The 66,643-nt window shown below is 45.6% G+C and overlaps 2 protein-coding genes across 4 annotated transcripts; both read left to right on the top strand.

The window, feature by feature from the left end:
- Positions 1–6,038: 6,038 nt before the first annotated feature.
- On the top strand, positions 6,039–21,580 carry syt3 (synaptotagmin III; the record flags this gene model as incomplete). The annotated part of the gene is made up of 10 exons (XM_080010224.1): positions 6,039–6,189; positions 9,780–10,175; positions 10,707–10,815; positions 11,090–11,266; positions 14,510–14,636; positions 16,593–16,811; positions 19,255–19,375; positions 20,261–20,432; positions 21,126–21,255; positions 21,491–21,580. The coding sequence occupies 10 exons, from the start codon at positions 6,039–6,041 to the stop codon at positions 21,578–21,580; spliced, it is 1,692 nt and encodes a 563-aa protein (XP_079866350.1).
- Positions 21,581–32,895: 11,315 nt separating this feature from the next.
- Positions 32,896–50,249, top strand: med25 (mediator complex subunit 25). 3 transcript variants are annotated; one of them, XM_080009814.1, is made up of 20 exons: positions 32,896–32,957; positions 33,478–33,627; positions 33,723–33,768; positions 33,923–34,047; positions 34,171–34,269; positions 34,734–34,854; positions 35,687–35,843; positions 36,020–36,126; positions 36,279–36,357; positions 36,703–36,962; positions 39,076–39,177; positions 40,506–40,591; positions 41,513–41,570; positions 41,777–41,884; positions 43,466–43,642; positions 46,716–46,826; positions 47,077–47,148; positions 48,680–48,850; positions 48,961–49,081; positions 49,641–50,249. In XM_080009814.1, the coding sequence occupies exons 2-20, from the start codon at positions 33,482–33,484 to the stop codon at positions 49,742–49,744; spliced, it is 2,250 nt and encodes a 749-aa protein (XP_079865940.1). In that variant the 5' UTR covers positions 32,896–32,957; positions 33,478–33,481; the 3' UTR covers positions 49,745–50,249. The 3 variants fall into 3 exon arrangements, with proteins under 3 accessions (XP_079865940.1, XP_079865942.1, XP_079865941.1); XM_080009815.1 differs by lacking the exon at positions 32,896–32,957 and adding an exon at positions 33,178–33,214; XM_080009816.1 differs by lacking the exon at positions 47,077–47,148.
- Positions 50,250–66,643: the final 16,394 nt, after the last annotated feature.

The raw sequence follows: 66,643 nt of genomic DNA, 5'->3' as shown, positions 1-66,643 counted from the left end.
ACTTGTGTGCATGTGCATGAGTATGGGTCGTATAAATAGAAATAAATATGTATATATATATATATAGCGGGTGAGGTAGACAGTACAGCTGGAAGGTGTATGCTTCAAGGTTTGTGCATGTGCATTTGATATTATAAATACATATAAATATTATGATATGAATAGATATAAATTAGACTCCCCGATCCACATCATGTTATTTATCTCCTAAAAGGCTGTTCTGGAGGTATTATAGGACAAGCTAAATTGGCACAACCTCCAGGCCGAAGCTCAGCAAAGCTATTACCTTCAGTCAATAGACATTAATACCCCATGCTCAATCTTGGACTCGCACGCCGCTGTCTCTGTCACGGCAGCAACACAACAGCGCTCCCCTGGAGTAACCCAAAAGATGCATTGTAGTATCCGTATCTGTTTACCCGCCCGCTTCAAGCCGCCACAGCTGAAAGAGCAGCGAGCACTGATAGCACCGTCTCAGACATGACATCTTCCGTGGCCAAAGAAAAGAAAAATAAAATAAATAAAGGAGATGCAAGTGCTGGTGGAAGGAGGTCACGACCTCTATGAATCAAGAACAGTCCCGGTGACTGGAAAATGGCTTTGGAGCGGCTCGGAGCAGAAAGGCGACATGTGGTAGAACAAAAGAGTACAGCAGCAACAGACAATGCAGGGCTAGGCCAGCCTGACAAAAAACAAAGATGACAATAGGTTTTTCCGAATAGAATACCTCAATAACGATAATTGGATGATATTTCGAGGATGACTATTTTTGCTTTCGTAAGATATTTACAGACAAGAGAAACAATCATTAGCAATGTGGATGCTATGACCAAACAAGTAGAGGCATTGAGCACAACAGTCCACAAATTATAGAAAACAGCATTCATTTGAATGCAGCCTGAAAGAAAACATCACCACATGATGATGATCCCAGATGATAGCTAGTCTCTAATTTACATCACCATATCAATATTATATGGATAAATTGCCCAGTTTACAGTAAATTGGAAACTATACGCTGTGTGTTTAAGAAAGTCCGTTGTGTAGAAAATGATACTTAAATTTGTTTATCATTTAAGCAAAAGACAAATGAATAAGCGAATCAAAACAACGCGTATCCATGCAATTATGGAACATTTCAATTAAAGGGGGGAAAAAAACAATTTCCAGGGATAGAGGAAAACTCCAGAGAAAAGGCAGGAGGATAGGCAGCAGGATAGGAGCAGGTTTTGAGGGACGCAAGTGAAACATCCTATTAGTTATATCTGATGGATTAGCTGCTCCCCTCGCTGGCTTTGTAGTCACCACAAAAAAACCCCACAGCTTCATACGGGCTGCATTTGCATTTCGTCAATCTGGTGCGTTCAAAAAAAAATGTTTTTGTTAATGAGGCAGAAGATTTTTATGGAGAGGACAGGAAGGGAAAGATACTTTTACACTCTATGTCATATACGTTATGTGTTATATAGTACTACTGATGAACTACTACTATCAATAATAATAATAATAATAATAATAATAATAATAATAATAATAATGATATTGATAATAATAAACATGCCTCTTAAATGGCAAGAAAAACATTTATAAATATATGTTTTTAACAACCTGATGACAGAGATGAAGTGGCAGAGATGACTGGTCTTACATAACTGCAAGACTTTTTATCTATTAAAAAAAATTGTGTTTCCCATAACCAACAGGCTTTTACGGCAGGTTTCCACCGAGAGTTTTTTTTTTTTTGTTGTTTTTTTTTGTTTTTTACATGTCGTAGAACTTTTTGTTACAAACCAGGCTGAGGTGTGTAATTTAAGCCCCGGAGAAAATATTCCACATTAAAGTTCCGGATAATTATCAAAGGCCTAATGTGCGGCCTATAGCTGGAAAGCACAGCCAGCAAGTTCTCAATAAGGGGAAAAAAAAACAAAACAAAACATGCACAAGTCCCCCCTCCCCTCCCCCCAACCCACTTTATTTTCTCCTCATTTTGTTATATCTGGCTTCAAGGAATTTCTGTACCCACCACCCATCCATCCCACGCTAAGTCTATTCCTTTTTTTTTTTGGAGGGTAATTAGTCCGTGACCTTGCTGTCCGCCCTGGTCGGTCGGCCGGGTCCTCGCTGTGGCGTATTAGTTGCCGGGAGTATTGATCGTCGGCAGAACGGGCAGTCAAGGGAAATGTGTGTTGCCGTGTAGGAATGTTTGCGTCCCGGGGGCAGGGCCTCGTTTCCATACATCCCCGAAATGAGCTTCTCCTTCTTTCCCGGGGAAGAATCGCGCCACCCCAGGAAAAGCCTTGATCACGATTATTGCTGCGTCACCCTCCCTTGACAGCGTCCCGTATCCACTCTTTTTTTTTTTTTTCGCCCTTTGTCTGTCACGCCTCCAATTTAATGCCAGCGTCTTTCTTGCCCGCCCGCCGCCCTCTCTTCATCACCCGTACATATACAATCTCTCTCTTTCTCCCTTTTTCTCTCTCTCTCTCTCTCTCTCTCTCTCTCCACCTCCACCCCACCCCTCATGATGTTCTTGCTGGCATTTGAGACGACCAGTTTGGTGCCAGACGGCCATTCCTGAGATGGAGATATCCTGGGGTTTAAAGTCACTCAGACAGATTTACTATCTTAATGGGGAGTGGAGCGCTGGAGCGGGATGTTGAGTCTGGGCAGCGTTTTGGATACACTAATGTCTGATTCATTTTTTCTCTCCAATGGGGCCAAAGATAGGAAGGACAGCCAAATAAGACTCTTAAGTTTCCGTCAGATTCACGGCCAGGCGCATAGAACCCCCTCGAACAATTTGAGGTCAAACAGCGCCCCCCGCGAGCGACGGAGGTTTGTTTGTAACGTCGCCCTCGCCCCGAGTCTTGTAAATGAGCTAATTCATTTATTGTTGCTTTGATCGACTGATTGATTAATCAATAGATTGGCCAAAGATGGATTAATATATATAAGGAGCTCTTTGGCCGGTGTGGAGCGAACGAAGAATGATGCTGACATTTCAAAGGAAAAGAAAAAAGGAAATCGCTGCATCACATAATCCGTTACCTTTGCTCTTTGTGAAGAGGTTTCTTGTTTGAGAAATAGGTTCAGTGATTCCTTAGGACAAACCCTTTGGACGGAGTTGGACTCTCACCATGAGGCAGTGCATGCTTTGCACATTGATTTGTTGCCATATACAGCCTGACCTATTAAAAAATTCTATCAAGAAACGCTTATTGCTAACCTTTCCCAACACACACACACACACACGCACGCACGCACACACGCACACACACATACACACACACACACACACACACACACTTTACTATTAATCACAAATCTCTGTTTAATCATATATTAATCATATATAATTGCAATTAATCAGACAATCTCTGTGATTGATTGAACCTTTATCCGGGAGGACCAACTGAGAGCAAGCTGGCTTTTCACAACGGTTTCCTGGGTGCAGAGACATACATGCAAGCACAGGAAAAAGCACGTCCAGAGCAATGAGATAAAAAAAGTGAGCATTTTAAGAGGAAAAAAGGATTAAAAACCATGGCAATGGTGGGAATGGCAGCGGAGATCAGAAAATACAATCTCAATTTCAACGCACTCTGTTCCTGTGTGAACGGCAGCGGGGGGGGGGGGGGTCCTCCCTAAATCTGTGGTACGTAGTTCCATAATGAACCGGGGATGATTTCACGCAGCTCGATCAGTGAATGTGGGCGAGCCGGCGAGGGGAAGAATGGCTTAACACCCTTGGAAAACTATAGAAATGTAATATAATGTAATGGCAGTGTGGTGATTAAATATGTAGCAGTGTATGTGTGTGTGTGTGTGTGTGTGTGTGTGTGTGTGTGTGTGTGTGTTAAACGTACGCTCCATGGAAACTTGGAAGTGGACGTTAAAGACAATGACCCTGAGTGGTATTTGAATTTGCCAGCAGGCAGATTGCACCACTTTTAAAGCATCCATTTTAAAATCCAAAAGGAGCAGGCCGCATGCTCGGTGTAATCAATGTCATCAATGAGATATACATAAGAGTGTATATATATATTTATATATATATATTTAGATGGTTCCCTGTAGATGATTCCCGCAGAGCACTAGAGCTCGGTGCAGTTGTGTGGAGTTTTAGGCATTGACCTGCTTTCGTTGAGACAGAATGAGTTCAAAACAAAGACGGCTCCACGAAGGAAGTCGGGTTTCACTCGGATGGGGGAGCAACAAGGACAGCAGGGGGGACGCCGGTAGACTTCATCGCCTCGCGTTAAACCGCCGACGTTATCTCGTGCCACTTTGTCGTCCCTCAAACGCCACGGGAGGATAATATCCCCCATCCCGCCTGTCGCCTCATTGGACCATCCGTCCCACGTTGTTTTTCAGGTTGCGGTTGGGGGCCTTTTTCGAAAACACATTCCAAAGATCTAAACAACGGATCGAGATCCACTCTGATGCGCCGGCGATGCCAGGGAATCCGACGCGTTCCCCTCGTTTTTGCTTGGAGCTAGATGACTAAGGACCGTTTTCCCTTTTTTTGCCCTCCAACATTCCCAGCTCGTTGGTTCGGGCTCAGAGACGTTAGGAAAACAACAAGCTAGAGGTTATGCATCCACGGGAGGCATAACTCGTAGAATCAAAGTGATTATTATTCTTTTTCTTTTTTGGTCCCTTAAGTGGAGAGTGACTCCACCATGGCCACGGACCTCGCAAGTCACCTCCAGTAAAGGTAGACACACACACACACACACACACACACACACACACACACACACACACACACACACACACACACACACACACACACATACACACACACATACACACACACACACACACACACACACACACACACACACACACACACACACACACAGTGGCTTCATTTTCTGAATGCTGCTCATGCTTTTTTCATCATTTCCTAAGTAACTACAGTAACATTGCGATCGGATAGTAGAATAGAAGAAATAGAAGAAATAGAAGAAGATAATAGAAGAAATAGCCTGGAAGACTTTGGTGGCTTTGGTTTACAGTCCAGCAAACTATTAGCAGTAAGTTAGAATATCTAGAGTTTTACACACTCCTTCTCTCCTGTTGAGTTTCTCCACATTAGCCTACTCGTTGGCCCCTCCAAAATGGTCTCACCATCTCGCTTCTCGTCTTGTGTAGTTGAATCGACTCTGTTGCAGTGATTACTTTGATGGCAATGCTCTCAGAAAGTGCCAGAAACTGCAAATACGCGGCGGTTGTGTTGTTGTCATAGCAGCTGTCAGGCTGGATTTGTAAGGTCCGTGATAACAAACACGTACAATCTGCTTATTCATTACCGGAATTTACATGTTTGAATGAGTATTTGCTGACCACAGCAGCCCAAATTTGCCAGTATTTGGCCTGGTGGTTGGTATTGATTTATAACCCTGTGTATGGGTTATATGTGTATATATATATATTAATAAACATATATTTATTATTTATATTATTTCCAGGTACTTGGTTTTAACACTCTGTGCTACTCCAGGCTGCCCTGAAGCAGTTCTACATCAATCCCTTTAGTTGACAGCTGAAATAATTACATTTAATCCTCGTGGCGCAAAATCATCACTTCAATTGTTAAGCTTGATTGAAAGAGTAACGAAAATATAGTGAGTATTCATGAGTGTCCCTAATTGTAACCATGCAAAATGCTTATATTATATATGCATACGGGCTTATATTTGTAATGTCTTTAAAAGTTTACAATTTATCACTTGATTTTTTCTGGTATTATGCTGATCAGCTGTTTCCTTCCTCTCATTCCAGGAGACGTCAGAGGGGAGGGCGTGGCACGGTCGTATGCAAGCGTCTCCTTCCGGGCGATTCTCCATTCCCGACCGAGACGCCCGACAACAGAGTCCCGCCCCCTCCTCGGCTTCGCCGCCTCTAACCGACAACGCCGGGACGGCGGACGGGCCCCGTCCTCTTCTGGGCTAAGCGCTGTCCAATTGGCTGAGGGTGGCGAGGGGCTGCGCTGCGATTGGCTGCTGCGGTGGGAGTGCAATGCGGATTGGAGGATGTCGGGGGACTGGGATGAAGACCTGTGTAAGAAGGCGCTGATATTAATAGAGGAGCTGTGCTTCAACTCTGCCAGAGGCTACAGCCAGAGCGAACACTGCCAGGAGTTCAGCTACCTGCTGAGGGGGCGCAACAGGCCGCTCGACACAGGTAACCAGCACGTTTGACCGCAAGGAAAGGTATTGCAACAAGGGCAGTGTGTGCTGCTGCTATCAGGTGAAAGCCTCATACATGCCGCTCCGCTTCTCAGCAGCTGATACCAACACAGGGTACCCCCCCACCTCACAGCTGTGAAGTTCCCCATGATCCTGAACAGGAAGGAGCAGGAAAAGAAATTGGATGGATAGGACACTAAGCTGTCGATTTACCATGCAAACACGGCGCGACATTACCCAGAGTCTTGAGAAAGGTTTCACATGCCCGGCCGTTGACTTTATGAGGTTTTCACCTGTTTTTGAGGCCCAACACACGTGGGTGTGAAAATGTAAAGGACTGTTATCACAGAGCAGTATCACAAATATGTAAATGTTCATTTTGGTTGTGTTGTGTAACCGTGCCGTGCTGTATAGTAAGTAATATAAGTGCGTGCATGGCAGGGTATAGTGTGTGGGTTCTGACTGAACTGTTTTGGAAGTGCAAGGTGCTATAATGGGGATTATGAGCGGATATGTGTGGCTGAGTGTAGATTAGCCCGGATTGGCTTGCATGTAGCTTCCGGAGATTTGGACGGCACTTTGTGTGTGTGTGTGTGTGTTTGTGTGTGTGGGGTGCCATCCAGCGGCTCCAGGCGCTGCCCCCCCCCATTCCACCCCACCTACACACACACTAACACACAGCCCCTCCCCCAGCAGCTGTGGCATTTGTTTGCCGCTCACTGACGGAAGTCTCCAAGCCCTCCGAGGCGGCCCGGACTGCGGAACGCTGTCAGTGGGATCGGCTTGTGTAAGCAGGCGAGATGTGTTTGATGTGGAGGATGTATGACTCCCAGCGGGCGTACATCACACGCAGATTGACAAGAAGTCCTTGCTCTGCTGTGGGCTTCAGAGATATAACTGGCCCCAGACTCACACACACACACACACACACACACACACACACACACACACACACACACACACACACACACACACACACACACACACAGATATTTAATGCACACACCCTCCCTTCCCTGCTGAGACCCCCTACCCAGACAACAGTGGAACTGCTCTTTATGCTTTCAGTATGAGCAGACGGCAGGGTGGGTGTGGAGTGATGCCAAGCACCTGGCCTAAAGAGAGACAAATGGAAGGGAGTGTCCCTCCCCCCGGCAGACGGTTTGATCACAGCCCTGTCTTATCAGTGGCCCCTGATCTGCCAGCCGAGCACACCTGCTACTACTCTGCCTACCTCGCCTTGTTTTTCTGAGCTGGATCAATACATTAACCTTTCTCGCGCTGAACCCCTCCCCTCCAGAGGGCTCGCGCTAAATCATTGTCACGTTGTTTTTCCTACGTCTCTCCGTAATTCTTCTTATCATCCATCCACACTTGTTCTCTCTCTCTCTCTCTCTCTCTCTCTCTCTCTCTCTCTCTCTCTCTCTCTCTCTCTCATTGTCTCTTTGTTTTCTAGTTTTTCACGTGATCGGTGGTAGTCGCTGAAGTCCAGGAATCCAAGCACTCAGCCAATGTGTCTGTTTCGACACGCCACCCAATCTGTTTTTTACCCTCTATCCATCCCGTTCTCCCCACAGTGAGCCGCGAAAAGCCTCAGATTGCTCTCTTTCTGCTGTCATTCTCCATTTTTTTCCCAGGCATTCTCTTGCCCTCCTTTCCTTTCAGACTTCTCTCCTCCTACTCCCTTGTTCCTGTCTCTCCAATTCTGACTCTTTCTAATTCTTATTTTTGCCCCCCATCTCTTTCTCTCTCCCGCTCTCCATCCCAGTCTCACTCTCCCCGCTGACAGATCAATGTCTCTCTCCCACCCCCCACCCCCCACCTCTCTCTCACTTTCTCTCTCTCTCTCTCTCTCTCTCTCTATTCCTCTCTCTCTCTCTCTCTCTCTCTCTCTGATCATATCTTTTGAACAAGTGCTGATTAATGACATACACAGACTGATGAATAATTCACCAAAGAGAGAAAGAGAGAGCGAGGGAGAGAGGGGGAAGGAGAGAGAGAGAGCGATAGGGGAGAGGGAGGTGGGGAAAGGAAAACGAGAGACAGAAAGAGACACGCCGAGTGGGGAGGAATGGAGAAATTGGGTGAGAGAGGAAGGAGTGAGAGAAGGATGGAGCGATAACCAAAGAGGCTCTTTGCAAGAAAGAGGAAGAGAAGAAAAATATAGGGGGGAAAAAAACAGTCAGTAAAGTCGGACGCCACAGGAAGAAATGGGTGTGAGGGAAATGAGAAAGGTGTAAGAGAGGATTCCACACAAGACAGCGAGAGAGAGACAGAGACGGAGAGCCAGAGAGAGAGTGGCAGAAAAGAGACGCACCCCAGGGCTCAACGAACGGCTGCCATCTTATCATTTACTCGTTTGCTCCCAGTCTCGTCGTCAACGTGCTCCGGATGAAATTTTATTTTCCTTTCATTTTTGCATTATGTGTTTAGCGTTTATGTTGTTGCCGTGCCCACGAAGCCATGGTGAATTGGAGTAATTCGACCAAAAAGGGCGGAGGAGGAGGAGTCGGATCTTGCACTGTGGGGGAAACATGCTCCAGGTTGGTACTGGAGTTCTGACAGTTTGATTGGTGGCCCTGTTGATGGGACGGAGGCTGAGAAGTGAAGAAACAAGATTTGTGCTCTCATGCTGGAAGATAGGAAAATGGACTCGGCTTGCGACGCCAGGACAATATTGCACTGCACTTCCTGGTTTCGACTGGTGTAGTGGGGCTTGGGACCTGTGTCTACAGTCCGGGGTTCTGTTTCCTCTGTTCTTATGGATTATGGCTATGTCCATATGTCTTATACAATTTGTATATGTTTCAAAGACACTGGAAGACACACATGTGTGGTTGGAAAAAAACTGCGATAGCCTGGCTGCCATAAGTGTGTAATCCCTGTAACTTTTCCTCACGCCCCCAAAAGAGCCTGAATCTGGAACTGTCCAGCCCCCCAGTGCTGAAATTGTGCTTTTAGCCTCTGACATTTTTCATTTAGATGACTCATACAGTCACACCCCCGAACTCCACACACACACTCACACACAATGACACACACACACAAACACACACGCACGCACACACACACACACACACACACACCACAACCACCACCACCACCACCACCTCTCCGCCCAGACTTCATCCCTTAGCCGTCAGAGATAAAAAGCTCATAATCGAGAGGAGACGCCTAATAGGGTTGCAGAGAAGTAGCACTCTGTGAGTTAGTAACGTTATTGTTGGCCTCGCGCTAAGATATCCACTCTGCCAGCGTTTGCCCCCATTTTCGGCTCAGAATTTAAATGGGGGATTTTGAGCTTGAGGGGACTGCATATCAATTCCCACTCACCGTGGGTCTCCTCGGCTCCAACCTCTTTGCCTTCTTTTTAGAGTCGTGGTGGGAGATTTACGGATAATGGGGTAAGATGGTCTTCTTAACCTGCTGTGGGTTTCTGTGGAACGTACATTTGGATTAGTCAGGAATAGGTAATGACTCTGTGGGGTTCAATCTATTTATTATTTATTTATTTATTTATTTATTTATTTATTGGGGGTTTTCTGTCCACCCACTCAGCCACCATTTTTTCCTCTGTCCCCCTAGAGATCTCCGTCAGTCTGCTCTCGGTGATCGTGACCTTCTGCGGGATCGTCCTTCTCTCCGTCTCTCTCTTCGTCTCCTGGAAGCTATGCTGGTTGCCATGGCGAGACAAGGAAGGCGGAGGCCTGAGCCTGACGTCAGGGCTGCTGCCAGGGGGCGCCGGCGTGGGGGGGCTCGGGGGCGGCGGGGGCTCCTCGCTCCTCCCCCCGCTGCTGCAGAGAAAGGACGGCCACTCCTCCTCCTCGCTCTACCCCACGCTGGGCCAGCAGGGCCAGCACCACCCGCACTTCTCTGACCTGGTGGGGTTGGAGCGGGGCGAGGTAGGGGGTGTAATCGGGGGACCGCAGGAGACCCAGGAGCACTCGTACCTGGACATGGACTCCTACCCCAATAACGCTGGTGAGAAAGCCACTGTTCCGAAAATGTTAGTACACCTTTCATCACACCCTAATGGTAATGAAAAAGTAATGCCCGGTTATCGTGGGCCACAATTAGGACGTACTTTGCTGACCCTTATCTTGAACATAAATTTATTTTCTTCCATTAACACAACAGCAAGCGATATTCCTTTTCATGGGAGATTCTCACCAACTCCATCTGCTTACTCACAACCGTAAGGTGTCAAATCCTGACTCACGCTGTGCTGTTGAAGCGATCTCCCTCTACTTTTCTACTCTCCACTGTCGGCTCTCTGCAAAATCAATGCGGCGCAATCGATCAAATTATTGACACTGATCCTGCCTCACAAAAAAAAGACATCATTCTTGGAGCCGCTGTAACCACTGCGTAGGAGACGCCGCCGCCATGTCTGTCAAGTGACTGTAACTTAACATTCTCTCTCTCTCTCTCTCTCTCTCTCTCTCTCTGTCTCTCTCTCTCTCTCTTTCTCTCTCTCTCTCTCTCTCTTTCCTTTTTCCCCACATCGCAAAGGCACCCTGAAGCTGAGCCAGACGTCTCCCGACGTCCCCAACACGGAGGGGGGAGCCCAGCCTCACAAAGACCTGCCCAACGCCCACTCCCAGCAGCAAGTTACAGCGAGGTGGGCATCCTGTGAATGTATGTGTTGTTGTGTGCGTGTGAGTGTATGTATGTCTAGATATGACGGTCCGACATTTTCTTTCAGCGCTTCAATTGCTGCTAGCCTCAGAACCCTCGGGAAGCACAGTGTAATTTGGTTCAATTCCCTGTAGATAAAACCAACACATCTGTGTTGTACAGGATGTGCAGTTTTTTTTGGGACAGCTACAGCCCACAACTTTGCGCGGCTTGGCTCATTTGATATTCACCCTCAGCGCTCTTGTGTGTCTGCTCAGGCCCAAGCCCATGACTCACCAGCTCTCCAGCCCTGATTTCCATGGTGAGGAGAAGGAGCAGGTAACCAGCATCGGGCAGATCAAACCGGAACTGTACAGACCTAAGGGGGACCAGGGAGACGGGAAGCAGGGCGACAACTGCGGCAAGATAAGCTTCCTGCTGCGATACGCCTTCAAGTAAGTCGGCGGGTTCCTCTCAACCTCCAAAGGCCGCTTCTGTTAAATGTGAATGACAATGCAGCCATTGTGTCTGACGATCAGTACAGCAGGGATCACAAGGCATTTCAAAATAAGTTGAGGGGAGCTCTTTCAATAGATAATTTCACAAATTAATTTGGCTCCATTGTATTTAAGCCTCTAGTAAGTATTATAAAATATGATTCAATAAAGAGGTTTTTTTGACAGTAATTGTCAGGTGCCATGCTTTGAGGATGACACAAAAGGCGTGTGTGTGTGTGTGTGTGTGTGTGTGTGTGTGTGTGTGTGTGTGTGTGTCTGTGTGTGTGTCTATAGAGAGGGAGAGAGTGTTGTAGTTAGGGCTTTTTTTGTTTTTCAATTGGTGTCGTCCCTAGCAGAACCAGTATTTCTAACAAACAAATGTTCCTAAACCGGTAGCAACAAAAAAAAAAAAAGATCAATACCAGTATTTTTTACATTCATGCAACATGCTTAAAACCACATTTCTATTCAGTATGAAGATGTTAATAGGAATAATACAATTTATGTTAAACAGGCCTTGGCCTCAACTTAAATAACAATACTGTAAATGTGAAAATGTTTCAACTATCTGAAGAATTTGGATAAAATCATGCATTTATCAAAAAGACTGATCTGACATTTGGGAGGTAAAACAGAAATAGATGGCTACTTGAAGACAAACACATTTTTTATTAAATACTTAAATTCCATCATTCAATGATTAAATACAATTGTATTATTAAATAAAAAATATAAAAAATGTATTAATACATGTATGTATTTATTATTTTATATTATATGATATTATCTATACAGAATGAAAAAATAACCTGTAATAGAGATTTCACTGTTTAACATTTCTGTTCTGCACAATGAAATACGATGTCTTTGTTTATGTTTTTGGTCCCAGTAAAATGTCCTTTTTCGTTTCCGTCCCTCTATCTGTCGCGGGCCCTGATTGCAGTGTTTGTGTGCCTGGATTGTTTGTGTGCGTTATGGTGCGAGAGATTTATACACGTGTGTGTGTGTTTGTGTGTGTGTGTGTGTGTGTGTGTGTGTGTGCGTGTGTGTGTGTGAGAGAGCCTATTAGTGTGTGGGTATGCGGGAGGGCATGGGGGGCGGGGCTTACAAGCTGTCTGTGGACCGGGGGCTGCATGCTGTCCCATTTCTGCCCGGCCGTGACATATCGAAACATTACAATAGGGGGAAAGTGCTGATGGTTCGCAAAAAGAGGGAGGGGAGAGGCTGTTATGGTCATGAATTATATATGGTGGGCTACTTAAAACAGCGGCCCCTGTCAACACCTAATAACAACGGACTCTCTTATTACCGGAATCACAGACACACAGGATTAACGGGGTTGATGGGTCCAACTCCTTTCCCCCCCAATTTCTAAAGACATAGACATGCAACACCAGCGCTGCCTGTCACAATAGCCTTGAGACAAATAGAAGAAACAAAGATAAAAGAAGAAAGGCAGGGAGGAGGGGGGAGATTCAGCAGGAGGGAGAATATGTCAGCGGCGAGTTTCTCAGCCACCTTGTGGGAAGACGTGGCTGCATTTGTCACCCCGTTAGTCGGGAGAACCGCGTGAAACCGTGAAGAGAACCTGACAGTTTGGGGAATAACAGCCCATGCAACAGCGTCAACCCGCCATCCTTTGGGAAAGGCAGGTCTATCGACACTGCCAATAAAAGCTTGTGCATTCCCACAGCGGGGATAACGGTTAGGAGCAGGGCTGTGAATTTTCACTTTCTGCTTGAGAAGCAATCGGCGTGTCCCCGCGGCCGGCCCGGAGGATTGTGCAAAATGGGTGGGTTTTGTTTCCTTCCCCCCTTTTGTTTCCACCCCTCCATGTCTTCTTTCATGTGAGGGAATAACAATCTGCCACCATCGGTTTGGAGATAAACGTTTGCGGAATGATGACATTCGATTAGGTCGGTCTGAGCTGTCATTTTCGGTCACATCTGATCATTTTAATCGCGCCGCCGCCGCCGCCGCCGCCGCCACTGCCGCCGCTTGATCACGACGACTGTGGCTCCTCTCACGCTAACCCGCGAGCAAATTGCACGGGGTTGGAAACCATTAGATAGCGTAATCCCAATTGGTCAGGGTTTTCTTATTTACATGTTTATCCAACTTAAGAAGGGGTAATGCAATTCATTATTTCCTGTGATTGCTCCCATCATCCTCGGTTTGATGTGATTGCTGTTTAGAAATCTTCATCCGTTTGTTCCTAATTGGATGTGATTCAGCTGTAGACATGTGTCCCGACCGTAGCTCATGATTGGTTCGAATAGTAGTGCGGTCGCAAACCGGACGGCGGCCCCCTTCTGCCGGCCCGCCCCCCACTCCCCGTTCGAAGTTCACGCCGCTCTCCTGAAGGGCCTAATGAAGTGTTGACACGCTCGTTATCGCGGGGAAACACGTTCTAACGAGGTTTGACTAAAGGCCTGCGAGCCATCTTGATCTGTTAATTAGATTCATCATAAGCAGCCTGTGAGATAGACCCATGACCGCCGGTGGTTTACTGGAACATAAAGACATCACAATCAGGCTTCCTATGTGTTCTGTGGAACTGTGTGCGTGTGTGTGTGTGTGTGTGTGTGTGCGCGCGTCACTGTAGGTGTATTCCTGGGCGATAGTGGCGAGAAGCTCCAGTCTGACCAATGTTTGTCATGTGGTTATGGGCCCTGTGTGTGTGTGTGTGTGTGTGTGTGTGTGTGTGTGTGGGCCAGACCGACAGCATTACAAAGGGAAATATGTTAAGGATTATTAATAGGCCGGCTGCACTCACACTCCTCTTTCACTGGCTCTACATCTGTGCTTCCTGTGCTTACATCCAGCATCGCTGATCCTGCAACTACGGTACAGCTAGAGGGGTGACACATAAACTACTCCTCGCTTCAGAGATACCCAACCTCCCACACTACTATCTGTACACACAAATCCCACACTGGTGTGCTTGTGTGCATGCGTGTGTGCGCGTGTGTGTGCGCGCGTGTGTGTGTGTGTGTGTGTGTGTGTGTGTGTGTGTGTTGTGTGTGTGTGTGTAGCCGTCTGGCTCAGATTCTTTTTTAACTTGAGATTGTGCAAAGCAAACCCCGTCTGGGACTTGGAAACTCTTTATAACTCTACGTTCTTAAGGTGTACGGTAAGGTTTTGACGTGTGTGTGTGTGTGTGTGTGTGTGTGTTCACATCGGTGTCTGTGTGTGTGTTAGCACGGAGCAGCTTGTGGTGAAGATCCTGAAAGCTCTGGACCTGCCAGCTAAAGACGCCAATGGCTTCTCCGACCCATACGTGAAGATCTACCTACTGCCAGACAGGAAGAAGAAGTTCCAGACCAAGGTGCCGCCCCCATCCTCTCCCACCGCACTCACCCAAAATGCCTTTTTTTATTCCTGACAGCGACCTGCGGCGCAACACTGCAATAGAAGTTACCTGGCTTCAATAAGAGAGGAAAAATGTAGTCGGCATTGTTTGTTTCGGTAGTGGGAACAACACCAATCAGATTAAATCAGACTACATTGCATTCAATTAAAATAGTGTTGTTAAATACAATAGCACATAGCATAGCTTTGTGTCACCTATATTATTCAAGGGGTTTAAGAGAGCCTGCTTGTTGTTTTGGTTCAATCTGTTCATTTGTAAAACAGAAACAGACACAGCCTTACGAATTCCCCCCTTGCTGCTCCCCCACTGCTGAACAGTTGTTTCCAGACCAATTGCAATTAGGACCTCGGCATCACAAATGTAGGTCTCATTTTTCATCTTCGGGTGTGAGTTGCCACCTTTCTACAACTACTGCCGTTACCATGCTGGAGTGCGGGAGCAGAAGCGACAGAGATCCTTAAAATAAAGCGCTTTGTTCGCCGTGATCAATGCCGATTGAGTGTGGAGCTGGGAAAGCGCAGACCGTGTGCTGTAAATGACAATAAAGTTGTAGTAATTGAATCGAAGCGGCTCCCCAGTCTTTATCCCAAGCCGGGGAGTTTTCTGCTTGCCTTTGTGTTTTACCGTCTGAGTCACAAAAGCTCCTTCAGCCACCGAGCTGAGTGTGTGTGTGTGTGTGTGTGTGTGTGTGTGTCTGTGTGCCTGTGGGTGTGTGTGTGTGCGCGTGTGTGTGTGTGTACACCTTCATCATTTACATAACGCGGCTTCTCTATTGTTTCCAGTGCAGATGATGAGCGCTGAATTTCAATCGATTTCTGCCGACGCGGCGAGAGGGTGCGTTTCAGTCGTTTGCGACCGGAAGAGAAAAAAACCAAAACGTCTCACGGTGACTAATTCGATTTTCAAAAACATTGAGGTGGACGTGAACATCACCTTAAGACTATTTTGAGATTAAGAATTTGGGTCGACCGGTTGTCACCATTAAGTAGATGTTGGAAATTCGATTTTGCAGCTTCTCAGGGGCTCAGTGTCTGTATCGGGTTTATAGTGCGTGAGTAATGCAGCTGCTGTGTCCAAAACCTCTAAGACACTTAATGCCATCCAGTCTCATTTTATTTTATTTAGTTAACCTTGCATTCATTATCTGATAGTCCTACTAGTCCATTTTAAAGACAACATTTGTATCCAAACCAGATCTAAACTCGCCGGAAATTGCGATTTTATAAATTCTGAAATTGCGTATGCTGATAGTCAAGTTGCTTTAATGTAAGCTGACTGAGCTGAAAGGTTGATTTGTAATGAGATGCAAAGAAGGATTTGGAAATGCACCCCGCAATGTACCCCGGATTTAAATATATATATATATAAAGAAGCCGTCGATTACATGAGTTGCATGGTTGTAGTTGATTCAAAATGTCCATTTAAACGGCGTTGCGATGAAAGATAGATACAGAATGAATAGAAAATATTCTATACGAGCATTTTGTGTCACGTTTCCCTTTTTAGACGTCCTGTCCACAGTGAGTGAAGCAGACCACGTCTGATGACTTTGTCAAGGACAATCAGAATGACTCATCGCCACCATGTTGTGAATCTGTTTGTTTGACTTTCTCTACATATTCTGTTTCAAACCGCTTATAAACGCGAGGTGAAATCTCCTGAAATACGGAATATTTAGGAAAGTATTTAGCTCGGGTAAGACTTTGGAGTAAAACTGTCGATAAACTAGTTTTATCTATTGCCGAAGCGCTATCGTTTGACACCTTCAGCATATTGGCTTAAAATTCCCCTCAAATTTGCACGGAAAAATCTGATTGTGGAATCCGACCCCCTCACCCCACTCCAAAAAAAAATATTTCAGCCGAATCCCTTGTCAAATAATTCCCTCTCTTCACCCCCCTGTCCCTCCAGGTTCACAGAAAGACGCTGAACCCGGTGTTCAACGAGACCTTCCAGTTCGGCGTGCCGCTCAACGAGCTGCACTGCAGGAAGCTGCACTTCTCCGTCTACGACTTTGACCGCTTCTCCAGACATGACCTGATCGGCCAGGTGGTGGTGGACAACCTGCTGGACTTCAGCGAGGGCACCGGGGAGAAGCCCATCTGGAGGGACATCGTGGAGGGCACCGCGGTAAGAGACCCACGGAGGGTGGACGAGAAAGGCTTGAGGGATTTGTGACGTGTTTTGATGACACTGTTTAAAAGCATGTTAATGCATGTGCCCTTCGTTTTGATAGATAGATAGACAGACAGACAGACAGACAGACAGACAGGAAGACAGACAGACAGACAGATAGACCGACAGACAGACAGACAGACGGACAGCCGGATGGATGGATGGATGGATGGATAGATAGATAGATAGATAGATGGACAGACAGACAGACAGACAGAAAGACAGACAGACAGACAGACAGACAGATAGATACATAGATAGATAGACAGACAGCCAGATAGATAGATAGACAGACGGACGGACGGACGGACAGACAGACAGATAGATAGATAGATAATGTACAATAAACTTAAACTAGAATATAGACAAATGTGGCAATATACAATAAAAAAATAAACAATAAAAAATAAGCCTCACAAAAAATAAACCAGAAGATGAAGCCAAAAAATAAGCAAAACAAATTGGGCATATGAGGCATACGAGATAGAGCACTGTGCCATTTCCAGAAGGTTGTTTTCAGTCCCTATTTGGACACACAATGTGACTTCTAGAAGTGACGGTGTTATGGAGCCTCTTTAGGGCGGTCTAGATGTCTGGATTTCCAGACATCATCAGACTGAGATTAATTTTTAGTGACTCTCCATGGACAACTGCTCCCTTACCCGCCAGCCTTTACCACTGTGCCCAAAATACTCTCATCATATTACTTGGGTGTGGATGTCTAGATCAATGCAAAGTCACCACTGGCCGCAACAAAGCTATTACAGCGCAAATATATATTATACCAGGCAGGTTATTAAGCAGTATCCAAGCGAAGCGCTGCATAAAATTTGCAAAAAAGAAGTCGAAATGCAAATCAGACAAAGCTGTCACAGTTGAAAATATTATATGCTGATGAGGTTGAGGTTTCGCTTTAATATTACATTTATAGGACAAGTGGAAATGTTCAAAGTTTAAAGTCTGGCGTTTAAGGCAAATCTGTGTCTAACCGGTTCTCTCTGAAAGTCCTGTGCATGTGGCTGCCATTTTTACCGGCAAAGTATTTGTTGTAGGTTAAAGGTAGGTGAGGTTATAGGCATGTACAGCACACAGATCAGAGGCAGTCGTATCTACGAGAAGAAAAAACGGTAGTGGCCGGACCGTTCTGCGGCCCTCGCATTTTGTGGGATGATTAAAGGCTTTTCCGGGCAATATGGATGAATTTGTTGGGATTATCAATGGGAAATTATCAGTATCAAGATATAAAACAATATCTTCTGATAAATTAAAAATACCAATCGATTAAACTGAGCTTCATCCCACCAAATTCAACACTGCACGCCCCAGCAGTACAGCCACGAAGTGTGAAGTAGATGGGATGAACGGGCGAAAAAAAGGTAACTTTGCTGACTCTTATGTATGTCTGTATGTACGTATATATATATATATATAGACTGTATATACTGTGAGGATGAAGCTTTAATGGACGTCAAATAGGAGCTTTGTGATGTACCAGGACTTCTACTCTGTGAGGTAAGTACTGGAGGTAAGTTAAAGGAAGTTTCATTTAGGAGGATTTAAATGTATATTTAATTTAATATTTAACCCAGATAATTAATACTATTATAAAATTATATAACCCGGAATTGCGATTGTGGCGCCGCCCCTTGCGGAAGCCTCGTATCGGTTACGCGCATTTTAGTATTTTTTTAGTATTTTTAGAGCTTATTGTGCCTAATCACCGGGTGTCATGCCATTTCACTGCATATATGTTTATGTATGTGATTAATAAACCTCTTGAATCTTGAATCTTACATCATGAGCTTACCCACTTGTGAAATAATGGAAAAATTGATCTGCGGGGTCACTGGGAGATGAATCGCACCACCGTTTGACCCGAGCGGGCGCCGTTGCCTGCGAGACCGCAGACGGGGAGGAGAACGGCGCTAAAAGAGAGAGATGTCACAGAGATATAAACAGCCCAGAGAATTGTCACCTCCACTTAACACTTTCCACCACCCGGGGACAATGACGGATTGACATATGATTCATTTATAGCGACGGTGCCTTTTGCCTCCACCTAAACACTCTGTCTATTCAGATTAGGATGCCTGTTGTCACTCCTCCCCCCACCCCCCTGTCTGTCTGTCACGTCGCTCTATTCTGGCGACAGAGTGAAGGAAATGGTGATAAATAAGAGAAAGGCATTCGTTAATAGCTGTCTCCTTGTCGCCATCGACTGCTGCCATGGCTTAGATCGCTTTCTGTGTTTTATTCAGAGCGAACCAAGGTAACCTATGGCTTGTGTGTGTGTGTGTGTGTGTGTGTGTGTGTGTGTGTGTGTGTGTGTGTGTGTGTGTGGGTGCGTGCGTGCGTGTGCGTGTGTGTGTGTGTGTGTGTGTGTGTGTGTGTCCTGCAGGAGAAGGCTGATCTGGGAGAGCTTAACTTCTCGCTGTGCTACCTGCCCACTGCAGGCAGACTCACTGCAACCATCATCAAGGCCACCAACCTCAAGGCCATGGACCTCACCGGATTCTCAGGTGCAGGATTAAAACCCTCGGCTCCGGAAGCCGTTTTCAGATACGTGCTTCTGATTTCCTTCAAGCTCGAAATAAATCAATCATTCCTCTCCTCCGCGGCGCTTCCCTGTCAATCTACCTCCCCCGCCACGTATAACATGAATGTTTTAAAATAATCTTGGATCCATCCGGCAGGTGAGGCACCACAATCTCAGGAGAAGCTTGAATATGGGCCAGCGTTGGTCAACATAAAATGAAGCACAAGGACAATATTAATAAACCTCTTGAATCTCTTGAAATGTGTTACGGGCCACAATTGACATTGCAGATAGAATTTCACATTGGGAGAAATTCAAAATTGAAGTATGAGGACATTTCCGTTTTTGCTCATTTTTATCATCCTCCACTGTGGCCCTGGAAGTAACATTCCACTTGCATTGTTCGATTTTTCTTTGAATACTGAAAAAGATTGCGCTACATACAGTATGGAATTGGCAGAACAGTTTCACCACCAATGACAATACTTGAGAAGACTTTCCCTGGAGACTGCGATGATTCTCTCTCAGATTAACTGAGATCCCAGACACTAAAGCCCTTATTACTTCCTCAAAAATCTCAGAGCGTTTGCCGGGCCGAGACCCGGCTCAGAAGTGAACCCGGTAAATCAAATGCCAGGAGTCTCTTCCTCCTGCTCTGCTATTAAGCTTGTGAATGGAACGCGGAAGTGAGTCAACCGCCGTAGCTTCCCCCCTTTATGTTCTTAATCCGGCTTTGCCAAGGTGACTTGATTTTCATGCCTTTTATGTGTTACAGATACTTGCGCGCATAATACGTAATCGGGTTTTGAGGAGTCCCCTCTTATCTCACCTCGCTCTCTCTCTCTCTCTCTCTCTCTCTCTCTCCCAGATCCGTACGTAAAAGCCTCCCTCATCTGTGACGGGCGCAGGCTAAAAAAGAGGAAGACTTCAATTAAGAAGAACACGCTAAATCCGACTTACAACGAGGCGCTCGTCTTTGACATTCCCAACGAGAACATTGAGAGCGTGTCCATCATCATCGCCGTGATGGACTACGACTGGTGAGAGACATTCCCGGTGTTTAGACCGGCCATTAACGGGAGTTCATTTCCGCCTCAGGGGATTTGCGTCGAGGCTTTGTTTAGTACGTTGTTTCTTAAAATAGCGCCCTGTGGATATGGTGTAAAGCGGGGGAGGTGGTTGTTTTGGCGTTGTTTTCGGCCCTCGGGGGCCTGCTGCCGACTGTTGGCGCTCTGGTTGAACACGGTGAGTGCCCCGTGACTCAGACTCCCGGTGGAGAAGTCCTGTTTTACATGGAGGACGGGCGGCTCATAAATAACCATCCCTTATGCTAATGCTAAGTGGGGGAGGGAGGGGGAGGGTGCAGCCCTGCCAGCGTCGGACCGCTGCTCGCCGCTAGCCCGGCCTTGTCAACGAGCCACTTGGCTGCTCGACGTGTTGGTGTATGAATGCATCTCCTCCTTTATTGTCTCCGCCGCCGTCCTTCCATTTGGCATCGCCCAAGACGTCTCCGCCTTTGTGCGTTTGCGTGCGTTCTCCCCGCTGAACCAGAGAACAGGAACAGGGCTGTGTGTGTGTGTGTGCTGCGTACGGAGCAAGATGCTGTTCAATACCCTGCATACCTGATTTCTTCTCCCAGGCCCAATAGAGACCTGGCTGCGTGTCCCTGTGTCTCATTCTCTTTCTATTCTCATTACCCCCCCCCCCCCCTTTCCTCCCATCCTGTGCGTCAGTATTGGTCACAACGAGGTCATAGGTATGTGTCGTGTGGGCAGTGATGCAGAGGGACATGGCAGGGAGCACTGGACGGCCATGCTCGCCAATCCACGCAAACCCATCGAGCACTGGCATCAGCTGGTGGAGGTAATGTGTCACTGTTCATTTGTGTGTGTGTGTGTGCGTGTGTGCGTGTGTGCGTGTGTGTCTGTGTGTGTGTGTGCACGTCCTCTTTTTCCTTTTTTTTTAAATATAGATCTGATATATTTATATTTACTTTTGATATATCCATTAAGTAAGCATTGCTTTATATACCAATACTATGCTATCATGATGTAATAAATCAGGTGGAATTCTCCGCGTATGTTTTTCTTCCTTCCAGGAAAAAGCAATTAGTACATTTGTGTCAAAGAGTGCCACAGCATCCTCTCCTAAGCCTCACATCGTGGTGGACAGTCCACACTCTGAGTAAAACTGTGAGTGTCACGTTGCTATTATTCATTCGTACCTCATTTTATTTTTCAAATTCAGGCACCTCCTATAAATTGCTATTTTAGAAACAAGGTACCAGGCTGCCTGTATGTTATTCCACACATGATTCAACACCCCTCCCCTCCCCCCCACGCCCCCCTTTAAGGTTTTCTTCATCTGGAATGTCACCACACATCCCGGAGGGCAGACACACTCAGATGTGCATTGCACTGGGAAATCAAGGGTATTCTACAAAAACCATGAGCTAGTTGCAAGTATTTGATAATGCACGAGCCAAGGAGCCTTGAGATGTAGGAGCCATAAGCAAGCAGCTTCTCTCTAATCTAGATGTTATGGGTTACGTAACGCTCCCCCCTTCCCCCTAACATACAGCAGAGCATAATGTATACTTACAAGCTGCTGTATATATATACACCGATCAGCCACAACATTAAAACCAGTGACAGGTGAAGTGAATAACAATGCTCATCTCGTTCCAATGGCGCCTGTCAAGGGTTGGAATATATTATGCAGCAAGTGAACAGTCAGTGAAGTTGATGTGTTGGAAGTAGGAAATACGGCAAGCATAAGGAACTGAGTGATTTTGACAAGGGCCACATTGTGATGGCTAGACGACTGGGTCAGAGCATCTCCAAAACGGCAGGTGTTGTGGAGGGTTCCCAGTACCACAGTGCAGTGGTTAGTACCTACCAAAAGTGGTCCAAGGAAGGACAACCGGTGAACCGGCGACAGGGTCATGGACACCCATGGGTTCATTGATGCGAGTGGGGAGCGAAGTCTAGCTCGTCTGGTCCGATCCCACAGGAGATCTACTGCAGATCAAATTGCTGAAAAAGTTAATGCTGGCTATGATAGAAAGGTGTCAGAACACACAGTGCATCGCAGCTTGCTGCGTATGAGGCTGTGTAGCCACAGACCGGTCAGAGTGTCCATGCTGACCCCTGTCCACCACTGAAAGCACCTACAATGGGCACATGAGCATCAGAACTAGACCATGGAGCAATGGAAGAGCTGGCCTGGTCTGATGAATCACGTTTTCTTCTCCATCATGTGGCTGGCCAGGTGCATGTGCGCCGTTTACCTGGGGAAGAGATGGCACAACTATGGGAAGACGTTAAGCCGGTGAAGGCAGTGCGATGCTCTGGGAAATGTTCTGCTCTGGGAAACCTTGACCCCTGGCATTCACGTGGAAGTTACTTTGACATGAACCACCTACCTAAACATTGTTTAGGTGGGTCAGAGCTGTTTTGGTGGCACGAGGGGGACCTACACAATATTAGGGAGGTGGTTTTAATCTTGTGGCTGAATGGTGTGTATATATATATATATAAAGATATATATAGAGGGTACCTCTGTATATATACTGTACATACAGATTTACACTCTTGGACAATCAGATCTCTCACCTAACCTGTCTCTTTGTCCCTTGTTCCCTCTCTCCCCAGATCATTATTATCTCTCCTGCACCATACTTTTCATCCTTTTATTTTCATCTGTGAATAATTCTCTCCATCAAACGGAAGAGAGAAAATGGAGACACATCCTACTGCTATAGCGCTGCTCCGCTCCCTGTTCGCGAATCCTCCGAGTCCGCCACTGTCTTCACGAAGCAGGGACACACATCCGTCCCTAACCCTCTCTGAGCATTAGACTACACACACATACATACATAAATACATAAATACATAAATACACACACATAAACAAATCAGAAGGGGTGGTAATAGTTGTCAATCTGTAACAAACACACACACACACACACAGGGTTTGTAGTACGTGCATAGTTAATCGGTGCTTCAGGTTAGTCTAGTTAAGTCATCTAGGAGATTTGTGTGTTTTTTTCCCCGTGTAAAAAGATAAAAAGAATACTCATGAAAACCATCCTCGTATGGTCATTTCAAACAGGACCAAAGGTTCAAGCCCCTTGTACCGACTGGAAATAAACACTCTGTCAATATATTTTTTTTTTCCTTTCGCGACATTGGTGTACAGTATAGTGTACTGTATGAGAAAAAACTTCTATTGTAGTACTTTCAGCAGGGCAACACGTCCACGGTGGACGTTTTGGATTACTTCTTCAGGCTCCAACCTCCTCCAGTTTCAGACCGATCTTTTTTTTTTTGGTTTTTGTTTTTGGTTTTTTTTTAATTTTCTGGAGAAAGACAATTAGCCATCCCGTGGCCGTTATTGATGTCAGAGGAGGGAGCGGTGCAGAAAGGACCCACTGGTCGAAAAAGCATGTTACACCACCTTGAAAATATGTCCCTCTTTTTCATCGTCTTTTTTTCGTGCCACCTTTTTTCATGGCGCTCATTGATATTGATTACAATTCATTTTTCTATTAATTGTGGTGTTTGTTGTATCCGTCATCATCGAGAAAGATTTCTTTTTTATTTTATTTATTTTTTTATTCCAACATCCATCGGGGATGAGACGGGTGTAAGCTCTCGAGACAGATGGAATATTTGGGTGACTGTGTGTATGACAGAAGAAGCGTACCCCCCTGACAGACTTTGCCCCCCTTGAAAAAGGGACAACCGGGGATGGGGGATCGATACTAAGGATGGACCAGCATCATTTTTGGGGGTGAGCTCACTGCTGGAAATGTCACAGTGTCATTATATTTCCCCATATATTATTTTTCTATCATTCTGGGACTTGGGTTTACTGCATTATCTGATTTTTAATAAGGGAAAGAAGAAAAAAAAATCATCGTCATTACCCATCATGTTCCTGACACAGCTATACAAAAGTATTTTCAAGGACACACACACACGCACACACGCACACACACACACACACACACACACACACCCACACACACACACCGTCCTGTTGTTGCTTTGATTTGTGTGTTTCTGTGTTTTGAAGGTGCGTTTTGTATTTGCGTGCGTCTTGCGTGTGTATGCCTGTGTGCCACCGTGACCCGTGTGTGACACGTTTCTGCGCTCGTGCCTCCCTTCCTCCTCCTCCTCTCTCCGCTCCCCGAAACCCGCAAGTTCCAGGAAGAACCCTGCCCCCCGCGACCTTGAGACGCTCGTCCTGAAGCCCTAAATGTATCTTTCTGTCTGGTGTCTAAAAAGGGAGTCTGTTTTATTGTTTTTTTGTTTTTTCTTGGGGGTTTGTTTGTGGGACTTATCGCTCAGCCGGTCGGTGGGGAACAGTTTGTCTCACACAGACATTAGGTCGTACGTACGTCTGTGTCGTCTCTGAAACCAGCTGTTTAGTCCTTTGAAAAACTCCTCCCTTTTTGCCTGATGTAAGTAACTGTGTTGATCATGTTCCTCTTTCAGTGATTGTGTACTGTGTGTATGAGGGAAGAAAAACAAAAAAAATCCAGATGGCACCTTGATTAAAAAAAAAATATATATATAAATAAATAAATAAATAAAATAATGAAATTGCCGGGTAGGTTTTGGTCAATTACCGAATGAGCAAAAACAGTCGAGACACATATGTTAGAGGCTACGGAATAAGACAAATTAAGATCCCCACCCCCAGCCACTAACAACCCAATATTATGAAGGAGGTGGAGGTGGGTGCTGCTTTTCCTTGAGGGAAGAAAGAAACGCCCCCGAATAATTAACTGTATCCGATCTCGTCAATTGGAGATCACGTCTCTCACGTCCGCTAACCTGAAGCTCAGCTCAACAGTAAAAATGACCCGCAGCAGCTACTCGTGTTTGCTATCGCCGTCATTTCCGACCCCTTGTCACCCCCAGACCTCCTCCTTTTAAGACACACACACGCACAAACACACACACACACACGCGCGCACACAAACACACGCTCACAGCCGCACGGAGAGGCATGTGTACAAAACACTAACACACGCGCGTGAGTATCTTAACAAGGCTCTGGTTTCTCCCGCTTCTCGTACCTCGGGGACGAGAGCCGTTTGGCGGGCACACGGAGGGCGGTGCACTCCTCGGCAAACCCTGATGTGTATTCCACGCGGCTCGTCGGCCACGGCGCTCATCGATCAGCTTGTATAAGTAGATATGGTATTGATCCATCGGTCTCTAGGCCCTGTAACTACTCCCTCACACGGTCTCCCCCCCCTCAGCCCCATAAACCCCCTCGTATCGCTGGCTCTCGCTGGACCTCCGCCCCTCCCTCTCCCATCCCCCTCCACCGTCCCGCTCTCTTCGTCTCCCATTTTCTTAAAAGACTCCCCCCGCCCCTCCACCCCCACATCTATTACTGGTTTACTCTCTTCCTTTCTTCCTTCCTTGCCTTTGCACCCCTACCTATCCATTCCTCTATCCTCCTGCTTAGTTTTCCTTCCAGCCACAGCCACTGTGCTGACACGTCCCTCCATCTTGCCCTCCTTTTTTTTATTTTTTTCTCATCTGTGTACGACACTCCTCTCCTCTCCTCAATCTCTCTCTCTCTCTCTCTCTCTCTCTCTCTCACTCTCGCTCTCTCCCTCTGTCTCTCTCTCTCTTTGTGTTAGTGCAGTTCTTCTGAGTGGTCATGGGGAAACGTGTTTGCATGCTAATATTAACATGAATGATGTCAACTTGATGCAACGAAAAATTATATAAGTGATGCTTAAGTGAAGCAAAAATCCGAACAACAAACTCGATACTAATACTACTAACGACGGAAAGCGGAGATCCAGCAAATGCTGATCGGTGGTCGATAACAACGATGATAAATAACATTGTTAATGCTGTATAACGCTCTCTCTTGAAATCGGTATTCTTGTTTTGAATTTCTCAAATTTCTTTCGTTTTTTTTAAAATATATTATTTATTTAAGAGGTTTACTTTTTTATGGGTAACGCTGAGAATATGAACAGGAGTGAGACATTCAGTCAGGGTGATTGTTTCAGTCAGGAACGACTCCGCCTGGAAGGAGGATGCTGGTGAATGTGTACGTTATGGTGTGGCTGAAACAGTGATAAAGGAAATAAAGGATATGTATCATCCAGTCTCATTCTCCTGACTCTGTTTATCCTTCATAATTCAGTGTATTGGAAATTTAAAAAAGGCATTTGTTTGTGTTCACGTGGAATGAGGCTTTATAATCACATATGAGGCTGTTCACCACACATGAAGCCTCTGGCCTTTGAAAAGTGCACACTCTATAATTGACTACATTGCCGCGTCGCGATGTATTTTCCATCTGCACTGTTGCTTGACCTATAGAGGTTGTATGCCCCCATCTCTTCCCATCTCCTCCGCCCTTTCTCTCTGCTTACTGCCATGCGTCGAGTCGTGTGTAATTATTTAGTCACTTTCTCATGAATTGTTTATTTCGAGCACATTTTTACCTAAATGCAAAGTAGAGCACCGCCGCCCGGGCCCCTGCGTGCAGGCCGCTACCCAGCTGCTACGTCGCTCTTTCCTTTAATGGTCATCCGTCTCATGCGGCCATTATCCCCCACTTAACATGAGCGCTGCTTTATGGCGAGAGAACGTCTCACGGTTGTGCAAATGTGCAAACTCCACCGATCCGACGGGGAGGACGGAGAGGAACGGCGCGGGCTCGGCGCATGCATGCGTACACGCCGGCCAGCGGCAAGGCGCTGGCTGGAGTATGTTGGAAAATGGAAAGAAGAGGAAGAAGAGAAGAGGAGAGGGGAGGAAAGTCGTCGTGCAGCAGATGAGGACGAGGGGGGAGAGAAGGAGGAGGGCTGAAAAAGGAGATGTGACAATGCACAGCAGCTAGAGAGCGCAGATAAGGGTGGGAAGACGGACAGGGAGCGGGATGGGTCCTCGCAGACAAACTGTTTGTCTTTGTGTGTGTGTGTGTGTACATGTACATTGGTGCACGCAGTACATGCACCTGTGCAACATGTGCAGGCATGCACGCACGCGCGCGCACACACACACACACACACACACACACACACACACACACACACACAGTTCCGACACGCCACTTAGCACTGCTATAATGCCATGAACCATTGAAAGAGAGGAGAGAGGCAGAGAGGGAGAGAAGGGAGGGGCTGGGGGGTGGGAACTGCTGTCTCCATGGCAACGTTCCCACCGTGCAAAAAAAAAAAAAAAAATCATTTAGTCGGAAAGACATTTCACTCAGTTCAGTGAGCTGAAAGAAACAGTGAGGGAGGGAGGATGAGTTAGAGACGGGCTGAGGTGTGTATGCATGTGTAGTAGGAGCTGTTTGTGCCACACTGGTAGAATCTATTCCACTAATTGGACGATAGTGTGCCATTAGCTTCATCATTATATATAACGATTATTCATTCCTTTATGCCATTAAAAATGAATGCCACGTTGGAGATTTTGTTATTGGAATTTTTTTATGGCAAAAGGGGGGGTCACCACCACGTGCAGTGGACCTGACGTAGCTACAGATGAGGTGTGTATCTAAGGTTAACTTAACTCTATATTAAGAGTGTGTTATAACGCTCACTTTATGCTACGACCCCTTTTGCTCCACAAACCACACTTTCAGAAAATGGCCCCTTTTTATGTAACTCTTACCCCAAAACTTTTGTTTTGTCAGCACAAAAGGACTGCGCAAAGAAGGGACTGTTACCCTTACCTTTTTATTATGCCACCCCTTGAGACCTCTTATTCCAAAACTATAAATAATACCCAACCCCTCTCAGAGTAATGAATTCCATTAGCACGCCACACTGGAAACCCAAACCGGTGGGAAGGTGCATGTACCTTCGCAGGAGAACGGTAGGCCATACATACATCCACTGATTAGCATTTTCTACAAATTGCACCTTATCTTGAAGACACAGTATTGTTCACCATACACCATATCCTTTTTTTTTCCCTCCATGGTGAAGCTGATTAGACAGAAAAAACTGTTTTCAAAATACATTCACAAAATGGGATTGAGGTCCAATGTCATTCCCACGGCACATTCATCTTGACCCTCAATTCTCTACCGCAGCTTTTTGGCACGGCACCACCGGCACCGGCGCGAGAGGAAGAGCTGAGGAGACCCGCTATGACAGGATATTATGATCACAGCTTTTCCGAACGGAGAAAAAGGGCCTCGGCTACCCCGTTTGTGGATGTCGGTGTATCGGTGTGCTGACTGTGATTACTTGTTGTGAGCCGACCATCTGGCTCCGAGCGTTCCAGCTGGGCACTTCAGTCCAGAGAGCAATTGTCTTTGCCCTACCACCTGGACCTGCTAGACACGGAGGACTGAGGCCCCGACAATATTCCTCTCCCTGTCTTGCGGTCACCGTCTCAGCCCCCTCAAAAAATAAAAAAATAAACAAACCCGTAAAGACATAAGAACACCCCTGAAATCATAAAGGGACGCAAGCTTGTTAACGTTGTTCTATTCTTTCCCCCTGTTTTCGTTTTATTTTATGAGGCCAGACCTCTAGAGTGGGCTTTCCATAATTGCTTTGCAGCAGCTTGTGTTCTGCGCATTGAAGTTCAAAACAGCGGCCGACACAGCGATTCGGTTTGAGTGAAGGAAAACATCAAGGTCGCAAAAACAAAATGGGGTGCCTACGCATGGTCACACACACACAGGCGCACACACACACATCGAAACACACACACACACACACGCACACACACACACCTAATGTCTCAATCTAATTTTGCCGTGGCACACATGTCGAACTGAAGAGCAGTGTGGGGGATTTGGCGCGTGGGGGGTAGCCTTGAGCACGCACACCTTCAGATGATCTGGGATCCCGCATCCAAATAACCCTGGTTACTGATGCTTAAATAGGAAAGCTGCTCCAGAACACAGCTCGGTGCACTCCCAAGAATTTGCGTTGGAATGATTTACAACATTAGAACAGAGCGTAGCCTCTGTGGGAGGCTTTGAGTTTGATGAGCGCTGAAGCCCTTTCCTGAACGCGCTGCTCTGCCTGCTGGCTGGCTGGCTGGCTGCATGGCTGACCGGCTGGCTGGTCGGCTGACTGGCAGCGCCACAGGGGAAAAGATGCTATTGTTGGACACAGTGTTTCCACTACAGGTTAGCTGCCGGCAAATTGTGCTGATTTGACAGCACGTTGGCTCTCTCACGGCTGACTTAGTTATTATGTTCTGGTTCTCGGCGCCCGTGCTCTGCAAGGCGGACAGGCAAGTTTTGTAGAAAAAGGTCACCGCCTGAAAGGAAGTGCTGGATTTGAAAATAATGCTCCAGGCCAGGCCTGATAAGCCTACGAACAAAGCTAGTGTAAAGACTAGATTTACATATGACATACGAAAAAATAAAGATACATCCTATTGGAATGAGACTACCGAGCCTATACATTGTTTGCTTTTGTTTTCATCCAAAGGGAAACAGCAGTTTTTTGACGGACGAATGGAGCTTCATTTCAAGTTCTGTTGCCTCGATAATGAAATAGAGGATAAAAAAAAAAAAGACATTCAAGTCTGAGACTGAAAACCCTGTGCTTCCACTGCAGACGGGAGGTCTACTCTGCTAATTGTATCTCTATGCTGACATCTCCTGGAGATAAGCCGTAGTGATGCTCTCATTATTTCAGCCTGAAAACAGTTGGAAATATGAGACACTGTTCATTGTACTTCAAGGTACAGTGTTTGAACTGAAAACCAGTTAGGCGTCATGTTGAATTGGTTGTTTGTATTATAAAAGAACAAGATTATGACTGAAAACCAGTTGGGCGTCGTGATGAATTGGTTGTTTACACCAATTCATCAACTCACGCCTAACTGGTTGACAGTTCAAACACTGTACCCTGAAGTAAAATGAACAGTGTCTCATATTTCCAACTGTTTTCAGGCTGAAATAATGAGAGCATCACAATCATTATTAAATGATAATATCACAGTTTTGTACATATTATGTGAAAAACTGTGGTATAATCCTTTAGTAATTCATAAAACTTAGAAATCGCTGAATGAAACTTTAGTCCTATTCAACTTCATTCAAACAGTGAATAGGTTTCCTCAAGATGGTTTTCAGTGTTTTCTTGTGTGTGTTTTCTTTTACGACTATTTTGTGTTGATAATGTTCACGCTGAATAAAAATTGCTTCTAGACCTAGAAATTGAACTGTTTGGTTTTTTTTTTTTACATTTTTCAATTCTGAGTTTTACTGTCTTGTCCAAGTCTTGACACAGTAAGCGCAAGATAAATTATATATGCATGATTTATTTTCATATATTTGAAACAACATGCCATCAACCAACAGTTTTCAAAATTCTTGAATGTGTTTCGACAGGCCAATTCGCAACTGATTGCAAAAATGTTAAACTGACACTGCTGACACTGACACTACAACCAAGTTAAAAATAAGTTTGAAAACAAATCAAGTAGATTGCATTTTGTTATTTACTATGACCGTCTATTTCAGTGTATCATCTACTTTAATTCGATTTTTGTAACAGCTATTTGCCAACAGAGTAAAGACTTTACTACAACAATTGTATAACCCGTTCCTGTGGCATACTGTGGTGTATTGCAATACTGTTTTGTATTGGCACAAGTAGAAAGAAAACGCATACATTATGCAGGACAAAGTCATACTTAAATAACAACTAGAACAAAAGAGATTGTAAGAGCCAAAACATTGACTACTTCATAACTGACATCAGATAATGACTGATGAAGTTAAGGTTAGGGGTTAGGTTGTTTAGGGATAAGCCTAACCAATGCTGAGAGGAAAATGTGCTCGCCGCTTCTATACTGGAGGTTCCCCTCTTCACACGTGTTCCGGCGACACAATTTAAATAAAAAATGGCACAAAAGCGTTTAACAGAAAAAAATAGCCGGGGGTCAGGAGGGTCGGGTGTTGTTATGGGGTCCCTACGGTCTGATATTCAGACCACCTGGTGTTCAGGTTCTCAATCGGATGGTCCATCTTGCTTCAGCCCCTCTTCTTTCCCTGGTAGACCGTTGGGTGTTGTAGAATTGAGAACCACATGTAGGATATCCAAGTTCCGCAAAATGGCTTGCCAGTGGGTTAGCTGTTGTCTTCTGGGGCCTTACATTGGATTTGTGATGGCTGATGTGTTGCCAAAGGGGGTTTCTTGGTGGAGGCCAGGTCATGGGGGGAGTAGGAGTCTCCTGTAGAGACCCTTGGGGTTGGGGTTAGGGTTTGGGATTACAGTTAGGGTTTGGGTAAAGGTTAGTGTTGGTCGCTAACCTTAACAATTATATCACCAGGGGTCCTCACTGAGCCACACACATAGGCTCCACTACCTTCTGTACTGTATGTAGCATACTGTACCGCATACTATGTCACTGTTCAGGGTTGTTCGGTGTTACTGTATTGCTGCGCCGTACTGTTGTATACTGTGCTGTATTATCCCAAACACTACCTCACTTTATTCACATGCCACTTTAATGCACATATCTGTATATACATAATTGCCTATTCCATATACATAAGCATATTCACTTTATCTATTCCATTTAATATTTATTGTATTTTATTTTATTCTATATATTTTTATTTTATTCTATAAGTATTCGACTTACTGTATTACGTTTTAGGAGTCAGTTAGTTGGGCTATTAGAAAGAATTTTTTCCTAGGACATATTGTGTGTTATCACCGGGTGCATTGCATTACATTTCACTGCATATATGTATGAAAGTATGTATATGTAAGTGACGAATACAAATCTTGAATCTTGAATCTCTATATTTAAACAGTGTTTAAATATAATTCTTAAATGTTGGGCTTTTGGGAATTGAAATTAACTGTCCTGCCTACACCACACTGCAGAAATAGTGAACTCAGTATTCGTGTCAACAATTGCCAAAGACCTGTAGATCACCTGATAAAATGAACACATTTTACAACAACAACGGAAAATTGGGAAATGAATAAGTCATTGACGTTGCAACGAACCAGAGGATACTTGCCACTGTCTCAGCCAAATATGAGATCAACGTGAATTGATCTCACGCGAACGTTCCGGTGAAAAACCCAAGAGACCGTTTGAACATTTTTTATTATTGAAATCTCCCATATTATTATTATGATTATGATTATTATGATTATTATTATTATTATTATTATAATAAAGTTCTGCTGACAAAAGCAGAAAACATGTGTCGCTAACATGCTGCTCAGTCACTGTGTGTACAAACCCAGTACAGAGTTTAAAATGCCTAAAGCCTCGCTTATGATGAATCTGTTGCTTGCGAAATACACAAACCTATTTCTTTCCCCCCCATTTCGTTTCTGCATAAACATGACAACGACATCACCAAATATCACTCAACAACAACATGAACTTCGTGCGCGCTGCCGAACGGCTGCCGCGAAGGAGGCAGCGACTTCCGGTCCCGCACTTCCGGCTCGCGTCTCAAAACAAATCGGCGTCTTCCCTTCCGCGGTGCATGCTAGCGCGGTAACGTTGCACAACCCCCGGCGCAGCGAACACTATTCTCCCGCTGGCAGCAACGACTTCCACCGCCTGGTGAGCGTCCCCGCTTAGCGGGCCGATAATTCACAACAATTAACAGGCTTGTAGACGGAAGTCGTCGGCCCCCGGTCGATGCTAAGCCATTTTAGCTAGTTGGCTAATGACACTTTAAATGCGTTTCGTTACGTCGTTAGCTCGTTCGCGCAGTTTAAAAACTGTGGGGTGATGTTACATCCCCTGTGCGTTTCTGGAAATAACTATCAGTCCCGACCAACGTGAGCTTACTGTTGTGCTGTTCCGTAGGTATTATGGTACGTTTACTCTGTTAGCAACATTGGATTCGGCGCCGGATCAATGTGTTGATGCTCGGCACCCTAACTTTTCTCTTTTCAGAATTGGACATTTTGAATCCGTTGCTTCTAACGAATTTTTATCTAAAAAAAAAATATATATATATACATATATATATATATCTTAGCGGTGTTTGTTGAGGTGAGCTTGGTGGTCTATGTGTCAGTGGCACCTCAGCCTCTTGCTGTATTAATAGAACCAGCTTCCCCCTCCTTACCTCCAGACCCATGGTGGCGGGTTCCGCACTGATGGAGCCGTCCGCAAAGTCTGGCGCAAACCAGGTCGCAGACGTGGTCTTTGTGATCGAAGGGACTGCCAATCTTGGACCGTACTTTGAATCTCTGAGGAAGAATTACATATTGCCTGCTATAGAGTAAGTGGCGCTGAGTGGGATGCTGTTCTGTGCTAAAGGTTGTGCCTCCTTCAAACCATGACTGAATTGCTTTATTGTTCTTTTCTTTATCACAGATACTTCAATGGAGGGCCACCGGCTGAAACAGATTTTGGTGGAGATGTGTGTCTTTCCACATTTATCTTGAGTCATTAAGTTATTCTTTATTTTACATTACTTTATGCTTTGAGTGATTTTTTCAGAGTTCACTTTTATGTGAGGTTGCGTCTTACCATTGCTAATGAAATGCTCGTCCTCTCTCTCTCCCCCTGTCTAGTACGGAGGTACACAGTATGGTCTGGTGGTGTTTAACACAGTCGACTGTGCACCCGAGTCTTATGTCCAGTGTCACGCACCGACCAGCTCCGCATTTGAGTTTGTCTCTTGGATCGATAGCATCCAGTATGTTTGTTGACAGGGTCAATGGCCTTGTGCTAGGACATTGCGTCCTTCATCAAATCCTTAATACCAGATTGCAGTTTTGAATATCTCCGTTTCAGATGTATCCCTCTTCCTTTGCCACAGGTTCATGGGAGGGGGAGCTGAGAGCTGTAGTCTGATCGCTGAAGGTCTCTCCGTGGCCCTGCAGGTCTTTGATGACTTTAAGAAGATGCGGGAACAAATGTAAGCCGTTTCTGCTGTTGTGAGCTATTTTTGCTGTTGTACTATTGTATCTTAGTCAGAGAACTGTAAAAGAAATCCACCTGATTTTTCCGTTAATTGACTTCAAATCTTATACCCTCTGTCACTCTTGTCGTCCTGTACACAATAGGACAGAATGCAGGTAGGGTATAAGAATATTTATTTAATACAAAAATCATATACCAAGGGCTGTATCAAACACATTGGATATGAAAGAAAAGCTACTTTTTCTGCCTTTTTTTTGTAATATCTCTAATGAAAAAGACTATCATGATCATTATGTTCTGATGAGCCTGAAATCATGGTCTCACTGAATGACACTCTGTTCTAAAAACGTTTAGCGAGTTGTCATTGCCACTTAAAAAGTGGTGTTGGTGCTTCCCTAAATATTAAGTATTCTTATATCTTTCTGTCCATGCCCCCTCCACTCACTATGCCACCACCAGTGGTCAGACACACAAGGTGTGTGTGCTGTTATGCAACTCTCCTCCCTACCTGCTTCCTGCCGTTGAGTGTGTCAGCTACACTGGCTGCACAGCGGACAACTTGGTCAAGATCATCAGAGATGTGAGTAACTGTGCTTTAATCCATTGCTTTAAACATTGTGCTGGACAATAATTTTATAATAATTGCTCTGACCAGTTGTGGTAAAATTAGTTTTGCGGCTGTCACAATACCAGATATTTTAGTTTTGACAACAATATCAGGGAAATACGACTATTCTCTCCACCCAGTTTGATTCCACAGTAGCACATTATGGAAACAAATATGCAATTTTAACTAAATGTGTTGCATGTTGCAGTGATGATATGGCATGGATTATCCTGGCACAATGTGTAAAATGTTGTGCCAGGAAAAACCTTTTTATTTGGCCATTAGAAATGTTTAATATATTTAATGATAGTATATTGAGCGTGTAGTATTTGACGATTCTCATAAGCCGGCAGCCCTTAGCGGAATATGCATTTGCTTGGTCATTGGTATAATTTCCACACTTTGAAGCTAGTGAAGAAAGACAGCTCTGGGGTTATATTTATACATCAGTACTGTTGTATTTCCACATTTATATAAAATGTTCCATCTGTAAATTAAATTTTACATTTTAAGTTGTTTCAATAAAGTGCACTTTGATGCTAGATAGAAGACGGGCTGTCCTTTTTTGACATTCAGCGTGAACTACCTGAGTTATGAAAAATAATCTTCTAAATAACCAAAGCGTCTCCATAACAGATGTAGGACTCATATACAGTAACTATCAATTCCTCCATGTTTGGAAAAACCTCATCTGTTTGATTTATTACATTTGCATGCAGAGTGACAAGCTCAGCCACTGATCATAACGTTATCATCAATGCCACTTGTGAATCAAGTTGCAACTTGAGTGTCTCATGTTCTGCAGAGAGGAATCCACTTCTCTGTGGTGGCTCCCAGAAAGCTTCCGGCGCTGCGGGCTCTGTATGAGCGGGCGTCTCCAGTAGGAGGCGCTGTTGAGCCCCATCCAGACTACAGCCAAGACCCCTTCCATATGGTCCTAGTCAGGGGCGTTGCACTTCCTCGTGAGAAACGCCACATTACTCACACACAAAAATCCACACACGCAAATGGATAACTCACACCTGTGCTTTACCTGTAATCCAACTATTATATTGAGCCACTTCGTACGGTCAGATATCGGAAGCAGACTCTGTAATCACGAACGATGTTGTGATCTGATTCAAGTGTCTGTCTCCAGTTTCATCAGGTGCCGGACCAGGGCCTCTTAAACCTGTCCTCCCGCCTCAGGCCCTTGGGGCAGTTTCACAGGCCCCTCCACCCATCAATGCAGGCCACCCTTATCAGGTATTTTTCCCAAGTAGCAGGATACAGTAAAGGTGGCCAGAAAAAACCCAACAAACCCATTGTTTACAGAGTTATTTAACTTGGTTACAGCCAGCTGTGTGCTAGTGTTCGATCTCCAAACATTTTTTCTTGCCTTCACTCCGTCCCTCCAGAACCCCCCCCCCTCCATGACAGCTGCCCAGGCAGCAGCACAGATGGCTGTGGAGGCAGCCAACAACCAGAAGAGGCCTTGTGAGTAGATCAACACTCAGGCCTTTTGTTAACAACTTCTGATACCAGCACACCTTTTAGTTAGCATGCATTTCACAGTGAAGTTTACACGCCATGACAATCTAAAGCCAAAAAGGCGGGAGGGGGGAGGGTTGAGACAAGCAAATGATCAAAAACGGCCAGCAACCATGTCTCCATGGTTGTGCAGACAGCAATTGGCAGAGATTGGCTTACACTCATCTGGAAACACTGTTTTGACAGCCCGGCTGGCTAGATGTCCTTGAATCAATGGCAGGGTCAGATTCCTGCTAACTTCATATGTGAGCCTGGCTCTGGAAATGACCTCATTCATTTACTCTCCTCCAGTCCAAGGTGCTCCGTTCAACAGCCAGCCAACTCTCCCATCCGTTGCCAGTGTGAAGTTGGCCCCATCTGGCCAGCCCAGCCTGTCCACAGTCACCACTACAACGCAGCCCATGATGCCCCAGCAACAAGTTCCTCCTAACCAACAGCAGCAGCAAGTCCCGCCCCAAGGGCCACCACCGCCCAACCAGCAGCAGCAGCAGCAGCAGCAGCAGCAGCCCTCAGTCAATCAGCAACCACCTCTTTCAGCGCAGCCTGGCATGGTAATGAAAATACCAAATTATGAAATGATTAAATCTCAAATTATGCTCTGTTTTGATAAGTGTTGAGCAGCGTTTCCATTACCAAGTCCGACATATTTAAATCTCTCCGGTCATCATCCAGTGAAAATAATTTGGATCATTTCGATTAATCAGCAGATCTGTTCATTGTCGCCCTCAGCAAGTTCCAACGGGAAGCCAATAAGTTCAGGCGATCTAAAGCTGATCTGAAAGCCTCACCTCGTTTGTCGATATAAAACTAAGCACCCCCCCCCCCAAAACACAGTAAACACACACACACATGGAGCGGACATAGCCACAGCGTCTAGAACTCTGAGGAGAAACACAAAGATGATGTATCGTTGGTACACATGCAGTACATACGTAGTTTGGCAATGTTTTGGATATTTAAGTTCCGACCCAAAGCAGACGTAAATATCTGAAATATGTTGATGGGATGTCCCGACAAAGACAAGCGACACCACAGACTTTATTATTTATTTTGACCAACTTGGCATATTTATTTTGTTTTTGAATTGATCAAAATGTTATTTGAGTGAAATGTTAAATTAAGCGGCTGCACTTGTTACTTATTGTTCAGGAACAGAAATTATTTGATTTCAAGTAGTAATATTCGTAATTATTCATGTCATTCTCAATACAGCCTGCTTATCAATTGTTTTTAAGCTCAATAAACACAGATAATATTTGACTGGAATATCTCCCATTTTTCCGGGAAATTGAAATCTTCCAGGACACAGGATTTTTTTCTAACGGAAAGTCTGATGTTGAGGAACGTTACTCTAAAAACTTGAATCAGGATGAACAGGTTATGGATATACCTGTTTTTTTTGTTTTTTTTTCTTCTTTATTAACTAATGCCTCCATAATCTCACTGCGAATGTGATTTAACTCTCAAGGTCATGGTCAAGCTGAATATTTTTATAACATTGCCCATCACATTAATGAGTCAAAAAGTAAAGGGTCTCCACTAACAGGCCTCCGAAATTCATACTTTCCACATGGTTTGTACCACACCTCCATATATGAAAGCTTAACCTCAATGCAGCCATGCTTTAATGCCCTCATGTCTCAAAGGAGAGTTGAGCATGAGAACTGACTTATTATATTCATGTTTTGCTTGCCTCCGAAACGTTTAATTACGATGTATTAAGTGATGGCAGTATCTGGTATGAAAAGTCAAAAGACATGATTACATGTCTCTATCTACACAGCCATACTTAAGTTTCTGGTATTAGGCAAACGGTAGTGGCTGTTGACCAATGCAGAGTTACAGTTTCACTGTCATAGGAGTTTCTTTCAGTTTTTTGGACATTCACAACCTTCATTAATTTTGTTGTAATAATTAAAATCGCACGTCTCATTGGTGCTGTGACGATAACCACAATACAACATTTACGTAACATCACCATGGTATTTAGCTCTTGTCATCAAAGTTACAGGAGGATATGAAATATAAACACACTTGTTTAGTTGACTGTCTTCCATGCAATGTTCATGGACCTCTGGAGAAACTTTTCAGTTGCTTCCCTCCCGCTTGCCAATTGAGCTTTGCACGCCTTGCAGGAGCGGGTGGGATAGACCATTAAACATGTGGGGGATTTGTTTTGTGTGTGTCTGATTTCTATTAATTTCTATTGATTCTAGTAACTATTAAATGAATTCAATTAATTTATTTCTAGGGCTGTACTCCACATTCAGAATTTTGTCAGTCTAATCGGATCGGCTGTTCAATGCAAATATGAACGGGGAATGACACTCCGTGATCGGGGCACACGGAGCGCCGTGTTCGTGTCCATGTCCGGATGCAGACGATTCACACATGTAAAAATATAATTAGGATTCCCCTTATTTATAATTCTTCATTGAAAAATTATCCCTGTGCATTTTTGAGAGCTTCTATCTGTTTTATCCTGTTATTGCATATAATGCACATTTACAGCGTCTGTAAACCGCTATACCACGGTTATATGTTGTCGCAGTAAGAAAGAAATTCAGACCGTCACAGCCCTAGTTCCCATCATATAACTTTGTATCAAGTTTTTTGTAGATATTTACAAGTAGATCTATACATAACTTCCTCTTTCCTCAACAGCCTGGGGTCTCTGGAGCACCGGGCAATGCCAATCCAATCGGACAGCAGCAAGGTGTGGCCAATAAGATTGTAGCGTGGAGTGGTGTTCTGGAGTGGCAAGAGGTAAGACTTTATTAAAAGTAATTTAGCTAAAGTTTATTTTGCCTCTCCCATCATCCACAACCTGTTTGGAAGAACTAACACCCGGTCAAACAACATGGTTTTTACTCTAAAAGTACACATATTGGCTATGAACTACACTCTGCCAAGGGTTTCTCAAGCAGATGTGCACCGTTCAGGCGGAAACCGGCCATATAATACGACCGTTTCAATGATTATATTGCACTTCCATGAGTGCCTTGGCTCCTCCACACGGGTGGGTCTAAAAGCAGCCCATCATTGATTACTGTGGAGTTTGATAAATCACATATCATTTTCCCTCTCAGCTAGTATTGGTTTAGCCCAAGGTCAAAACATTGATTGATGTCACGCCTGTGGGAATGAGCCAGGTGAGCATATGCCGATGGATTTCATCTGACAAGAGCCCTGCAGGTGTTTGTGTTCATGAAAACACTTGATCAATTCCCTGTAACTATGACGGCTGCCTTCTCCTGTCTGCCAAAATGATCTGTGTGCAGTCAAGTTGCTCAAGAAACCCAAAATTCTATGCAGTTACAATTTTCTTTAACCTTGAAAGCTTTGCCATTAATTCATTCTTTTTTCTTTCATTTTTTTTTCACTTGGCTTACAGCTCCATAACATCTCTTTCCAAGGTGCTCTAAATTGTTGGAGGATTTTATGCGATTGGCACTCCTTAAAGGAATAGCTGATTAAGGAAACGCTCTCGGTATGGCAATACACTTGCTTGGAGCTTACCCAACTAAACCTTTGTCAATATAATGCATTGTATATGAGAAATCTACCAAATTTCCAGAGAGAATTGACCATATAATGGTGTCAGGTTATTGGACAGACATGTAGCCATGTTTTATTTCCATCTGACCTTGGGCTCATTCAGAGCCTGTCTGCTCTTCACAGGAACCACAGCTCCATACACACCTGGCCTAAACCCTCACTGGAACTATACAAGCCATACATCAGCTAAAGAAAGGCCAGCTCCATATATTTGCAATGGGCAGCACAGGGGCTCTGGCAGGGTGAGCCAATATGGGATTGATGAATTATTGATGCTGTATTGACGACCTGAAGATGCATGGCGGCTGGTTATTTTTCGAGCAGAACAGATGCGTTGTCCCGCTAAAATTGCATTCCGAGGTTGTTGTGACAGCTTGTTGTATTCCAGATAGGTTTTTGGTTTGGGGTACTTGGCGAAAAAAAACCACAAACAGCAATTTCTCTTCTACCCGTCGCCTGAAGTAACATTAACATTGTATGTTGTTTTCACCTGTGAGCTCTGTAACATAATGCCCTCACCTTCCACCTATTCACAGAAACCTAAAGCCTCATCTCTCGACTCGGCCACCAAACTCACGCGCTCTCTGCCGTGTCAGGTGCAGGTCAACCAAGGAGAGAATTTGTGAGTAGCACCTCAGCTTCAGAAATAGGCTTGGACATATTTGCGATTAAATCGTCAATCGATTGACATTGATGATAGACGATTTAAAAGAAAAAAAAAAAAAAAGTGTGTGTGTGAACGCTGGGAAAAATCCGAGCATTGAAACGCAAGGGCATTTTACCGCGTTCTGAGGGAGGGAGGGAGGGAGGGGGAGAGAGAGAGGCTCTCACCCTCTCCACTCAGAGCTGTCTAGTAACCACTTGTGATCGGATTTCACTTCCCCACTCTATATGTAAATCTTATGATTATAATATAGCGATATGTAATATTATCTCATAGAGAGGTTTTGTTTCTTACTTGTACAGTATGAAAATTGAAAAAACATAAACCTAACTCAATTAGAGCAAGGTTTTTTTTGTTTTTTTTTCTCACTCTCCCAGAGAGCGGTGCGCTATGCGCACGGTGCATGCCGGTTCCGGACTCCCGCGCTTGTGTTTTTATTTTAGATCTATTTATTTACATTGGTTTCCTACATGTGTGAAACCAAAAATTTGAGCACAACTGAATTTACCGACTGACTGTTCCATCCCGTTCCTGTCCCCATTGTCCTGTGCGGCATCACGCACGTCTCCCTGTAGCTTTATGTTGCGATGTGACTTAATTTAATAAAAACTGGATGATTTTTTGTTTAAATACTTTACCGATAAGTAATAAATCCTGCACTTCTGTAACAGGGATAATGTATTTGCCACATTATATTACGTTTTATGTGCGTGGACGCACCCCTTCCTGATAAAATCGTTTGAATTTTGCATGATTGCTCAAGCCTATACAGAAATACACGAGACATGCTATTCACTGTAACAAATAGAATGAAGAAATGTCTGGTTCATATTAGACTTTATGAATACAATTTAACATTCCTGCCCTGTTTGTGTACAGAAACACGGACCAGTGGCCACAGAAACTTATCATGCAGCTAATTCCACAGCAGCTGTTGGTGAGATTGTTGTTCCTGATTGTTTGTGTGTGTGTGTGTGTGTGTGTGTGTGTGTGTGTGTGTGTGTGTGTGTGTGTGTGTGTGTGTGTGTGTGTGTGTGTGTGTGTGTGTGTGTGTGTGTGTGTGTGTGTGTGTTTTTCAATGTGTTGAAATTATTGATTTATTAATCTTGTATTGCTAACTCTCTGTCTTCTCTCTTTCTGTAGACAACCTTAGGTCACCTATTCAGAAACTCCCGAATGGTTCAGTTCCTCTTCACCAACAAAGACATGGAGTCGCTGAAGGGCCTGTATCGAATAATGGCCAACGGTTTTGTAAGTTACCTAATGTTATTCCTCATTTAAATTCAACTGCCGCCAATACCTAAATAGATTCCCAAATGAGTGCAGTTCCAATCTCTGTCCAGTTGGAGGACTCGCAAATGGCAAAGCTGAGTTGTACTAGTACGTGAGACCCACTAGGGGTTGCACAAGGCTGTGCAATAAATCCCCCGCAACCTCAACATGAGTCTATTTTAAACAGGCTTTTTCCATTCTGCAGAAAGTGAGACATTTAAATTGGTTTGATTCCGTTCGGGAGGGTGAGGGGTGCGTAATGATAGGGAGTGTTTCATTGTGATGCATTATCTCTGAATGCTAATCAGAGGCTAAGTTAAACTCCTGGAGAAATAGCAGAGGTATTTAAAGCTTATGGCTGCCAGCTCGTATTTGATCAACAGCCCTGGAAAGCACCCAGCGAATGAAATATAATTCCACTGGTGTTCGGCTAGTCAAACAAATTATTTCATTTGATAAGCAGTTATGGTGGCAGCGTCCAACCAACCAGAACACACTGGTCTCGTTTCCTGGCCCTCAGTGCAATAAAACGGGAAGTGTGTCCCTTCCCCTACAGTAGAGTTGCACCGAGCTGAACTGTTTTTCAGTTCTGATCGGATTCTGATACATATGTACCGATACTGATTCCGATACCAGAGATCTTTTCTCTTCTTATTATTGTTGTTTAGAGCTGCAGATATTCCTCTATAATCCCATTGGAATTTGTATGCTTTATTATTTTTAATATTCAAATATGTTCCAATTTTTAATTCTCAAATGTAGTACTGTGGGGCGTAATGCACGGCTCTGCAGCTACTGATAAAATCCAGCCCGCGTTCTCACGGCCCGGTGGCAAATGCTCTGCGACCCGGCACGGTCCATGAGCCAGTAGTTGGGAACCTCTGCACTAGAGGACATTCCGTCGTTGATGGTCGGGTTTATTTCCCACTTTCATTACCACATCTGTGGAATAACTGGACATTCTGGTCAAAGGCGCACTCTCCCTTGTCCACACAGTGAAACGCCGACACGGACATCGCACACCACCACCGGGAATATTTCGCTCTAGTGTGTGTGTGTGTGTGTGTGTGTGTGTGTGTGTGTGTGTGTGTGTGTGTGTGTGTGTGTGTGTGTGTGTGTGTGTGTGTGTGTGTGTGTGTGTGTGTGTGTGTGTGTGTGTGTGTGTGTGTGTGTGTGTGCGCACATACACGCACTGTGTATATGGCAATTTCAGCATTAAATTAGTGATATATATTTTTGATATTCTATTAAAATTTTGTTCCTGCAGCCCTACAACAAAGCCTAATGGCAGCTGTGCAGTGACGGTTTGCCCAACTCCAACTGCTAGTTCCTGTTCGCACATTGCGCTTTACAGGTTAATTATTTGCTGAGTTGAATTCTCGACGAGGCAGACCGTTAAATTAGCGAAATAAAACAGCGGGTTCATGGTCCAGCTCAAGCTATGGAAAGGAATTTGGATCAGCACATGGATCAGCGATGTCAGTCCGATATCCTATGAGTGAATGACATCAGCCCCCGATACCGATATTTGATTGGATCGGTCCCGTCTCTACCCTACAGGCAGGCTGCGTCCACTTCCCACACACCACATCCCCCTGCGAGGTGCGAGTGCTAATGCTGCTCTACTCCTCCAAGAAGAGGATATTCATGGGGCTCATCCCCAATGACCAGAGCGGCTTTGTCAACGGCATCCGACAGGTCATCACCAACCACAAGCAGGTCCAACAGCACCGAGCGGTAAGTGTGTGTGTGCGTGCGTGTGCGTGCGTGCGTGCGTGTGTGTGTGTCCGTGATTTTCTTTTTTGTATTCATACTGGAGATGAGAGGATAATAAAAGTATATGGAGGAAAAACCTAGGAGCACATTGTTTATCTATAAAAAGAAAATAAAAACAGCACTTAGATGTAGGATCCCCCCCAGGATATCACAAATCGATTTTGATACAAATGGTCAATCCAGTATTGATGAGACGACTTACGATGCGATTCTATCTTTTCAGTATACCATCTGACGTTCGTTGCAAAAATATTAGACGGAACAAATTGAGTCTAAAGTAGAAATAATATAATATAATATAAAAAAATATGCAGTATATTCATAAAAAATATTTCATTTCATTTCTGGATATGTTAGTATTTAATATGAGCGGAACAGTATCGATAGTACAGTTTTCAAATCCATTCTGTCGTCAGCCCCTGTGTGTGGCGTGGGTGGACTAAACACAGGAGACGGCATCAGGAGCAGCTCTCGTGGAGACCCCAGCAGGCCCTCAGCTTAAGGCAGCCCCCTCCAGGCCAGCTCCTCTGGCTCGGCCCATTGTGGCTGACAAACCCCAATGCCTTTTTTTTTGCGCTTGGCGTCTAATTCCTCGCTCGCCATATTGACTCGGCCTCTGATTACAGCAGACGCCTTTGGGTTCCTGATGTCCCCCGAGACGGAGCTTCCTTAAAAATGTTTGTCTGAGTTCAGCCGTCTTGCCGCATATTAACAGTGGATTTGGTGACAGAGAATCAGCATCCCGTGTGTGTTGCTTAGTGCAGGGATTCTTCTGCCTTTTTCTTATCAATACATTTGATACTGATTAGACCACACCCATTTGATGAGATTTTGAGAAGATAGGATAGACAGGGTTCCATGCCTGTCTATCCTAGCTAGACAGGGTTCTTACCAGGTGCTTGAATTTTGTCCTCAGAAATTGAAGTACTGGATTACGTTGAAAATAGCCCACTTTGTGCTGAAGTGCTTGAACAGTCCTTATTCAAATAAGTCCTTATATAATTCAAATCGTAAAATTCTAGAATCACTTTTATGACATTGATTATGGCAAGGAAATGTAAATTTAATCCAGCATGGTTAGAAATAGACACTTATAATATTAGATTTGTTTCATATTAATGATATCAATGATATTGATAATAGATAGATATCAGAGATATAATAGATATACTTATATAAATAATAGACAATGAGACAATTTTCTGGGGACCCCCAGGAACCTCTTGAAGGGGCCCCTGGGGGTCTTCGATTGGCACGTGGGTTACCTCTTAGTGGAGTAATATAATAATAATAAAGACCGCTGTTGGTTTACATCCATAAGACATTTGTGCTTGCAGAATCTGTGTTCCAATAAATGTTGATGGGGTTGTTTACTCACCCCGCTAATTGCATGTGTTTTCACAAAAGAGTGGCGCTACGCCCATAAGTAACTCAGAGGCTTGTGTTCATGTGTGCGTATGTATTTGTGTACGTGCATAAAGGCAGAAGAGTAAATTATAATGAAGACCTTTTTTTGCTATCATGTATTCAGTGCTGCATCGCTAATGGGGAAACGCTACAGCAGTCTAAACATGATTTAAAATTTCAATTTGGACCCCTAGTCAAGGTCTGAGCAAAGCCCTAGAGTCACATTCTTTGAAAACCAGATTGGAGTTTGTTCCTCGCACCAGCAGACAAAACCTGCATATTTTCCCAAAGACTGTGTTCCGTGCCCTACATCTCAGTCCAAGATTGTTCAGGTTATTCATTCAAACAGGAGATGACGCGAAACATTGCAGTCGAGAACAGGGAAAGCGCTTTGTGTTTTCCTGATGGGGAAACTTTAATTGTGTTGCACCGTCACACCTCAACTGCGCTGTACTGTATATTGGTAATGATGAAACAAAATATTTTTTATTTCACTCCCACAGTACAACAAAAATATGTACTTCAGCTTACACTTATGAATAAAATAATATAGACTTCAAAAAATTTGTAGTAAACAATGTCGTGCTTCCATTAAATAATTTAGGAAACACCTAATTAACATCGACGGTAGATCTGAAATGCTTGTATAATATGTCTATCCAAGAATTATTTAACTAAACTAGTGTTGATTCATTGAAATCAAATTGCAAACGCTCTTTCTGAGAATGCAACTGGTAGTGAAAATGTTTTGACATGTTTACAGGCCATTAGTTGGAAACATTTATTTTAGAGTCTCGCATTCTGCACTTCACTGAAAGATATGAATTGTAACCTACTATGACAGTTTTATTAAGGTAACTTCATTTCCACCCTATGGAAAACACAGTTGGCTACACAGAAACGCCGGCTCCCTAAAAAAATAAGAATAATAATAATAACAATAATAGCGATTTCAGGTTAATAACTCCAGTCGTTATTGTAATATTAAGAACATAATTGAAGCTAAAAGACTTCTGGTCCAACTCTAAATTAATCGGCACACAGCTCTTCCCGCTGTTGGGTGACGTTTCGATGTGTTTTCCTATTGTTTAGAAGGGGAGACAAAAGCCCAGGATTGTGTGTGCAGACTGCTTTTGAGCACCTGTGATCCCACGCACTGCTCTTCTTTGTGACAATTCTGGCGGCATATTTGGCAGAGCTGTCGCTGCACTAGCGTTCGAGTTTGCCGTCTCCGCGCATTGTCCCGTCATCATGGTTCTTTGTCGTTGTTTCTCGGGGGCTGCAGCTCTACTCTATGTCACCGTTTACGGCCGGGCAGACAGGGGTGCGTTGCTGACTCACTGCTGCCGTGTCTCCTGAATTCTGGCGTCGGCTCGGTACCAAAGCATCAAGTTTTCGTTGCATGCGGAACGGGAGGGTGAACGTCCTTTTCGAGGGCCTGGAAGCTGATCGTGGGTGGTTTTATTTTTTTTCCTCTTCCTCACATTGACCTCCAGTGTGCAGCCATTGTCAGGAAGGCTGCCCAAAAATCCATAGTACTGATACGATATGGATTGTGTCCAGAGAAATTTGAAAAGGTGCACTGATGTCTCTCTCTCCCTCCGTCTCTTGTGCGACCTTGCTGCAGCTGGGTGGCGCTGGGGGTCCCATGCCACCTGGCCAAGTACCACCCAACCAGAACTTCCTAAACAGGCCGGCTGGACCCATTCCCGTCTCCCATGGCAACGTCCCGCAGCAGGTAGGAGCTCCCGGCTGCATCGCTTCGCTTTGCCTGCACTGAACTCTGTTGAACCCTCCTCCTCCTCCTTCCTCTTCCTTCACAGCAGCCTGTTAACATCCTCCTCAGCTTCCCGGCGCACCGTCACATCTGCATGCATTGCTTATTTTTTTTTTGTTTTTTTTTTAACCCCTTTCCTCACCTTTTTTTCCACACCTTCACCCTCCTCCCTTCATCCTGCCCCCCCATCCCGCTCTGTTCTGTGTTCCAGTCTGTGGTGGTGGGCATGCCCCCCGTTAGTCAGGTCTCTATGATGGAGGAGCAGCAGAGGCAGGCCAGCCTGGTGAGAGCCACGCACCAGCACAGACATCACAATTATTATTGTCATTTGTACAAATGTACAAATACGTTTTTGTCTTCACTTCTTATACAGTACTCACTGTCTTTAAAGTTTAAGTATCTACCATCAAGTATTAGGGGTGGGGTTCGCCAGGGACCTTACGATACTAGCGAGATACTTCGTCCCAATTCAATAATATTGCGATTCTTTACGTTTTGCAATACATCAATTATTGCGATATGATACTGCCACAAATATTGGGAAAATGATGATCTGATATTGCAACATATTATTAATTTATTTCTCATCTGACTGCAGTAAAAATTTTGAAACACCTGTTTGCTTCTTGAAAACGCTGATGTCATAACATAAACTCAGTACACAGACATCACATCCGATACGTGTCCTGTTTACTTCCAACGGCGCCATTGTTAAAATACTCACGTGGTATAAGACAAGCTCGACAGCGTTTTCTCCTTTCCACCCACCAGTCGTGTTGTGAATATTGAAATAAAATCATCCTTTATTTTCCAATCGTAGAACATGTTAATTGATACGTCAACAAACAAAAGATGGATAACGGTAATGAAAATGATATTTGCTTTGTAGCTGTCACGGCTGCTCACGTACATTAATGAACAGAGCAGCAAGAGAAAATCGGAGAAACTCAAACAAATCGCGGACGCATCGTGTCATTTGTCGCTAGTTTTTCTTCAGGACTTCCTGGTGCTGATTACTGATACTTATTGATACTTGGTGTCCGTGTATCGATACAATATCGCCACACAAAAAATTGCGATACTATGCGGTATCGATTTTCTTTTACCCACCCCCACAAGTATAGATCCGATTCATGACTTTTAATAAGTTAACGATAATTTAACAATGATTATCTCTCATATCCATATCTATATCCAGAATACAAATATATATATTTCAGAAAATTTAGTTTCCTCCCTTTAAAATCGAATATGGATTTTTGTATTGGAGGTTTTGGAGGAGCCTTATTTTTTCCCTCTTCTGTCTGATATTTGATAGCAGTATTGCTCTCAGTGAACCCCTAATTAGTATTATAACTAAATAAAATATACATTATAACCCTTATAAGGTGTATAGAAAAACACATGCTGCATTCGAGTGCACAGCTCCTTTCCACATTGCATGAGAAACACCTTGTTTCCTTTCCTGTCAAGTCCTTTCCAGGTAGAGCATGCAGCTGCTGTCCTCATTCTGAGTGATTTGGAAAAGTGCTTGCATCACACAATTAGTTTAGCGAACGGGAAATGTGTCTGCATGCTTTCAAGTAACTCAGTGCATTGGGGATCTCATTTCTCTCCTCCTGGAGGAGCCAAACCACACAATTGTTTGAGCAACTCCAAAAAAAAAAAGGAGTCGGAGTGTATCAGAACTGTATGCCAGAAAAAAACGTGTTGAGTGGCCGTCCCGGGGATCGATCTCTTTTAAGCGTTTAACGCGTCCTGTACTTTTCCTCTCACCCGTTTACAATCACTCAAACGGTGTGGCTTCCACTCAGATGACCATGAGAGCGGCTGGGCCGGCCAACCAGCAGCAACCTGTGGTGGGTGCGCCGTCCAATCAGGTGCCTCAGGGCGGGCAACCCCCGCCCCAGGGTCCCATGCTCCGCCTCCCAAACCCGGGGGCCAACCCGCAGCTCCGCAGCCTCCTGCTCAGCCAACAGCAGCCGGTAAGAATGCCCCCGTAAAAACATTCCGTAAATACTGACGAGGCTCACACCGGGGTTGGCGAAAGGCTCCCTCCTCACAGGAGTAAACGTGTCTTCTGTGCGTCTCTCAGCAGGGCGGCGTGTCCCACATGCCGGGCATGATGTCTCACCAGGGGCTGGGGCAGCAGTTGGTCCACCAAACGCCAGGAGGAGGCGCTCAAATGCAGGGCCAGTGGAGGCAGCCTCTGACGGGTGGGCTTCCAAACCTCAGCACACCAAATCTGTCAACTTTAACTGGGACCCAAGTCAAAAGAGGAATTAAATCCACAGCGATATAGATGATGTAACCTCACAAAACAGTTACTTTAAAGTGGTAATTGCGGTTTTGTATATCTGGGGATGTGGCGTGCACGTGGCGTCGCGCCGCCCATTTCAAATAGGTTAATGTCATTCTCACTCCAGTGACTCATATTATTCTCAGTCCTAGCTCATATTAACCAATCAAGGACTAAACTCGAGAAATGGGTGCACCGCATCCTCTGGTCAATAATTTAACTGTGTATTAATTGAACACCAAAAACCGGTAGATATTATTGAGTCATCGCTGACCCCCCCGGTGTGAAGACGTATAACATTTTCATACACAAGCTGTTCGCTCAAAATGCGGAAGGCAAGACAAATAGTAGAACGGTAGAAAACCTTCGGTGCCCAAAATAACCAACAACCAAAGAATAACAAAGAGCACAAATCAGGCCAGAATGCTCTCAGTGTCCTTCTTAAAAAGCTCCTCTCTCTGTCTCTGTCTCCTCAGGTCAGATGCTGATGGCGGCGGGGCAGAGGGGGCCTGTGGCCCCGCCCGGGATGCCCCAGGTCTCCAGCGTCATGGAGGATGAAATTCTAATGGACCTTATCTGAGCATTAGTCATCTTGTTTTTGTTTTTTTTTTGTTTGTGTTTTTTTTCTCGGGGAACTCTGAAGATTCACCGCATCTTCCAACAACCTCCAGTTTTATATTTTTTGCTCTCAACCCAGCAGCCGTCTTGCCCGGTTTGGAATACACATCGGCGCTGTGGCTGTATTGTACCAAATGTTTGAAGTAATGATTAGGCCAATAATGAGTTGTTTGTTGTTTATTTCACTGGACTGAGCGGCTGAAGTTAATTAGTGGCGCACAAGACTAGCATTAGTTTTTCATGTAAACACTCACTTGTACGACATTCACACAAAGTCATACAAACACAGAGACCCTCGCCACCCCGTAATCCACCGAGTATCTTACTCAGCGTGGCCGCTCTGAAACACACTCATCCGCACCTGATCTCGTTTGCATTTTAGCAATCAAGACATTTACCCCCCCCCCCCCCCCCTCTTCTTTTTATTATTTTTCATTTTTTCTATTCTGGTTACAATATTTTTTTAGACTTGGCTGTTTTATTCATATGAAATAAAAAAAAAAAAATGCAATAATATTGTAAATCACGCTCAATTGAAATGCTCATTTATCACAGAGGCGTTTCTGTTCTGAGGCTGGTGAATCTGCACGGTTTAGTTTCCTGAGGAGTAGATAAAAGATCCTCAGAGGGACCAAAATAGACACAATAATAGAATGTTAAAGTGTCTTTCTATCTTTTTTTTTTTTTTTTTTTTCATGTTGCCAAATGGTGTCACAGAGTTAATTTTAACTCGTCCAATATGTCATGGAACGATAGAGAAGTCCCGGGTGCCAAGTAGTCTTAGCAGATGGCCTCGGTTGGCATTGTTTTGTTTCTGGCATGCCGTACAATCAGGCTGACCGCATGCGCAGTTGGCAACAAGTCTACATATGTTCCTGGAAGGGGCTTTTCATCCCTAAACGCACACCGAATGTGCGGCCGTGGCACAAACCAGCTGAAGGTGAGGTGGATCGCGCACAAATGTACAAATCCGCTCACACGCACGTCGGGCGGCGACCTGACGGACGGTGCGCGGCTGCGGAGACGCGAGGCGCATGCACATTTACCGCCGCCCCGCCCACATGCAAAGCGTTTGTGTCTCGGTTTGTAACCGTTTTGTGTTTTTTTTTTTTTCCACACTTGCACCTTAAACGTACACAGACTCGCATTTGCACGCTCTCACCAACAGGAAGTGATGTCAGCCCCCTGTCACCTGGGAGACAGTTGCTAAGCTACCATGACAGTGGGCTCTTGTTTCTGAGCTTTTCCTCAGCCGTGCTTTCACATGGACGCTCGCAGATAGACACTGGTCCCTCAGTGGCTGCTGCTGCACGTTGCCCGGTGCTTAATCACTAGATGGCTCTCGGAAGCCGGCGCAGCGTCGTTTCATCATCATGCCTCCTTCTCCGCTTCGCGCCTTTTTTTTTTTTTATCTAATTATCTCCGTCTCACTTTTGGATGTGGGTAATATGTGCATGTCTGAGATTTTTTTTTTTCTCCCCCTCCCCCCCCAATTCTATTACAGTCCATTTCGATTAAAACCGCATTCGCACACGCCGGATAGGCCGCCTCCTGGCCCGGAGTGTGTATGCTGACGGGTTCTCATGAGGTTTGTTGACCTTGGCAGGGGTGATGTGGGTCACATCTGTCCTCGTGGTGCAGGTGTAAACAGGTACTGCTGTGGAGGGGTGCAGGGGTTAAAGTTCGACGTATGGTGTAGGACGGCGCCACACGTTTCAGGCATAATGAGGCGCTTGTGGGTCTCGGGGCAAGGACTGGGCATTGAGACATGGTTGGCGATTTGGAGGTTGTTCTAAATCGCCCGGCTCACCAGAATCAATATTATTCCTCGCTGCGTGCTTCTCGAAAAGCTATGAAATTCAGCCTTCGCTTGACCCCGCCAGTGTCCTGCCATCGACAAGTGGCGTCATTTGGCGTTGGATATACGTTTTTGTTTTTTTGTGTTGCCAAAAGAGCAAGGTCGGTATATATGAAAATCCGCCGCGCACAGCTAAGGGTGTCATCATCGCAGAACATTAGTCAACTCAAGACTTCATTAAACCACTTGAGCAGCGGAGGGTTTTATGCCAAGAGTGGGAATTATGAGACAGAAGAACTACACAATGATGTCTTTAGAGCGAGGCATTCTCAACCTCATTTGGTATCCTTTTAATGTTATTTGGGAGCAAGCACTGCGGATTTTACGCATTACAATTCACGTTTAGGACTTTAAGCAATAGAACGAGGTGAAATAAGAATCTTATTGTACTTTTAAAACTGATTTTACTGGTCACAGTGCAGATGTTCCACCTTGCATGTTTGGCAACTGTTGAATATGAATTTATCGCGTTTATATCCTAAGCAAGGAGGCAGCTCCAAATCAATTATATAGATAGTATAATATGTCAAGCCTATTTAACATTTTAATTCTAAATATATCAGTCTCATATCCCACAATCCCATGTGAATATGAATTGACGTAGAGTCGTGGAGGAGGGTGTCTTCCCTCAGAGTCATTGAAGAGTACTAAATTCTACTATACAGAAGGAATGGATCGAGAATTGAATCAGAACTGGTCAAACCCATCCCCCCGTTCGGGCCGCGGTGTGTTTCCGGGGCCTGCCGACGAGGCGCCGACAGGACCCAGAGATGATGGCGCCGGAGCGCCCGTTTATTATCACATCTGGAAGCGGCAGCGAGCAAATGTGTTTGGAAGGACTTGGTGATAGAACAGTTTAGCCGGTAAGTGGAGGGAGGAGGAGGAGGCCTGGGTCGAAGGTGGAGCAGCATAAAACAACTGAAATTGGATTTGTCTTTGGGGGCCTTGGTGGTCGAGGTTCACTTGCCTTGAGTGTGGAAGGATCAATGTGACTGAAGGCCCTAATAGACGCGCGCTGCCAGATAGTGCTGTTTCTGATAAAGGAGCTCTATTGGCCATAGTGGCCGAGACGCAAGCTTGTTTAAATCTGTTCTAAACTGTTTTTTTGGGGGAGGTTTTTTTTTTTCGACGGAGGAAAAAAAAACAAAAAACAGCGGCAGGTCTCCGGGGCCCAGAGGAGTACGACCGCAGCGCGCGGCGGTTCAACCGGAGATGCGTCGCACGGGCTGGCAGCTGCCGATGCTGTCGTCCCGTTCCTCCGTCACGTTCGGGATCGGGCGCACCTGCGGCCTCGGAGGCCACTCGGAGTTCAGTTCCGGGAGACGGTAATGCGGGGCGATGTGGAGAACCGAAGAGGGGGGGATCGCTCTCCGGCCGGTTTATCCGCCCCACTTCACGCGGACGACGTCCCTCGTCTCATCTCCCCCCTGAGAGACGCCCGCGGCGGCGGCAGCAGCTACTGCGTGGACGAGGCTGAACTCGACCCGAAAGGAAGCGGCGCACACATCCCAAAGGGAGGCTCCGGAAATTCCACATAGAACCATTTGCTGTTACATTGGGCGCATTGATCCCCCATCTTTATTCATTTATCGGCCTTTGGGGTCCACTCAATCACTCACTCTGAGGCGGTCCTCACGGACACGCCGCCATTGGACGGGGGTTATTCTATACAGCGAGGAGACAGATACTGCAGGAGAGCGGGAGGGGGGGGGGGGGGAGGGAGAGGAGAGCGAGAGAGGGGGGAGAGAGAGGGAGACTGACGGACAGACAGACTAGAGGGGGGCGGCGGCGGTTGGTGGCGGCGGTGCGGGAGAGAGGGGCAGGACACGCGAGGAGCTCTTTTAAATAATGAGGAAGGAGATGTGAGACGATTGGAGGTGAAAAGAGAGAAGTTTATATCAAAAGTAAGCGAGATTGAGAGGTTCAAAGCGGGGTGGAGGGAACAGTCTAAATCAAGAGCGGGCGACGGAGAGAGATCCAGGGAGACGGCACCAAAGACTGAGAGGTGTGTGTGTGTGTGTGTGTGTGTGTGTGTGAGAGAGGGAGGGAGGGAGGGAGGGAGGGAGGGAGAGTGGGAGGCGGTGAGAGGGAGGGATATCTACTGCACTGTTGTGTGACTGGAAATTTAATGGAGAGAAAGGGAGCAGGGGGGGCGGGCATGAGGGGAGTCGGGGAGGGAGGGAGGGGAGAGAGAGAGAGAGAGAGAGAGAGAGAGAGAGAGAGAGAGAGAGAGAGAGAGAGAGAGAGAGAGAGAGAGAGAGAGAGAGAGAGAGAGAGAGAGAGAGAGAGAGAGAGAGAGAGAGAGAGAGAGAGAGAGAGAGAGAGAGAGAGAGAGAGAGAGAGAGAGAGAGAGAGAGAGAGAGACGCAATGCCAGAGCCTGGCGAGGGAGAGCAGAGCACCCATTGGTGTGGGATCTCATAAGACTGGTTTATGCTGTGCACAATGCCAGGTTGCTGCATATTGAGAGGGGTGTGTGTGTGTGTGTGTGTGTGAAGGGGTAATTGTTGCCATCCAATGTCAAGTGCGTGAGAGCAGCCAGGGTTAGTGTGCGTGAAGGGCATATTCGGGCAGACTCAATGACAAGCCTTAATTCCGGTGTGTGCGATAGCGCGGCTGAGGAGCGCGTGGACGGGCGTACGTGCGTGCAACGATTAACGCGCGTGTCCGTGAGGGTGTGAGAATGACCGATTGTGCGCTGCTCAATATAGAAAGTTATCAATCCATTTCTAATCACCTCCATCTGAGCGCGCGCACACACACACACACACACACACGCACGCACGCACGCACGGGCGAGCGATCAATCCACACTATGTACGTGAGCTCACATACAGGTGGGTCCGTCCGCTCTGCGCTTGAACGTTGCCAAGGGAACCGGCTAAGCACCTGAGCATGTTCACACACACACACACACACACACACACACACACAGCATGTAGAATTTAAGCCATATTCTTTTCAGATTTGGGGAATAGCGAGGGAAGAACATGTCCTTTTCAGATGATTACTTCTTCTTCTTACTATTATTATTATTATTATTATAATTATTATTGTTGTTGTCGTTGTCGTTGTAAATTGTTTGCGCTTGTGGCGCGCGCAAGTTCGGAGCGACGCCTGCAGATTGTCGCAGCGACGTTTATCCCTCGCGCCTCGTTATGACACGCGAATAAATCCACGCGTCTCGGGTCCGGGCGGCGGTTCCGCTCCGAGTGGCTCCGTCCGTGGACCGCGAGTGTTTCTGTGAGACATTTCCCATTCGCCGCGGCGGCAGCGGCAGCGTCCGGTTTCGGGGATCTTGAAAAGGGTGAATCAATTAGAGGGAGAGAGAGAGCGAGAGACGGAGGGGGGGGGGGGGGGGGGGGAGGGAGAGAGAGAGAGGGAGAGCGAGAGAGAGCGAGAGAGAGAGAGAGGGGAGAGCAGAGCCATTGTGGGAGAAACAGCGGCGTGCGGAGGACGGCGTCGGCGCTTCGACCCCTCTGCGGTGGAATACCCACTCGGATGTTTCGAGAGAAGGTAGGAAAAGTCGGATGACCGGGAATGTTTTGGAATTCCTCTCTCACGGGTCGAGCTTGCGGGTCGAGCTGCGTGTCCGGCTCCCCCGCAACATCTCGACATATCACCCCCCCCCCCCCCCTAAAAAAAACCCAAAAAAACACGCTCCATCGACCGCTGCACTGTCCGCTGGCGTTATACTTGTTGTGTGTGTGTGTGTGTGTGTGTGTGTGTGTGTGTGTGTGTGTGTGTGTGTGTGTGTGTGTGTGTGTAGGCTACAACGGCTTGACAGATATTAATATGGGCCGAATGTGAAATGTGTGTGTGTGTGTGTGTGTGTGTGTGTGTCCAGTTTGTGCACTGCGCGGATGGAAGTACAGCCTGGTGTTGTGTTGCACAGGTGCTTTTCAATGGTGACGCCTTTAGAGCCCCGGGTAATTATATGGTTGTATGTTACCCGTTTATATACAGTGTATTGTACGATTCTACATCACCGCGTGTTATGTTTGAACGCTTTGGTGGACGTGAAACTATGCTCCGGGACCCTTTACAGCATTGGTTTGTGTTGTTGCGACGGGGGATTCGGCGATAAAAATAAATGCACGTGCGGTATCGTTTGGATTAGTATTTTTAAATCCATACTTGTACCCTTGACGCAAACTTTTTTTTTTTTTTTTTGGTTTACACGACAGATGGCACTTGAGTGTTTTGTCTGTGTGTTTTAAAGGAGATATAAGTTAGTGTAACCTTGATAGGCTTAATCTTTTAGTTATCCAGACTTATACTTATATACTTATACTATATATACATATATATATATATATATATATATATATATATATATATATATATATATATATATATATATATATATATATAAACAATTAGGCGTTCTTAACGAGGCCAGTTTAGTGTGGGTGATGGGAGACTCGCGAACGATTTGTTCGTGGCGAACGAATCTCAAATGATTCGGGGGTCAGGATTCAACTCGCAAAAAAAGTGGGGCGAGCGAGGGAATCTTCGCCTCACAATCTGCAAATGTTTACTGAGGACTAAATTAGAGTCCGAGGCAAAGCAAAAGAAAAAAGACCAAGGCATTTGGCCTAATTCATATTGACTGATACTTTGACTGCTATTTTGACAGAAGTCAATTTATTCGTATGATTCACATTAAGCATTTCTCTCCCAGATTTTTTTTTTTTTTTTTTTTGAGGGATTTTGGCTTCAAGATTTTCTGGGATAGTTTACAGTCTGCGGCCTAAATTAATAATTTGGACAGAACGAAATGATTCCTGTGAGAATTCCATTCACTGCTCAGAGCTGAACCGACTCCTCTGATTCCGTTCACCGGAAGTCCTCCCTCACTCGTGCATTACACCCTCTGAATTAAACGAAAGTCGGAAAATCGAAACGACTCTTTTTTTTTTATTATTATTATTTTTTTTACTGAGCGGCTCCTCAAGAGCCGAATCTGGGAAAAAAAAACAAAAAAAAACCAAAACACTCAAACCTTTCATCGCCATTTAGTGTTAATTGGTTCCGGTTCAGTCGACCTGGATGGCCTTGCGGATGGCCCCCAGATTAGAGGGAAAAAGCGCGGGAGGCACCTTGCGGCTTCCTGCGCGCGGGTTAAGCTGCGCGCCGGGTCCCGGGCTTCGCCTCTGAGTCAGAGCCTGGGGCCCCTCCGGCTGGGAACAAGGAGCAGATAGATTAGGGCTGATGAATGGAGATCTTCTGCCTCTATCTGCAACACAATGATACGGCTATGAGAGGATTTAAATGCTAATGTGCGGCGTTTCACGGAATACTTGGCAGGGGCGGATCGCGGCGGCGTTCTGCAAGGCCCGCCGGATGATCCCCCCCCCCCCCCCCGGTCGAGAGACTGAGTTATTAATGGGGCGTCGGGAGGGTGAACTGGGGCGCCGGAGCGGGATTAGACGGAGAGCGGGGTGTAGGCCGCGGGTTCAGAGCGTCGGTCCGGGCGTCGCGAGGGAGAGACCCCTCGAGCATGTTCCCATACTAGTTCTGCTGCTCCGCATCAGCATCCTACAGATGGAGACCGAATTCGATTTTGAAGATGATCTTTTTTTTTTTTATTTTTTTTTTTTTCCCCCCCTTCTCCCAGATGCCAGGGTTTCTCGACTTGATTTTTGCGTCCGCTCCTTTTAATCTAGGTATGTGTGCGATATACGGTAGGCCCATCGTTTCCTTCCATTTTGAGCACCCCGTGGATATCAACCCCAACATGGTGTCTCGGTGCTCGGCGGCCTAACAGCAAGAAGGTTCTGGGTTCGAATCCGACCGGGGCCTTTTCCGTGCGGACTCCACACAGTCCTCCCCGTGTTGATGCAGGGTTTCCTCTGGATGCGCGGGTTTCCACCCACCCTTAAGTCACGCACGTTAGGTTCACACTCCCCCCGATGCCCCTGAGCATCGGATGCTTTGGTTTCCACCCACCCTTACGTCACGCGCGTTAGGTTCACACTCCTGCCGATGCCCCTGAGCAAGGCACTGGCTCCAGATTGGGAATCGGTCCAGAGATGCCGTGCTGTGGCTGCCCACTTCTTCTAGGTAGTTTGGGATGGGAAAGGAAGTTCCCCACAGGGATTAATAAAGTTATTCTTGGAACAAACTTCATCTACCCACCATACCTACTTATGGGCCTACACACTGCACAGGTCTTTGTTTCCCTTATGTCAGATTACTTATGAAGATGTTAAATATAGAAGGGTGGTAAGCTTTTAGCCTGCCTTTTAAAGTATCTATTTAATTCACTGTATACTGTGCATGGGAAGAAGTGATATTTTCTCACAGGACAAAGGGGCTTGGCCTTCCCACATATGCAACCACACTATGCAGGCACACTGCATTACAGAGGGGACTAAACGTGACGGTATTGCACGCTGCATTGTGGTAATGACCTAATAATATGACATCACTGAAACACTGCATGGTGTGAGGGATAAAGCCAGACTAGGTGTACGTTATCCCGATTCAACGGACGATACGGAAGCGGAGAACCGTTAAATCCCATTCAAGCATACACTCCGAAGGGCATTATCTCACTTATACCATTGGCACTTGCCAATGATTGGTAAGTAATGCATATTTTAGCGTATTTTTCATTTAAAACGAAAAAGTTAAAAGACATTGTGTCGTTGCTGAGGAACTTGCTGATGTGACTACTACCTGGCAACAGCGAGCTGATGTCATGTTCGCGCGCACTTACATCTTCTATGTTGTTCATGGTTGGCGGTTGTTCAACGGTGAATATGATCCTGAATTACGTTTGACAGAAAGATGTGCTTGCCAAATGGAATATCTTCATCCGAATAACGATGCCGAAATTTTCAGGAGCATGTAGATCCGTACAGTATGTCTGCTGTCAGCTCGCCGGATTCAAGCAGTGGGATCCCGAGACGGACGTGCGTTCATCACCCGTGTGATGTGAAAAGCATCGAGACAGCCCTCTCTGCGTGGATTACGGTCCAGAGAAGTGGTGTCCTGTGTTTTTTGACAATTCGCCCGCTGAACATCTATCTTATCTAACTATCTTAAACTCACTATGTTATCCAACTGATTTATGTGTGAATGGTCATGTGGAAGGAAATTGAGGTGTATTCAGAGTCACCTCAAAATTTGAATCTGGTAACTGGGCAAGTACTGTATGCTCAGATTGTGGCTTTATGGCCAGACAGGGGAGTTTTGAGAATCCTTCCAGAATTCCAATGTGTGTTTTTCAGTTGCATGCCGGTAGGGATGCTATTTTGATGTCTATTTCACATAAAGAACATTGAATCTTGCGCTGTATACACAGCTTACAGTTATTAGACTAACTTCCTTATGGATGGATGCACCATCAGATACTATGTTGATTTAGAATGGCAAACAGACAGTAACAACTTAGTAAAGTAGGTGTCATTATATCCTAATTTAATGGACAGCATTCAATCAATCAGAATCGAGCATTCACCCAGGCCATGTAATAAATTGAGGTATATCAGGTGATGATGTTATGTCATGATATTCCATTGAAGTTGAGGCACCCCTGCATAGGTCAGATGTTACAATTGTGGTATAAATTGTATTGTCGGTATTTTAAGTCTAATAATAATATAATTGTAATATATGTATATTAATATAATACCCTGTAATATTATCAGTTGTAGAATGTGGGAATGCAAGAACTGCTATGTAAAAATAATTTTAGCGTCTTCAATTGCATTTGTCAGTTATAAGTAATAGGGCTGGTATTTATATTATGTTGCATCCTGAAAACATCTTTATAATATTGCCTTGATTAGATATATAGTAATTATATATAGTATATATATATATATAGACATATTGTTTTCAGGGAAGCGGATTAATCACATCTGTAATTAACACAAATTACACAAATCTGTAATTAACAAAAATTGTCCCATTTCAGTTTTGCAGTATCTCTATGAATTCAACACATTGTTTAGGCCTGGAACAGAGCCAGCACTAAAGGGCAGCACCACCAAAGAACAAGAAAAAGAAATGCTTTATTTAGAATCTGCGACATGTTATTTCTTTTAGGTGCCAGTGTCCCTGGGAGATCCTGCAAGATTTAGTTGTATCGAGTGACCTGTGCAGGAGGCAGGAAAGCAAATTCAGCGACAACCTGCATTGAATTAGTAAAAAGGCCTAAAAGCAGAGAGAGTCGACGGCGTAGCCGACCAAGTCTCCTCTTAAGTCTCAAAGGTGCCGAGTCATGACACCTCTTCAGCTAATATGCATGTTATTAAAATTAAACAATGTCATGATTCACAAGGAAAAGGTTAATGCAAATGAGGTATTGGAATGCCGGAGGAATGTTTTATTCAGCTCACATTGGAGCAGCTCTGCGTTTAGACCTTACGTCTCAAGCTCAGCACGGCTCAAACCAAACACCAGAAAACACAGGTTATAATTTAAATATCCGGCGGTCCCATGGTGCATAGTCTGAAAATTGTAAATATCGTTGTTTTTTATTTTTCTCCCCGGCTTTAGAATCGTCTTCCCCTTCGAGCCGGCCGTCTCAAGAAACACTCTATCGGAGCACGTCTTAGCATGAACGCATTAAACGTTTTAACCAGTCTGATGACTTCAGGATGGAGCTGGTCATCTGTGTCCACTCATCTTGCTAATTTTAACTGTCAGCCATTAATTCTAACACATATGCACTTGCGCCCCACCGAATCAAGCGCCGAGTCCTCCCTCTGTCACAAATTAAGCGTCGGGTGAGCAATTTCAGTCATTTGAGGAATCAGGCCAGGCTGCTCTTTAGCTGGGGAGGCTCAGGACTCACGTGGGGCCGACCGGCTTGATGAAAACAAGCCGGCGGGTTAACGGCGACATGGTGAATTACACCTGCCCACCTGGCCACGAGGGAAGGTGTGAGTTTCACATAATGCCACCGTCTTCCCACCCGTTCCCTCTCAAACGACTAAAAACTGTTGTTGAACTGTTTAAGAGGAACTATGAAAAACAAAGAGCCCAATATCCCCCCCCCCCCCCGATAACGCACGTGAGTGTGGAGGATAGGAGACAACCAGATGAATGGCTCCACCTGAAATCATTTGAAATGAAAAAAATGTTCCACATCGGAGCCGAAACGGACCAAATTTGATTTTCCCGATCCCGAACTTACCGGGGGGGGAACACGGCTCGCCTTTCCTTCAAGAGCAGTCGGGAAAGATTATACAATCGACTTTTTACTGTGGTGCCAGCACTTGACTCTGGAGATCTCCTGTGTACCCACGCTGCCACCGCCACTAGACGCAGTTCACCGCCGTGCCGTTAATTTCATTACCCGGGACTCAGAAATGATCACACTCACCATTAGGAGCTATATGGTCATCATTAAGATGCAGAAGGAAGTTGCATATCTTCTCTAGTCATTTATAAGGACCTGCTCTCCAAATTGCCGACATGTCCAACATCTTTAATTCAGTTTTCAATTAATAATAAAGACCCCGATCAGAGGAGTAGTTTGCTCTAAACGTTGCTCTTACCAACGTGGGATTGGCGGAATGAAATGAAACTTGAGCCTCATATTATGGGTTTAACACTGTTTTAACGCCGGTGTGAAAGAGAGGTACATAAATAAAGCTCACTGTGTCTATTTGGACATTTCTTGTATAATTGAGACAGAGCTGCTGTAAACCGTGTAATCCGGCGCCGTTCCTTTTCTCCTCACTGTACTGAAAAGGACAAAGTGTCGCATTTGCGCTGCTCCGACATTAAAATGCAAAGGAGAATAACTACTGCCCTAAATTTTCCCCCCTCGTTGAGCGCACGGGGTTTGTGCGCCGTGCATGTGCATACGTGCGCATTTATCCGTGTGTATTTTTGCGTGCGTTTGAGGAAAGAGAGAGAGAGAGAGAGAGAGAAAAATGTACCGTACAGACACCCGTTTATGTGTTGTGTGAGAGAGAGATAAGACGAGGGGAAGCGAGAGAGAGAGAGAGAGAGAGAAAACAGGTGACGGCAGAATGGTTCTAATCAGGGCAAGCCGGTCACTGATCTCCTCGCGGGGTGAAGGTGTCATTGATTGATGGCGGAGCAACGCGCTGATGTGCACAGGTTGAAGGTTGGAGTCGTCCGCCGAGCGCCGCCGATCAGCTTTGGGAGGCCGAGGAACGGCGGGGGGGAGCCGCGGCTTTTCCGTCCCTTAATAACGCGGGTGAAAAAGAAATGTGCCTCCCGCTTCATCTCGCATCGTTCTCATCTCAATAACCCCGGGCCGGATCTCACATGAGCGCTGACCCGTCCACGGCTGAAATGCTAAGCAGCCCATGATGGCGGCGGTAGATATTATTAGTGGTGATTGGTTTGATTGAGTCTCCCAGACCGAGGGCCCTGGGCATTGGCGCTTTGGGGATTCGTGATGGCTTGTCTGGGCTTTAATAATTGAATGATAGTTAAGGGGAACAGCAATGGTTAATGATTTAAAGATGAATGCCGCAATCCACTGGATGGACACGATGGGGAATGGTGCATTCCCCGCCTCCCCCACAAGGGAAACGCTCACACGGTGACCCCAAGCGGAAAGGCGCGGCAGGCAAGGGACCGAGGCGATGGTCCTTTTCACGTCGTGACTGGGTGAGCGAGTCGTGCGTGAGCCGTCCGGCAGCGCCGGGGTCAAGATCCAATCATGTGTTAGTAAAGACAGTCGACAGGAGGGGGGGAAAAAAAAAGGCTCGGCAGCTGCCAGCTCTTGTGTCAACACGGACACTTGAGTGAGCGGAGCGTTCAAGTTGTAGACGGCCCCGCACGCGGTCAGAGAGAAAGAAAGTTTGGCCGGGGAAAACGCTCGGACCGGCGACGTAGCGATCTCGCAATAAAGGCTGCGCTCGGACTAATTATCGGTTAAATGCTGTCGGGTAGTGAATGCGGCCGGGCTCCGGTGACCGCCGTCCTTTTGGTTTGGGGCGGGCGGCTCGACTGCATTGAGGCAAGACGTCTTGGGGAGTTTGTTCTGGGTCAACGGCAGCAGAGGGCGAACAGTGCAGCACTGCGGAGCCTGTAGACAGAAACAGTTATGGCCTGTTATTTGTTGTGTTATTTGCGCACACACTTTTGTCAAAATTGGGTTTAGGACCACAAGCGAGGCCCAAAGGTCCGTGGCTGCGCAGGGCAGCGTAGTGCTGAGAATAAGGCTCCTGGCTGGGACTCGTTTTTAGCCGCTCGTAGTGCATATACTGTATCTGTGGACTGCCGACGTTGGGGGGGGGGGGGGCAGCCTTTTTGAGGCGGCAAGGTGGATTATTTTAATGCAAATAATGATAAACACCGAGCAACAGACGTGCCGGCACAATAAACATGAAACGATAACCCCGGCCGTGGAAGTGCCACGCGTAGCAGGTTTTTTTTATTTTTCGTTCCCTGCGTTTCAACCTTGGCGGAGACAGGTTGTGTTCCAGAGTGAGCGTCGCTCAGAGAGACCCAATGAGACGCCTGCGGAGATGCGTGGGAGTATTGTTGCGCACAATGACACATAATCAGAAGTCCTTTTTGGCTTCTTGGTTGGAGGTTGTCATATTTACAGAGCGGGGGGGGGGGGGGGGCTGCTGATGTCACAGTGAGGAATGCTGATGAGACACCCCAGAAGCGCTCCCTGTTGGCCACCGTAGGCTGCGGAGAGAGAACCGCGGGTGACTCTACACAACATTGTCAATGTGAGGTATCTGTTGGGAGGATTACTCTTAAAGGTGCAGTGTGAAGAATTTATACGACAGACGTGGCAGAAATGGAATATAATATTCACAAGTATGTTTTAATTAGTGTATAGTGTATTAGTGCGTTGGCGTTGCCTTAGAATGAGCTGTTTTTATCTACATGGGTGCGGGTACCCTTCACAAGGGGCTGTACCCTGTTGTACCGCCATGTTTCAACGGTAGCCCGGAACGGACAAACCAAACACCCGCTCTACTGAGGGCTGTTCCACATTCTTCGCGCCAACCATCTCTTCCACGGTGGCCGCCAGGATGCATTGCCCTGGGGAGGGGTATTCAGTTGGTTGTGATCTTTTCAGTATTTTTGGTATTTGATTCTTGTATATATATTTGTTTTGTAGGGTCTGATGGTACCTTGTTTTCTATAGGTCCAAACATTGATCTGACAAGTACTGTACGGCATGTTTGGATTGAAAGCTACCTTGACAGCCACTTCTATAAAAGGGCTTAAACGGAAACCTGGCTTAATTCATTAAACGTATTTGAACTGCTAGTTTAGCGTGTTTGCGAGAATATCTTCTTTTTTGAACAGTTCCCCTCTACATAGGTGTGCAGAGTTTTTTTGCCCCCCCCCACCAGATTACTCTCCTCACGTGCACAACCTTCACGGTTTTCTTTCCATTTTCCCCGACCCTCCTGTTGGCCACGATCTATGTAGTGTCGACTCGGTAGCGCTGGTTTATTTATAAACCCTGCCCCTCTTGCGTCTCTTTCTCATGTGGTAGTTTTTGGAAGGGGCGCGGTGAAGTACGGCCAGGAACAGGCTCCGGCGTCCCCCCGGCGTTGAGGACGGCGATGGAAGTGCCCGGCGTCGAGCGCGGCAGAACAAGGCCTCGGATGCTCAGAGCCCCTGGCCTTGTGACGGAGACACGCAAGATGGTGAGTGAGCAGGTTACTATGGCAACCCCCGGGTCTCTACGAGAGCTTCCATTTCGCACAGCGTGGGAGAGAGGTGGAGAGAGAGAGAACCTGTGGAGAGGGTTAGGGTGGAGAAATCAGCAGAGGAAGGTGAGGTGTGGTGAGAAAGGGGAGGCGACGCAAAGAGGGCGAGAGAGAGAGTGGAGGGAGGGAGGGAGGCCCAGCGGTAGGTGTGAGTGATGGGGTGAGACCGAGGTGTGAGGGAAGAGGAGCAGAGGGCAGAAAAACCAATCACGTGTCCTGCCAGGAAGAGCTGGACTCTGCTCAGGTACGACGCCCTCTTCCTCCCGCTCCAGTAGATGCTCTTTTGGCACCGGAGGCACTTTTCCTCTTTGATGGTGTCCTTCCTTCCTTGCTTCCTTCCTTTCTCTCTTCCCTCTCCCCGTCTGTCATTCTTTATTTCCGTCTCGCCTATCTGGCTGTCTTCATCGTGTGCCCCCTTTCTCTCCACTTCTCTGGTGATAGTTGGCACGTTCCTGAGAGGCCTTGTGTCAGTCTCGGCGAGGGGTCTCCATGGAGACGTCCATCAGTCAGTCCGTGCCACTGTTTTCTGGACAGAGCCTTATCGTGTTTGTCAGTGAGAGCGCTTATCTGTCTGTATTAGTCAGCGTGCCACTCATAGTGGACGCCGGGGTGAGGCCCGAATGGACGGGAGCCAAGATTGTGTTACTTTTCCCTCTTGGAGACACACGCCGTTTGTTTGCTACTTTACATCTCGACATCAGCCTGTAGTTTAAAGGCACCGGAATGTCAATGTTAACGCAACCGTACAGATGGGGGCAAACCCAGGAGTCATTGAATACTGTCTTTCTAAATAAAAAATGAAAGCACGGGTTTCCACTTAGTGACTTCACTCAAAGAGTGAAACCCAACATGCCGCTGCACAAACCTCCAGATGAAAAAATGTCACACAAACACCTACACACAATCACATACAGTCAATTTGATATGTCACACTTTGCCCTCACAAAAGGAACCACAAACACTCGCGCGTCTTCTCTCCAGCAAAAGCGAGGGCAACATGAAACGAGGGAAACGCTGAAGCAAGTTCTCTCTCAAAACAGCTCGGAGCAACAAATGCTCAGACCGAAATTGTGCAGTTTGCGTTGCTCTGTAAATGGCTGAAAGACATTTTGATTAACTGTCGACTCGGGCTTCCTCCCTCGGTGCGCAGGAATTGAGTGTATCAACACTCTTAACAACTTAAATACGGATTAATTGTTCACAAAATCGGCATTCCCCGAGCAGGCAGTGCCACAGAACGGACAGTAATAACTGGATTCCATTTGAAGTTGGCGAGCTCGCCCGGTCCATGTGAAGATGTTAACGCTAAAAAGTCCTTTTATCCCAGCGTGTAATGACAAGGGGTGCCACGCCGCCAGTTAGGGATTTGAGCGTGCAGGGAAGGTAATGTAATGTCTCTTAATGGGAGCGCTTTAGCGGGGCGATGAACACAGTGACTTTTAATCTGCTGCTCTTGGCCCTCACTGAAGGGGGAGAAGGTCCCTGCTCCTGTATGAGCAGTTCTGAATAGATCAGGGCTCCTCCCGCGTCCTGCATTCTAATGAGGGAGAGCCGCCGCACAGACATTTTGAGTGGGATTCGAGGTCCAAGACGCTGTGACACGAATGCCTGGAAATCCAAAATTGTCAAAGTAAAAAATCCCTCCCTCATGTTCTGTATCTGGGGCGCCTTGAAATAATAGCAAAAAACATTGTAATTTTGCCCCATGATGAAAAAATACCTAACGAGTACGTTTTTTCAATTTTTTTGCAACATCATCGAACAAAACTACAAAAACATGTGAAATTGAAAATCACGGTTTATAGCAGCTGTTTCCATGGTTTGTAATGAAAAGTTTCAGATTGGTTGGATTTTCTCGGCCCTGCCACCTTTAACTGAGAGATACGCCCACCCAACAGTTTAAACTGGATTAACACAAATTGGTGTGGGGAGCCCCGCCCACTTTCTGAGAAAACGGGAGAAACCCTAGCCTTCGGCTTTAGATCCACACACACATCTCCTTCCTCCTTCCGTCGGCCCCAAAAATAGTATCCATATCTGAAAATGTTTTTAAATTAGTTTTATTTAAAAAAAATGTTTTACTTCATTCCTTCTCACGCGTCCACAACAGGTTAAAAAGTAAAATGTTGCACGCTGGGGGAATTGAGGTAATGTAACTCAATTAATGGGACTAAGGCAAAAGTAAAATGAAGTCGAGCCTTTGACCTTCTCTGTTCTTTGGTTATTCAAGCAAGTTCAATTAACAGTTTATTAGAACTTTGCGAGGGTTGATAAACGCACTGTGTGTGTGTGTGTGTGTGTGTGTGTGTGTGTGTGTGTGTGTGT

The sequence above is a fragment of the Zeus faber genome (genome assembly GCF_960531495.2).
Source record: "Zeus faber genome assembly, chromosome: 11".
NCBI lineage: Eukaryota > Metazoa > Chordata > Actinopteri > Zeiformes > Zeidae > Zeus > Zeus faber.
The sequence above is the reverse complement of the archived record's forward strand: the minus strand, read 5'-3'. Positions and strand labels throughout refer to the sequence as shown.

Excerpts from the sequence above, each read along its gene's own strand:
- med25 (XM_080009814.1), top strand. The coding sequence starts at position 33,482 with ATGGTGGCGGGTTCCGCACTGATGGAGCCGTCCGCAAAGTCTGGCGCA. Across the intron at positions 35,844-36,019 it reads CAGGGGCGTTGCACTTCCTC|TTTCATCAGGTGCCGGACCA; the intron begins GTGAGAAACGCC and ends GTCTGTCTCCAG. Across the intron at positions 46,827-47,076 it reads ATGGCAACGTCCCGCAGCAG|TCTGTGGTGGTGGGCATGCC; the intron begins GTAGGAGCTCCC and ends TCTGTGTTCCAG.